Source organism: Muntiacus reevesi, chromosome 15 (assembly GCF_963930625.1).
Source record: "Muntiacus reevesi chromosome 15, mMunRee1.1, whole genome shotgun sequence".
Lineage (NCBI taxonomy): Eukaryota > Metazoa > Chordata > Mammalia > Artiodactyla > Cervidae > Muntiacus > Muntiacus reevesi.
In genome coordinates, this window is record NC_089263.1 from 10,531,599 (window position 1) to 10,603,687 (window position 72,089).

At 37.9% G+C, this 72,089-nt stretch overlaps 1 long non-coding RNA gene across 1 annotated transcript; it reads right to left on the reverse strand.

Annotated features, from left to right (window-relative positions):
- Positions 1-34,180: 34,180 nt before the first annotated feature.
- Positions 34,181-57,476, reverse strand: LOC136147360 (uncharacterized). Its single transcript, XR_010659174.1, has 3 exons — positions 57,061-57,476; positions 55,846-56,016; positions 34,181-35,226 (listed from the first exon to the last, which is right to left on the reverse strand). It is a non-coding gene; the product is annotated as an uncharacterized lncRNA (long non-coding RNA).
- Between the last annotated feature and the right edge of the window lie 14,613 nt (positions 57,477-72,089).

The window sequence follows — 72,089 nt, forward strand, 5'->3', positions numbered from 1 at the left end:
CATGATGACTGGTATAGGATTTCACTATTTTTTTATTGGTAGTGGTGATGGTTTAGTTGCCAAGTCCTGTTCAACTCATTGTGACCCCATTGACTATAGCCCGCCAGACTCCTCTGTACATGGAATTCTCCAGGCAAGAACACTGGAGTGAGTTGCCATTTCCTTCTCCAGGGGATCTTCCCGATGCAGGGATTGAACCCTGGTCTCCAGGACTGCAAGCAGTCTCCTGCATTGCAGTCAGTTTCTTGACCAATTAAGCCACTGAGGAAGATCATTTTTATTTTATTAGTCTTCTGTCTTGTCTTCTTGCCTTCAAACTTCTCCAGCTCTTTTCTAAAACCACCAAGCCTCTCCTTGTGCCTGAATTAATTCAAAAAAATTAGTGAGGATTTTTTTTTTAGTTGGAAATGACGAAACTCTATTTAAAATTATCTATAAACTGGGACAATTTTCGTAGTTCAGTGGTTAGGACTCTGAATTTCCAATGCAGAGGGCATGGGTTTGATCCCTGAGTAGGGAACAAAGATCTTGCATACTTCATGGTGTGGCAATAAATAAATAAATAAAAGCATATAAACTGAAAAGGGAATTTATTGAGCCATGCAAATGGGGAATGTGAGTGGTTGATACAGATCTGGCTCTCAGATGATATTAGCAGGACTGTGAGTCTCTTAATTTCATGAGCTTGATTAATTATGCTTGCCTCTTTCACAGATTGCAGAAGGAAATGCAAACCAATCCAGTATCCTTGCCTGGAAAATCCCAAGGACAGAGGATCCTGTTAGGCTACAGTCCATGGGGCCACAAAGAGTTGGACACGATTGGGAGGTTTCACTTCTTCATTTCTTTCACAGGTAGAATTTGTCAGTGTGATAACAAGATGTTTTCAAGAACTCTAACCTAAATTTCACTCTACCCAACCACCCCATTAGAAACAAATATGTTTGGTGGGGGTGCGGGGGAGGGGGATGTATAGTTGGGAAAGATTATGGCTAGTTCCACATGGTTTATGTTTCATTCTTGAATAATCAAATGCTATGTCCATGATCAGGGGGCCATTCAAATGGATAAATCTGGATGAGAGGCCAGAATTAGAACTCTATCAAGTGTTCAATACACAATAATCAATGTAATAAATGAACAGATACATAGAGGAACAACGTAACATGATAAAAAAAAAAGTAAAAAACAGCTAACAGTAAAAACAACGTTACAGGTATTCCAAATATTGGTATTATAAAACATACAGTTTAAACTAACTACATTTACCATGTTCAAGGAAATAAAAGACATAATGGAACACATAGGCAAAGAACTGAAAATTATAAAAATGAACCCAATTAGAAATGTGAATTAGATTAATGACTTGATTGGTTTAAGGGGAGATTGGACACAGCTAAAGAGAGTTTATGAACTTGATACTACTTTGAAAGAGCATGTACTGATTAATAACAGAGAAACAAAAAGTTATAAGAAATAAATAATGAGATATGTAGCATGAGCGAGCATGCTCAGTTATTCAGTCATGTCTGACTCTTTGTGACCCCGTGGACTATAGTCCGCAGGCTCCTCTGTCCTTGGAATTCTCCAGGCAAGAATCCTGGAGTGGGATGCCATGCCTTCCTCCAGGGGATCTTGCTGACCCAGGGATCGAACCCGAATCTCCTGCAGCTTCTGCATTGTAGGCAGATTGATTATCGCTGAGCTCCCTTGGAAGCCCCAAAATATAGCATTTGTAATAAATTAGTTTAATCAGGTAAATAGTATAGGATAATCTTCATGCAGAAAAAAATGATTACATATGGAATCTCAGAAATGTAGAAAGAAACAAAAAGCAGCAGCTAAATGGTGAGCTGGTGAGCAAATAAAAATAATTATAGTCCATACCTAACAATGATAATTGTAATGGTTTGTGATTTTAAAATACAAATTATTAAATTACACAAAAAGTATGATATAAAAGTTAGGAAATACAATGATCTAATTTCCTTTTACTGCCCTGTAAGAGGGTAATATTGACTAAAATTTGAGTTTTAAAGCTCAAGCAATCATAGTGTGATTCTATGACAACTATAAGAAAATTGTAAAACATACAATTCACAAGATAATACAGAAAAAATTTGGATTAATAAAAGATAACTAATCAACATAAAAACATAAGAGTAGAAAAAAATGAACATGAAATTAGCAAAATGATATGTTTAATCTCAGATATATCAGAAAATACATTCAATATAAGTTGACTAAATTATTTGGTTAAAATACAAAGATTGCTGGTCTTTCAGAAACACTAAAAACCAAATTCTGTACTATGTAGAAAAGACATCTAATGCATAGGGATATAGAAATATTTAAAGCAAATGAGTGATAAAAATACACAATACAAATACTAACTAAAAGAATATTTTCATGTTATATTTAAAAAACAAAGTAGACTTTACAAAAATGCTAATACAGATTATGAAGGATAATTTTTGATAATCAAAGTGTCAGTTAAATGGTCTCTCAATTAAGTGGGATGATAACAATTTTGATATGAATTGTATTTTATTTGTAGATTGCTTTGGGCATTTTAACAATATTAATTCTTCCAATCTCTTGAGTACAAAATATATTTCCATTTATTTTTGCCTTTTTCAGTTATTTTCATCAATAAGAGTTTCAATATCTTCACCTCCTTGGCTAAATTTTTTCATAGGGTTTTTTGTTTGAATGTTGAAAGTTTTTATCATAAATAGATGTCACATTTTGCCAAATGCTTTTCCTCCATCTATTGAGATGATCATATGATTTTTATCCTTCATTTAGTTAACACGGTGTATCATGATGATTGATTTGCAGATACTGAGCCATCATCCTTGCATCCCTGGAATAATTCTCACTTGATAATAATTAGGATTCTTTCAGTATGTTGTTGAATTCTGTTTGATAATATTTTGTTGAAGATTTTTACATTTATGTTTATCAGAAATATGGGCCAGTGATTTCTTTTTCTTTTTTTTGTCGTGGTATCTTTGTCTGATTTTGGTATCAGGGTAATCTTGCATTGTAAAACAAATTTGGAAGTATTTCTTCTCTACAGTGGGTTTTTTTTTTGGAGGGGGGTTGGGTATTGATTCTTCTTTGAATGCTTGGTAGAATTCACCAGTAAAGCCATCTGATCTTGGAATTTGGTTTTTTGAAGGTTTTTAATTACTTGTTCAATCTGTTCAGTAGTAATTCTTCTACTTAGATTTTGTGTTTTTTCATGATTCAATCTTGGGAGTTTGTGTGTTTCTAAGAATGCATCCATTTATTCTAGGTTGTTCAATTCATTGGTATATAATTGTTCATAGTGATCTCTTATGATCCTGTGTATTTCTGTGGTATCAGTTGTAATGTCCCCTCCTTCATTTCTGACTTTATTTGAACTCTATTTTTTTGTAAATCCAGCCAAAGGTTTGTCAATTTTGTTTAACTTTACAAATAGCTAGCTTTTATTTTCATTCATCTTTTTAATTTTCTTTTCAGTCTCTGTTTCATTTGTATATGTTCTGATCTTTGTTATTTCTTTCCTTCTACTCATTTTGAGTTTTTTTATTTTTTTTTCTAGTTCCTCGAGGTGTAAAGTGAGATTAAATTTTTTTTCCATGCAAAAGGCATGTATCTCTATGAATTTCCCTTTTTAGAACTAATTTTGTTGCATTTCATAAATTTTGATTTGTTGTATTTCCATTTTAATTTGTCTAAAGGTATTTTCTGTTTCTCCTTCACTATTTTTATTGAAGTTGTTTAGTAGCATGTTGTTCGATCTCTACATATTCATGAGTTTTTTCTAGCTTTTTCCTGAGAATTATTTCTAGTTTTATACCATTATTGTAGGGAAGAATGCTTGATATGATTTCAATCTTCTTAAATTTATTAAGAATTGTTTTGTGGCTTAGACTTAAATCTTATTATCTATCATGGAGAGTGTTCCATGTGCATTGAGAAAAATGTGTATTCTATGACTTTTGGATAAAATGTTCTCTATATATCTATTAAATCACTTTATTCCAATGTTTTGTTTAAGGCACATATTTCCTTATTGATTTTCTGTCTGGATAATTTATACGTTGATGTAAGTGGGGTATTAAAATCCCCTAATATTATACTACTACTGTCTTCTTTACCTTTTACATCTGTTAATATTAGTTTTACAAATATAGGTGCTCCTATGTTGGGTACATAAATATTTACAATGCAATATCCTCGTGATGGATTCACCCTTTTATCACTATGTAATGTCCCTTTTTGTCTTTTCTTATAATCTTTGTTTTAAAGTCTATTGTTTTTCTGAAATAAGTGCAGCTACCTCAGACTTATTTTGGTGTTCATGTTCATGAAACATCTTTCTTATCCCCTCTCTTTCCGTCTGTGTCTGTCCTTACTGAAGCGAGTCTCTTGTAGGAGCGCACAGATGTGGATGTGTCTTGTCTTTTACCCATTCAGCCACTCCATGTTTTTGATCCTAAATTTTTGACAGCTATTATTAAATCTCACTAGGAAAATATTTGTTTCATCTAATAAGACGCAGTTGCTTCTAAAGAGACATCTTCTCATGACCTAGATTTTTCTGGGATAAAATGCATTCTGTGTTCTAAGTATTCCTTCCTTCCTTTGTATAATCATCTATCTAAACCAGTCATCCACCACAAGCCTTGGGCTGAAAGTTAGTAATCTGTCAGTACTTAAAGAATGCCATCTTATTATTGGTGTATTTAGTCAAAGTGAGATTTATTTTTCCAATCCATAGATGTCTGCATCAAAAAGTATGTTCATTCTTCTTACCAATGTCATTTCACTAGATAGAGCAGAAGACATTCGGTCATAATAGGCTGTGATCTCTTACAAATAAATTATAACCATTAAGCATTTGGTATACATATGCTAGTGACTATGATCTGTAAAGTCAGTGAGCAAATTTCCCACAATACTTGACAACCTAAGCCTTTCAAGTATATCATATGCTTGCCATGAATGGTAGTTTTAGAGGGAACAAATAACACAGTAAAATATAATCAACTCTTCAAAATTGGTATGTTGTAAAAGGACCTTTTTATTTATACTTTATCTTCACAGGATAATTCTCAGAATAAATGGTAAAATATAGGTATTAAAGAAATGAGGTAATAAAGGTTTTTTTCCCCCATTACTGAGGTTTTATTATAAGCCCAAGTGTCCTCTGTTACTAGTTCTCACTAACTGAATTTCCTTTTATTGGAGTATCCAAATCTCATCAGTGATAAGTAAAGAGTTTCTATGGATCAGTTAAGACTCGAAGACTTGTTTAATTTATATTTATCTGCTTATTTTACCAGTGATCATGTGAATACTATGGTTCTGGTCTAACTTTATTTCTAGCCTATGCCCACTCTCCTCTGTCATTTCTTTTCACATCAGTATGTTGAATATTTAATATGTACTTATATTTATGCTAAGAACTTGGAGATACAAAGATGAGTAAAATAATGTCTCTCCTCTCAAAGAATTTGTAGGCCTGGGAGATATTCAAGGATAAAAATAGCTACTCACGGTCACCAATAAGATTCTTCCCTTCTCACACTCACTTACATAATTCTAGAAGCAAGTAGACATGCAAAAGGCCCTAAAGTTCACTGTAAATATTCACTTAAAAGGAAAGCAAAATACTTTTTCTGTGTTATCAAGGCACTTAACAACAAAGATAGAAATAAAACTGCCTAGTTGGCAAATTTACAATTTTAACAATAATCTAGTCTTCAAAATATTATATATTTTTTGTTAGATATGCCTTAAAAGTCATTGAATTTAAACTAAGTACTTTGATACTGAATATTTGTAAGTTGCCAATGAGACAATTTTGGCCATATTACTATTATTTTTGACCAAGCAAGAACTTAAAATTTTCTTTCATGGTTTTATGGATAGATATTTTTACACATAGATATTCATCTTAATTTTTAAAAAACTGAAACTGATCATATAGTCTATGTCCTGAACTCTGACAGAAATGTGCACGTTTATTGTATATAATAGATGTATTCACAAGATAAGCTAAAACAGATTCCTCACAACTCTCAGGTTTGCCAAAGACTGATTCAGACACACCCAAAGTTTAACTCAGGTTTCTCATACCTAATTAAATTTAAGGCAAAGTGATATAGACCTAATTTAATCAAGCATCCATCAATTCCACCCCCACTCCATATCCAGGCTTGCATCATGCAGCATAAATATGGTTGTTTGAGACCCATCCCTATAAAGAAGGAAGAGAGGGAAGACATTGTGATAAACCAAATACACAGCCAGAAAGCCATCAATTTCATTTCCTTATTTGGAGGGTGAGCAAATCTTTCACTTTTCCCAGAAGATTCCACTTTTATGCATAATATTCTCATGTAATTATTAACAATATTCTCTTTCACTGCTAAAGACAATATGTTGCTTTGGATAAGAACTATCTGATATATTTAGACTTTACTTATATGATATAAACTGACTTTTCTAAATTATACTTTCTTTTGGCTATGATTACTAGTTTGGGGCCATAAAATGAGATTGTTTCTAAGATATTCGTTTAGCAAATGCATAAGGAACGCCTATAAGTATGCATAGGCAGATTAAACTTTAGATGATCAACAAAAATATAAACTCACGTTATCCCAGAATATTTATATGTAAATCAAGTCAAGAAATAATTATCCAATTTTTCAAAATATTTATAATCTATGACTGGAAAGATAAAGCACTGAGACCCTACCTAGCATTTATTACAGGTTTTCTAGTTTCAGGAAGCCATGTTGGTTTTTTTTAAGGTATATTTTCAAGATTCTTTATCATGGCTATCCCTGTTTTAAAACAACTCTCATCTAAACACAGAGACTAGCCATACTATTCAAAGAAATGAGGACTAAGTGAAGTTTTCCTGGAAAGGATGTATCAGTTTGAGTAATAAATAGAATTTTAGCCTGTTTGTTACTATTTGTTCAGCACAGCTGACTAACAATGGAAGATTTAGAATTAGCCATTCATAGGAAATAATTGATTTTTGTATACATGTTAAGCACAGGGAGAAGGAAAAAATCAAGATAGAATGTCTTCTAAGAAGACACTCCTTAGAAAATTGTTTTGTAAATTTTGAAAGAGGTGTTGGCAGCTTTTTAATGGGTGCTAAAGATAGGAGTGTCAGAATACACTTCTCCTGGGCTCAGAACATTATTATCTGCAAAAACCTGGATTAATATTAAGAAACTCACAGTGAAAAATTTGCTTCTCTAATCATAGAACTGTGTACCTTTCACTCTGGTTTCATTTTCTTACTTCAATGCCAAGAGGAGAGGAGAGAACCAGATATGCAAATTGAAACCAAAACATAAACAATGATTCAATCCCAGGGTACAATCCTCAGAGGAGAAAAGGAAGTTTATGAACTCCAGGTTCAGTGGAAGCAGGCTACAAAAGAGTTTAGTTGTCCTTCTAGAAAACAAAAATTAATTTGCTTTGGCCAAATTAAAATTAATTAAAATTATGCAATGTTGCCCTTGTGTTAATTTTAACGGTGAGGTTGTTGTGATTTAAGGCTACAATTAGTTCTAGTGTTTGAAAGAGAAGCTCTGTAATCGAGACAGGACATTTTAATAATCCTGGTTATAAACATTTAATACATCATCTTTAGGGACTCACAAACACATTGTAATTAACTTTTACAACTGAAATAAATCAGATTGCATTAGCATATTGCAAAGGAAAAAATCATTTGCATGATTGAAAACAGCTTCAGAAAATTATGTATAACAGGCTTCATGCAAACACCAGCATAACTTTTACCAGGTTTCTTACATGGGGTTTCTTTTTAACAAGTACAGTTTAGGATTCGTCAGCTAATTATAACTTGCACCATAAAAGGAAATATCCTGGTTTTGAAGAAGCAGCAAGAGTCATTCTCTGGTCAGTAGAACTATGTCCAACTTTATTGTAAACTAATAGGGAAATACTCAAATAAAAATATGATGACTTGGCCTGTAGCTACTTCTATGCTACAAGCAAGTAATTTGGTCAGGAGAAAAGAAATTTTATTCATGTGTTTTTCATCTGTCTAGTGCTAAAATCTTTAGCAGGAAGAGAAATGCTGATATTGGACAAACAAGTGTTCCTTTGCCCAGCACTCAATCTTCTTCATGGAACTACCAATGCCTTCCTAACTGGTTGAGCTGTGACTGACATGCAAGCTGTGACAGTCTGCATGTGTTCACTTTGGAACTGAGCCAATGGAACAAGTTCTTATTAAATATTGGCTATTATTTTTACCAAAGAGATTTCAGGTCAGTTGTACCAGTTGGATGCACCGTTCATTCTTGGGCTTTGGTCAATTATTTTGTCTACTAAATGACCACTGGGGCTTGGTAGTTATTAAAAGCATAGATTCTGTAGTCATATTTCCTAAGTATGAATCCTAGTTCCAATCACTTAGTGACATCGTATTCCATGCCTCAGTTTCTCTATTTAAAAAGAGGACAATAAAATTTGTGTTGAAAAGTACTCTTGTGAGGAATAAATGAGATAATGCATACCAATCATCTTAGAATGGTGTCCAGAGCATTCAATTAGTAAGCACTCAATAAATATTAATGCTTATCACTGTTGTTAATATTTCTAAGGGCTACCCTTAGGCCAATGCCTAAGCCAAGAGGGGAATCAGTTCATTATGGTCTGGAAGCTGGTGACTTTCCTGTATAGACTTTAACCAGGGCTTTAACAAATATACAATTTCCATTCATTTATTTAATTAATATTGTGTGTCTACTATATACAAAACATTATCAGATTTGCAAGACAGGACATGTTTGTGACATTGAGCCTGAAGACAAAATAGACAGCAGAGTCAGGGACCAATTAACTGGTCAGAAGTCTCACCAAGTTATGAAATTAGGGTGTGGAACACAGCAAGTTTATATTCCAGGTGTCTAGGCAAAGTAACCAGAAGCCTAACTCCCACACTTTCCCAGTGCTTCCTCCAAAAGGGAAACAGATTTAAAAAAACCCTAACAATCCCCAAGTAGAGTAGGACAAAAGTCAGCCTTTATGGCTCAATCTTTGGTCCAAGGAGAGGAAGCAGGGTAAGGAGTGCTGGTGAGAGTGCTCTGAGCTGCCCAGAAACTGTTCCCAGGATGGTTCTGAAACTTTCTCCCTGCTACTCAGATCAATGATTAACAACTAAATGACAAGGACAATGACAGCATTTTGGAAGGCAGGTTAAAGCTTATCATTTTGATACACAGCTAGAGAGAGATTGTTGATTGTACAAAAACAGGTTCGTGGTTTCTCTTCAAGTATTTCTATTCAGATTTGCATTTAATCTTGACTCGAGAAATGGACCGTGAATGAACTGAAAATGCAATTTGCTCTTATAGGTTCTTCTTCATTTTGGTCTTTGTTTTAAAAGCAGAAGTGTCCCTATTCTGTCCCTTTTGGGGGGAGGTACTTGGACTCTTTCAATGGGAATCTTCTCATTTCTCCTGAGGCTATAGTTTATTGACTTAAAAGAGCAGTAGTTTAATTAACAGAAGAAATGAAGCCTATTGCATAATTAACTAGACATTTACCTAAAATCAATAATCTAATTGCCACACCTACAGAGGGGATAATGTTTATCCTATTGAAAACAATTCATTTGTATCTACATGTTAACAAGGTGATTGGTGGTTTGTTTAAGAGACTAACCTGATCTGTAAAGTGATAATTTATTGAACAATCAATTAATCTTTTTAGTACTACAAATATAAACAAGCAAGGAAGAGCCACAGCGTGTCTGCCTATGAAAGGTCAAGTTTAACAGACCCCCAACTCGAGTTCTTTCTCAATCAGCACAAAGATATGGAGGCAATGAATAAAAAGTTTAGTTTCACACTATCCCCTTGGACGGGACACTTTCACAGGGAGCCAATGACATGCAAAACATTTGCAAATACACAAAGTAGTTTAGACCTGAATCCTGTCTTTACAATGAATTCTTACTCTAAATTGCATTTATCTTATGACAGATACACGTCAGCCTGTCCCAAATGATACTGGTATACCCAGCTGTGTATACTTACATATTCTATAGGCTTTTAATCCAACAGAAGGAAGAATTGTTTCCTATCTAGAAAAACGGATTACTACATTTATCTAATAGGATGTCAAAAAGCTTTAAGGTTTAGGTTGAATTAAGTAGCCCACAGTCTACATGATTGTCCAAAGTTTGTTTCAATTTTTTCATCCTGAATAATTGAATGTGAGGTTTCCCAAGATGTAAGGGACTCCTTGTTTTATAACTGTTTTCAAAGCATTTCATTTCTTAAAATAGTCATGGCCTAGTAGGAATTCTCTTGCATCTATCTTCAAATTTGACTAAATTTAAATTCCAGGATTTATACCAAGATAGTCCAACCTGCTAAAAACATCAATGCTATAATAATTATATCAACCTGTGTCCAGGTAGGAAGAGCAATTTAACTATCCTAAAGATTTCAAAGACTTGGACTCAATGTCTTTACAAACTTCACAAAATGGGTATATATCTGCAGAAGAGAAAACAAGGAGGTGATTATGGAGAAACACAGTATGCCAAGTTCATCAAGTGAAAAAAAATTTTTTAGGTTTTAGACAAGGGGTTTTAACTTTGGGTTTTGAGCAGAGTCATTCTTCATTTGGGGTTCTAGAGCAAAGGGTCTAAGATGAAACTGCATGGGCAAAAGTTGCATCTTTATTTTCCCTGATTTCTAACTGAAAGGTAGCATTCCCTTTCATTATGAATATGGACAAGACATCGTAACAGTACTAACAATGCCTGTGAAATGTCACCAAGAGATATCACAGATATGTTCCTATTATATTCCACGTGTTACAGATAACTCAAGAGTATTATGTGTGCACAATACATCTTTGAACCATAGTGGATGGGTAGATATGAGACCCGTGACTAGTTCCCATTATTTACTATCCTAACAAAGAAAAGTGTATATTGTGGTATGATGTTTACCTTTTTAAACATTTTAAGGATGGTTTTTTAAAATGCATTTAAAAATGTATTTAATGTATCATTTTTTAAGTTTGTTTGTTCGTTTTTTATGAGAAAGTTTCATAGGTTTCATCAATCTTCTAGAAGAATCCATGGGCAGATTTTTTTGGAAAGACTCCTGGCTTGGAGTTCCATAGTATGGTGATAAACTTCCCTGTATAGTGCACAAGGCAGACTTGTTCATGCATCAGGGAGCATTTCCGTGACTGCGGGGTCAGATTCAGAATCCTTCTTATCCAAGCCTTATTGCCAACTATGGGCTTCCCAGGTAGTTCAGAGGTAAAGAACCTGCCTGCCAAATGCAGAAGCCGCAGGAGCCATGGTTTCAATCCCTGTGTTGGGAAAATCCCCTGGAGAAGGAAATGGCAACTCACTCCAGTGTTCTCGCCTGGAGAATCTCATGGACAGAGGAACCTGGCGGGCCAGAGTCCATGGGGTCGCAGAGTCAAACATGACTGAGCACACTCATGCTGCATGCATTGACATCAGCTATAGGCACAACTATTACTGACAGCTCCTCTTTCATTCCCACGGAAACTGTTTTAGGTGAACTTTTCTACAAATAATGACTGTAACAACAGCTATCATTCATTGAGTACCAGTACTTTATATATGTTATCTAATCAGGACTCACCAGGATCCCATGAAGTGGGTGTTATCATTGAATAGATATGAAAAATAGCTTAGAAGGGGACAGAGCCGGTTTTCTAAATTCTCTGCTTCTTCCAGTATCCTAACACCAACAACTGTATTTTTTAAGAGAAGTAATGAGGTCATATATGTTCACAGACCTGCATATTAGCCAATAAATAAAAATATAAAGTATATATTTTATCATTATCATGATGTGAGTCTCTTACCAGTCAATCTTCCACATGGCTTTGTATGACAATTATCTTACGTTTTATTGTTGCTATTGAAAACAAAAAAACTAGATTATTAAGAAAATCAGAGCATCGAGAGTGAAAGGAATATTCTAGTCAGAAGATGTTGGCATGACTTAAGTGCCTCTTTTTAGTAGTACTTTTGTGCTTAGTACTGAGATGTCATGGAATTGAATAAAACTATTCCTGGGCCTTCAAGGGATTCATGAGTGAAGAAGAGATGGCAAAAAACTACCCAAAATAAAAGATAAATGATAGAGCTGAGGTTTATGGAGTAAGCCATATGTCAAATGCTTTTCTGAGAGATCTCTATATACTAAGCCACTTAATCAAAATAATTTCAAGAAGTAAACATTAATTTTCCTCATGGGTACAGTAGGGAACTAAGGCAAAGAGAGGCTAGGTTAGTTGCTTGAGGACACACAGTATGTGTTGGCAGAGCTGGGATTCTGACCAGGGGACAGGCTCTAAATCCCTGCCACTCATAATGAACCAAATGTTCCTAGTGTGGTGGCACCAATGATGAAATAAAGATGCATTCTGATTGAAAAACCACCCATCATTTTCTCAACCTGTGTTATATACACTTGAATACTCATTTGAGTCACCTGACTTAGTAGATATTACTGAGTCTCAACTATGCAAGTATTAACCACTTTTGACAATGCATCATCTCTGTTGTGACAGAGATTTATAACCATTTTGGATCTGACCCGTGAAAGCAAAGAGCTGATTAGGAGGATCGAAGGACAATTTATATTTTGCATAAATATTAAAAATTCCCATAAACATTTTCCATTGAAAAAATGTCCAAAGCACCTATTATAAATAAGGAGATTATCATCCAGGAAGAAAAAAATCCCAATGACTTTGGGAGGTAAATGTGTTCATAGTGGGGTCCCCTTTCAAGTTCATATACACTGACATTTTTATACATTTTAAAATTCTGGAGATACATTTAGAATAAGGATACAGCACAGTATGATTTACTTATTCACATTTTTGGGGTTTTTCTATTATGTTATACTTGGAGGTAAGAGAACTTAAGTCCAAACTAATGTTTTGCCTCTTCATTGATTCTCAGTCTAAGAATTTGTTTTTTATAAGAACTTATTTTTTCTTGAGAAATCATTTCTCTACTCAACCAGGAAGGATTTTTTTAATTGTTTAATTTTTTAAATTTATTTTATGCTGGTTCCTAACATAATTTAAAACATTTAAATAATTGTGGTCATCAGAATGCCTTTTTAAGATGCATGTTCTTCATTTTTTCATTGGGTTTCTAAAGTCATCTATTTCGACTATTATCTGCTGCTATTATCCAATTTATGACTTTTCTTCTTTTAAGAGTGTACTCAATAGAAGGCCCTGTGTGCATGTGTGCGCCTAGTCACTCAGCTGTGTCTTACTCTTTGCAACCCCATGGACTATAGCCCTCCAGACTCCTTTGTTCATGGGATTCTCTAGGCAAGAATACTAGAGTGGGTTGCCATTCCCTTCTCCAGGGGATCTTCCTGACCCTGGTCTCCTGCATGGCTTCAGAGTCTTTACTCTCTGAGCCACCAGGGAAGCCCATAGAATGCCCTACTAATGATAAAAGACTAATATTCTATCTTGACACTCAGATAGGTCCTTCAGGAGGCTATGTTCAGGGTATATACCAGAATAAGAGTTGTCATAGCATATTTCAAATATTGGGAAAGAATAGAGTTTACTCATGTCTAAATAGGTATCTATTTCTGGACCAGAGTGAAATGTGAGACCCTCCAAGATTTAGTGTTAAAATCATAACAGAGGAATTAGACAAAGGCCTGGTAAGAATTGGAGCAATGACCAGGAGAAGCCAAGTAAAGCCAGAGCAAATAACAGATTGGCCACAAGTCTGAAATGAGAGTTTAGAAGAACTGAGGAGATCAAGCAAGACAAGACAAACTATAATTTGCACACTGGAGACCCAAGCGAGTTTGTCCAGTCAGGATTCCAGAGTAATGAAACCTTTTTTCAAAATCCATAGATCAGCTCATGAGAATGTCCCCTTGACGAATATTAAAATCTTTGTATTAAACACTCACCCTACTTTCTTTAACTTTGAATTCACTTAACCTATCAGGACTCCCCACACCTTTGCTGGAATCAAATCCTGCAATTTCCTTTGGTTCCTTGAAAGTGGACAAAACGTAGGTTTCTGATATTAAAGAAGCTAGAGTGGGAAAGATCCAGGAAGTAAGAGTCAGCCCACATAGGTAGACCATATCACTTTTTAAAAAATCATTATACAGGGACAAGTCATCATTGAGATTTCTTTTAAAACGGAATTTTCACTTTACCCCTCAAACTGCCATTGATCGTTTGTTTCCAATCGTTTGCCCCTTATCAATTCTGGCCTTCCCTTTTTCAGAGGACTATTGTCTTGATGCATTTAACCCTTTCTAGGTTTTGCGTCTTCATCTCTGTTTTACTTTTATTCTATTGGACTTTAGCCATACACAAACATCCCAGCTAATCTTTCCAAATTAGCACAGCACCAGCTCTGGAGGGTCTCATTAGATGTGCAGCTGAGATTTATCAGATCTCATTTGCCTAATATGGAGCCTAACTTTGGGCACCTGGCCCTTGCAGTGGGGGGTAAGGGAGAATAGGAACGGGTCTTTTGTCACTGCTGTGCAGACTCACTAATTTGCTCCGCCTAATAAAATTACAAATGAATACAGCTTTATTCACATTGCCTTTATAGGTTATAATAACCTTGGTACCCCATAACCTCCTGCTAGCTGAATTAATCAGATCATATTAATATTTCTTCTTACTTTCTTTTAACTGGTTCTTCTCTTAATTAAAGGGGCCAAAGACGTAAACAGGGTAGGTGACTAGAAACATGGCGTCAGGTTATAAACAAGGCTCATTAAAAAGATGGATGTGCAAGCCGACTGCAAAAACTGCTTACTTCGCAAGTGTACATTTTGTAATTTCCTGACGACTAAAAGAACTAATGCCAGACCCCACCCCCTCCCTTTTTTCACATGTATAAAAGATGATAATTTTGAATGCCGGGGTGGGAATGGCAAAGCCCAGGAACCTATTCATCAACTAGAATAAGGTCTTTCATATTATAAAACTCTGCTCCTTTCCAATGAGCCTCCAAATGTGAAATATAACATAAAGTGGAGGAAAGGAAACAAACAAGTAACAAAAACCAGTTAGTGATCTAAGAAGAAAAAAAAAAAAGATGAAGGAACTTTTAAAAGAGAACAATAAAATGTATTAAACCACAGTTCAATTTGAAAGAGAAAATCAGGAATTTCTTAAAAGACAGATAAGTCTTCTGAAACTTGCAAATATTTGAGGATGCATAGGACCTGGACACGTGGGTTTGCTTGCACACAGAGCACAATGACTGCTTGATCTTTATGTGTGAAAGCAACTGTCGAAGTGGACAGTCCACGATGCCAAGCTTACACGAAGTTTTAAGGGCAACAATCCAGTAGAGCTGGAAATGGTATGATTTAGGAAATTTAATTCTGGTGACTTTTCCCCTGTTGTAAATACTTTGTACCCAGTTATGCAATGAAATGATGGTGCACCTAGACAATGCTGATAAATACATAGGTTCACATAGATTGAATAATTTTTTAATATTATACATGTATTAGATAAAATGTATACATTATGCATATTACATGTTTATAATATATAAATATGAATATATATAATGTATGTTTCTATTGGTATTCTCACACAAATTTAGAGGCTCATTCAGTTATGGTCCTGGTTTTTGAAACTTTTACTCACATTCGCTTGCCCGAGCAAGAAGGCACCAGCATTTTTATTCTCACAGCAATTACCACCAAAGCCCAAGCCCGCGGTTTTCTGTCCTTCCATCTCCCTTCTCGACAAAAGAGAAAGTGATTCTGACAGGTTGATGCACAGCATGACCAGGCAAGACCTCGCTCCTTCACGAATAAATTAGAGATGAAAGTTTAACTGATCCCCTTGCATTTTTATGGAGGGACCTCATCCTAATTTACCTAAATGCTTTGAGTAGAAGCAAAGAAAATGTAAGAGGCTAAGGTGGAAAGGTTAAAATCCGTGTTTAAATGGAGGGTTCTTTTTTTTTTTTTCAACATACCACAACACATGGATGCCTGCAACTATACTGATGATTCCTTACTCAAATGTTTGAGGCAGAAACCAAAGAAAGGAAGATTTTTTTTCCCCCTGCCACTATTGCTTTTCATATGAACTGCTGCAGGTATGACCAATAATTCTTAGTTCAAGAATTCCAGTTCAGATAACTTGTATATAAAAATATATAATGCAGGATTGGAGACTCTGTATTTAAGATATCACTTTTCTCAATGGAGCTCAAACTCTGTGCAAATGACATGTTTTTTTGTTCCTTCAAGCACTTCTAGGATATGCTTCAGCGAGTGACCTATTTCAGTATGTTCCTCACCAATGCATTTTTAGTACTAGGTGGGCGTACCAGGAGATCGTGGGGTATGGTCAAAATATACGGTTTTCCCATATAGGATCAGACCAGTGGGCTAATGGTTTTGGAATCCTCCCTCTGGCGGTGGCCATTACCTGATGCTTCAGAAGCCAGGAATGAATTCAGATGTCCCCTGTGGAAAAATAGGAAATTGGCAAGGAGGATCATTTCACGGATGTGCTGAAGTTGTCATTCCTAGAAAATCTCTGACTTCAGCTCTGTGCCTGGTGAGTTCACTTACCAGCGTCTTCTGCGCTGTTCCTGTTTGCAGTTGATCGTTTTATAGAGAGAAGAGTCCTAAACTCATTCTTAATCCTCCTTGCCTTTTGCTCTTGAAAAGATTGCTCAACACTGAGAACTGATAATATTGGGATTGAACGGACAAACTCGCCAGGCATGACTGAAACCATGAGGGAGAATACTTTTAAAGAAGGGTCAGTGTAGAAAATTAAATCATTTCAATCACTTTTTTTTTTAATGGCAGTTTAATATTCAGCTGTAAAACAGCAGAGGAAAAATAGAGGCAAGTCTCTTCATTTTGTAATTCCACTAGTCCCTTAAAACTTAACCAGATATTCTTAAGGTTTAAATATGTGCTCTGTGTTTTAAATGATGCTTTCTTAGCATAAAATCATTTTGACATCTCACTGTACTTTGTCTGAATAAGGAAAACTCTAGTCCACGGCACACCACATAAACATTTTTATAGAAAGCCTTTTGATTTTACTTAAGTTTTTTTTGTAATTGCCATATGTGTTTCAAAAATAAATAAACTTCAAGGATAAAATATACTATTTTCATCCCAGCGATTCTGAATTTTAATAACCATTCTAATTTAGTATTAACTAAAAGCTTTAGTAAAAACTGAAATTATTTCTGTTTCACAGAAATAATTGTGAGACACAATTATCTCACATTGTGTTTTTTTTGCTGAAATGACTAAAGTTTTGGAAATATTTACCATGATCCACCACTGAAATTTCTGACAATACCTTAATGAGCTTTTGGGTGCACCCAAGATGATTTCTGCTAAACAGAAGCACAGCATTTTCAGAGTCCTGCAGACTAGCTGTGTATATTTTTCTGAATTAAAACTCTTTTTTTCCCCTTCTCTTTTGATCATCTTCCTGCAATGGATTGTCTTTCTTTCTCTCTTTCCATTTGTCATTAGAGGAGTGTAATTTCAAGGCCCTTTTATTCTACTTGCAACTTCCTCTAAACAAAAAGACACGATAAATAAACACAGGAGATAAGACAGCTCCCCCCCACGCCCGCCCACTCTTTTCCCTTGAATCTTTTGAGCCGCCAGAACCACTTTAGTCCTTCAAATCTTGTCCTGAAATAGTATCCGCGCTGATACAGGAGGCAAGAGTGTATGATAATAATAAACACCAAATGGGGTCCCAACTGTAATATGTGTATTGATATATATTTTTCCAGTACTTTTGGCAAACCTATCTTGCTGACTATACTGATGAAGGTTGCAAGTAATTGTGTACGTGTTTCTGTGAAAGATAAATGACCTTCCTTCCCAAGGACGCTTGGCCAGGCCTTAATCCTGAGTGTGTGTGTGTGTGTGTGTGTGTGTGTGTGTGTAGCTGTTTTTTTGAAGGCCTGACAAGGCATCTTGATCATTTCCTCATTTTGAGGCCTACCCACAGCCTCGCACACGGCCCCCCTCTCTGAATTGTTATTATTCTGTCATGAGGCCTTCCACGGCCAGGATGTTACTTCATTTCCACTCTTTGTCTCAGCCCGAATGTGAATGATGCTCTTTCAGCAATATACAGCTGCTTGAACTCCCCGCTGCTGGCTTACATAAATATACAACACCCGTCTCGCCCTATAACTCACTTTAGGCCTGGAAAAATAGTGACTTCCTTTATTGGTCAGATTCTCTCGCAATTCCCAACAGCTGTATGTTCTCACCTCTGGGGATCCTTATCTTCAAGTTTCCATTTGTCTCAGCACTATTCCAGTGGATTGCCAATAAAAATGATTCCCGTTTTTATAACCCTTGAGAACACAGGAGCCAGCTTTCCAGAGAACCCGATCCTCCCACCCGTGCCCCCCACATACACACACAATCAAACAAACAAAACCTTCTTTCAACTTACAAGAAAAAGAAGATGTGGTTTGTGTTTAGGAGAGATGGCCTTAAAAGTGAGCAAGTTGGAGGGTTTGGGAAAGTGTGAAGTGTGGTTCAGAAACATTAACTATAATCCAGAAAATCTGTATTTTTTTTCCTCGAGATAACAAATTGGGAAATAAGGCATGTAATCACTAAAATAACACATGTTCAGGGGTGTATTTAATATTCATAGACGTAAGAAACTATATCAAGAAGAAATACCACGTTCATATTACATTAGTTACTTTATCTTCACTAAGAAAACGTAATCACTTCCCTGTGCCTCTAAACTGAGAGGGATTTCAAAACTGTGTGGGTTCTTTGAATTTATTATGAAAAGAGCTGAGGTAGGAAAGAAGAGTGCTTTTGAAATGGAAATTTCTATACAGTTAAATGGGAATATAATGGCTGCTGGCTGGTGGTTCAGTTGCTAAGTCATGTCCAACTCTTGGGACCCCATGGACTGTCCCCACCAGGCCCCTCTGTCCATGGGATTCCCCAGGCAAGAACACTGGAGTGGGTTGCCATTTCCTTCTCCAGGGGATCTTCCCCACCCAGGGCTTGAATCCAGGTCCCTTGGATTACAAGCAGTCTCCTCACTACAGGTGGATTCTTTACTGACTGAGCCACCAGCGAAGCCCAATGCAATGGTTACAGGCACTTAATTTCGTTACTGATGCCGGTGAGTGATGAGCTTGAGGGAGGGCTCTGCTCTTCAGTGCTCTGGAGTTTGGGATAACCTGCTACTTCTCTCTGAGCCTCAGCTGCTACATCTGTCAAATGGAGGCTACGTTTCTCCCTCTCAAGATGTTTTGAGAATGAAAAGAAATGCAGTAACTAGTAAAATTCAAAGTGCTCTCCAGATAGAAGATCTATGTTATTTTACTACCTCCATAATAAAGTTGTGGTTACTCCAGGCAGTTTTTAAATAAAACTGTTCTGGAAGAGTAGGGCCATGAGATAAAGAGCATGAGCAGTGTGGGTAGCAGTATCTGTTCCACAAAACCATACACTCAAAGGAAGGCCAAGAACAGTAAATATTAATATGTTAAAACCACACTTTAAAAAACAGAGATGTGGATTTAAGAAACAGAGAAGTGGCCAGATTAAAGTGAGTGATACCCCCTCTCTTTTATGACCTCACAAGTCTCCATAAGAGGAAGCAAGATGGTTGCAGACATATAGCATGTGTTCAGTTCAGTTCAGTCACTCAGTCGTGTCCAACTCTTTTCAACACCATGGACTGCAGCGTGCAGTGCAGTCCATCATCAACTCCTGGAGTTTGCTCACACTCATGTCCATTGAGTCGGTAATGTCATCCAACCATTTCATCCTCTGTCATCCCCTTTTCCTCCCGCCTTCCATCTTCCCCAGCATCAGGGTCTTTTCCAATGAGTCAGCCCTTCAGGTCAGATGGCCAAAGTACTGGAGTTTAAGCTTCAGCATCAGTCCTACCAATGAATATTCAGGACTGATTTCCTTTACTATGGACTGGTTGGATCTCCCTGCAGTCCAATGGACTCTCAAGAGTCTTTTCCAACATCACAGTTCAAAAGCATCAATTCTTTGGTGCTCAGCTTTCTTTATAGTCCAACTGTCACATCCATACATGACTACTGGAAAATTCATAGCTTTGACTAGATGGACATTTGTTGGCAAAGTAATGTCTCTGCTTTTTAATATGCTCTCTAGGTTGGTCATAACTTTTCTTTCAAGGAGCAAGCATCTTTTAATTTCATGGCTGCAGTCACTATCTGCAGTGATTTTGGAGCCCCCAAAAATAAAGTCTGACACTGTTTCCCCATCTATTTGCCATGAAGTGATGGAACCAAATGCCTGATCTTAGTTTTCTGAATGCTGAGCTTTAAGCCAGCTTTTTCACTCTGCTCTTTCACTTTCATCAAGAGGCTGTTTAGTTCTTCTTTGCTTTCTGCCATAAGGGTGGTGTCATCTGCATATCTCAGGTATTGATATTTCTCCCAGTAATCTTGATTCCAGCTTGTGCTTCATCCAGTCCAGCTTTTCTCATGATGTACTCTGCATATAAGTTAAATAAGCAGGGTGACAATATACAGCTTTGATGTACTCCTTTCCCGATTTGGAGCCAGTCTGCCATTCCATGTCCAGTTACTGTTGCTTCTGACCTGCATACAGATTTCTCAGGAGGCAGGTCAGACAGTCTGGTATTCCCATCTCGAAGAATTTTCCACAGTTTGTTGTGATCCACACAGTCAAAGGCTTTGGCATAGTCAATAAAGCAGAAGTAGATGTTTTTCTGAAACTCTCTTGCTTTTTCAATGATCCAGCAGATGTTGGAAATTTGATCTCTGGTTCCTCTGCCTTTTCTAAACCCAGCATGAATATCTGGAAGTTCATGGTTCACGTATTGCTGAAGCCTGGCTTAGAGAATTTTGAGCATTACTTTGCTAGTGTGTGAGATGAGTGCAATTGTGCGGTAGTTTGAGCATTCTTTGGCATTGCCTTTCTTAGGGATTATAATGAAAACTGACCTTTACCAGCACTGTGACCACTGCTGTGTTTTCCAAATTTGCTGGCATATTGAGTGCAGCACTTTCACAGCATCATCGTTTAGGATTTGAAATATCTCAACTGGAATTCCATTCACCACCACTAACTTTGTTTGTAGTGATGCTTCCTAAGGCCAACTTGACTTTGCATTCCAAGATGTCTGGCTTTAGGTGAGTGATCACACCATCGTGGTTATCTGGGTCATGAAGATCTTTTGTGTGTCGTTCTTCTGTATATCCTTGCCACCTCTTCTTAATCTTTTGCTTCTGTTAGGTCCATACCATTTCTGTCCTTTATTGTGCCCATCTTTGCATGAAAAGTTCCCTTGGTATCTCTAATTTTCCTGAAGAGGTCTCTAGTCTTGCCAGCATGTGTTAGCAGATGGAATTCTGGGGGGAGCCCAGAATTGTGCCCAGTGGAAAGTGACAATTTCTTATGCAAAACTCTGACTTCTGGAATCATTTTCCTTTCCTGCTCTCACTGTCCACCATTGCCCCAAAGCAGGAATGGTTATCTTGGAAAGTAACCTAGCTGTGTTCAACATAGTAAACCCACCCCCAAAGACAGCTCCCAAATTAACTAAAATTATCTTTTCACCATTTACTGCTCAATACATCCCAGAATACCTTGGCCACCTGACGCAAAGAGCTCACTCATTGGAAAAAAACCCTGATGCTGGGAAAGATTGAGGGCAGGAGGAGAAGGGGATGTCAGAGGATGAGATGGTTGGATGGCATCACCGACTTGATGGACATGAGTTTGAGTAAGCTCCAGGAGATGGGGACAGGGAAGCCTGGCCTGCTGCAGTCCATGGGGTCGCAAAGAGTCGGACACAACTGAGCAACTGAACAACAACATCCCAGAAACGTAAAGGTTCTTCCTTCCTGCTCTCTTTCCTTGGATGTGCATGCAAAAGTTGCTTTTTATACATTCTCCTCGACACTCTTACATCAGACCCAAATCTCCAAAACTGTCTCTCTGAATGGGAGGTGATTGTAACCTTAGAGCCCACAACGCCGAGCTGCTCCGTCTTCTATTGCCCATTACCTCAAACAGCTGTGGGTAGAACTTAACATTTTCTTAGGGTCAAATATTCCCTTGTCGGTGGGGAATTTTTTCTGCTCTAAATGAAATGTTACAAAATATATTTTCCCCCCACAAAGCTCTGGAGCTGTTTTATTTATCTGACCGTTCTGAGGACTGTAAAACATGCTGTTTCACGTTGTAACATAAGCTCTTTTTTAAAGTGTGCCCTGAGTATTTGCAATTGTTATCAGGCCCAGATGTATCTGAGTGTCAGCGTGAAGCTCGGGTAGTTGGCTCAGATATACAGAACATAATTAGCTCAAAGGCCTCTGTGCTAAGTTTGTGGTAGGAGCATTGCCTGGGAATAACCATTTGCTTCTCTTCCCTCCTCGTCTCCTTTGCAACTCCCCACAACTGCCCCCCCCCCCAAATTGTGACAGATTAGACTCTCTTTTTCCTGACGCTGAAGCTGTTCAGAGAAGTGAAAATGCATGTCTCTGAGATTTTTTAGTGAGAGAGAGAGCCAATGGCAAAAGTTAGCTGGAGTGAAAAAGCAAGATGAATAAAACCTGGGCCTGGAAGTAGACAGGTTTAGAGGGTCTCAAATAGAAAATGTGAGTGTTAAGCCTGTGTGCTTGAAATCCCAAATCATATTATTTTTCTTTCTTCTCCATTCAATTTTCTCCTTCTAGACCTTCAGTGCTAAAAAATAGATCCAAGAAGGGACATTTACATTTTACAGGCAATATTTCCCAGCCAGTGCTCTATCCAATCTGGTATGATGCAACCAAGGAGGGCCATGGGCTAACCAGAGTTACATTCTTCAGAAAACTGATCAGTACATTCGTTTCAGAAAAAAAGGGCAAAACCAAACAAAAATAGGTAAGTCAGTTACCCAACACAGTCCACACTGGCGAAGGCAGCATAATTCCTTCCTGACCCTTGCAGGAAATCAGTTTATGCCCTGAAGCATGAAATTTGATTGTAATTATTTTAGCTTGCTCCGCTACATATGTTATTGATGATCTTTCCTAAAAATCACCAGCCTTTTAGAAATCCTGCCATAGTACTTGACTCAATGACCTGTAAGGTATACATAACAGAAAATAAACCATGCAGGGTTTTGCTATTGATTGCTCCATAGAACATGCTTCCTAAAGAGCAAAGCACCCATGTTATTTGACTATGGTATATAAAGCAAGATTGTGTTTACAAATGTCTAAATATTTATAAAATGTGCAGATTCCACAGGCGTTAACCAGCAGCCTGGCAATCTTGAGTGTCTTAAAAACTCAAAGTTCAAGTTCAGATAGACATTTTGCCCTTAACTTACAAAAAACTGTGCTTTTGTTGTTTTTTTTTTCTTTTTTTAAGTTCACTGAAATGATAAGTTGAGATAATTATCTTGCTGATACAGGTTTCCAAACCCACTGCTGAAAATACACATTGTGATGAAGACTGCAGCTAGTCATATGCACATAGCAAAATTCTAAATAACCTTTCGACTCCTCACTTTGCTTTCCTGCTTAATAAATGAGTAAAAAGACTAGATATCTAAATAAAGAATAAAGCAATCGATAAGCCAGGTAGTACAAAATTAGAACTTCCTAGCGGTGGTCCCTGAGTCCCAACATGGAGACATGTGATATTTATGTGTTTGTTGTGGTATTTATGGGTCTGGTGGCAGACACTCCTCTAGCAGTGTCTTATCTTAAGAAAATCATAGACTTGTCTTGGTAGGCAGGAAAGTTCTTTTTCATAATACAGGAAATGCATGACAGCATATATAAGTTTTCTGTTATTTTCCTCTTTGGAGAATGTCGCCTTCCGTTCTGAAGAAGAAAACCTAATTGAGAGATTTAAATCTTAATTGTAACTTGAATTCCCACCCACATCCCCTGCTAGATCAAGTTTTACCCAGGGTTTGAAATGGCTTTGGGTACATGTCTCTTTCTCTTTATTCTCAGCTTCCAAAAACATAATGCAAACCTACTATATGGTGTGTGAACAAACATATACAGTTATTGAGGGGAACGGGGGGAAGGATAGTTAGGGAGTTTCAACTGACATTTACTCACTGCTATAGTTAAAATGTGTAACCAACAAGGATCTACTGTATGCACAGGAAACTCTGCTCAATGTTATGTAACAACTTAAATGCAAGAAAAGAATTTGCAAAGGAATCAATACGTGTATAATTGAACCACTTTGCTATACATCTGAAATGAACACAACTTGTGAATCCACTGGGCTCCAATATAAAATTTTTTTAAAATTAGTAGTATAGGGAGTTCTTGATAATCCTGAAATGAGTAGGAAGGGGAAGCAGTGAAGGGTGTGCTCTGAGGGAGCACCCAGAGAAACAGAATCCTAGACTGGGGGGTAGAGGGAAGGAGGTTCTTGGGGACGGATATTGAATGAGATTTAAAGCTCCAATAGGAGCTGCAAGGTCACGTGAGACATAAGACACATTTCACACAGCAGTATTTCTCAGCAAAAGACACTTGAATTTGCTTGAAGGTCTGAACTCTTCATTCAGAGAAAAAGTCAGCCTTAGTGCATTCAGGACAAGGTATCTACAAGACACCTGCTCTGCGATTTGTCACAGGGGCACTCAGTCTCTGGGCGTCCCTGTAATTCTTTCTGATTCCACTGTGATTCTTTTTTCCCCTAGATTTCACTCCCACAGCCCCTGATTTTGCTCTGATTAGAAAGCCTCTCATTAAGGGCTAGGATACCCCAAAGGTACAACTCAAACCAGGCTAATTTCAATACAAAGAGGTAGAAGGAAGATTTTATAAGATATCATTTTATGCAAAGAAGAGGATGAAAAAGAAGTGGCAGATAACAGAGGCAAAGTGGAGTCGTCTCTAAAGATGTTTCCTACATTGTTAAGAAATAAAAGAAAGAGGCACGGAATGCTTAAGGAAGGACATCAGGTAAACAACTGCAAGTGAATGAGAGAGAGCACAGACATCTTTATAAGCGAATATGAGCTACTATCCTTCCCTATCATACCCACCAGGTGAGATTTTGCAGGACCTTGCCCCTCCTCTTATGAGATAATTTTCCCTTGCAGCCTCAGTTCTGCAAAGTCAACATGGCTTATGAAAATCAAGTTGTATTCTGTATATTTAATACATCATCTCTAAGGATAATCATCCTGGAATCTGAACTTGTTTCTGTTATCTAGCTCCGCTTGACAATGATTTATGAACCAGAAAACAAGACAGCTTCATTTTCATAAAGCAAACGGAACCTTCTGGGCCAGGAGGAGCTGAGAAACTTGTTTTGACTAGTAAACTGAAACAAACATGACATAAAAGTCAATACAACTGCACCACTGGGCTCTCATTTTACAGGATAACTTTTCCCCCTAACCCAGCAGGCTGACAGTTGAAATGGTGCATTATCCAATAGCAATTTTTATCCTACTAATTACCAGCCTGGTGTGATCATGAAGGGTGCTGAAAAATGGAAATGAGCATATGACAATCATCTCCTGGAGCTGTCAGTCTGATTCAGGAAGTGGGAGCTTAAAACAATGTTTTTAAATAAATATTTTACAGTTTCTATTAAAAAACCCTTTGATGCCTTTAATTCAAAGAGGTGTCAACATTATTCACCTGATGTGGGCATAAATATTACTCATAATGAACATTTGCAAAATCGTTTAATGATGGACATACAATACACTAAACATTGTGAAGACAGACCTTTTCCTGTAAACATACATAACATATGCATAAAGGCATATAGAGTAATTTTGCTCTTTCATATGGGATGGAGGGCAATTTATCAGAATGGTAGAAAAGGCAAAACACCACAGTTCAAATCTGAGCCTAGCCATTTATTTTGGGAAAATCTTTATGTTTCCTGTGCATTACTTTTCTCCTCTGTAAGAAGGGGATAATTAAGACCAGTATGAACCTTACAGAGCTGTTGAGAGAGGATAAAAGGAGATATTATGCTATGTGTATTTTCATTGCTCTTGGTGAGTTATTCAGCAAGCATTATGGTTTGTCTGTCACCTTCTTCCATTTCCTGTTGGAAAATAAGATAAAGGTAAAAACTATTCAAACAGTATCTACTATTTTAACACGTGAGAGTATGATTTATCTAAATCTCCTAAAATTATACAACAATGGTGACTTTCAAATTACATCATGAACACATCTGGGGGAAATGGGATGATAGTGGCTAAAGTGTCTGATTTAGTCTTTGAAAATTGTCTTAAAAGGAGACAGGAACATAAAACAATGGGCATTTTAATGGACTGCACTTGGCTAAATTCAACGTCTGAATAATTGATTTAAAATCATAATCCTTAGACATGCTGTTAACTATTAAATGCATATTCAAAGTATTATACAGAACATGTGAGATCTGTAACTTCCATGTGTATTAGATAATCTCTGTCTAGATTTGATTTAAAACTGATACGCTACAGAAACACATTTCTATTTGTGAGGGGAACCCATTTTTGCCTATACCAAGCACTGCTGAATGGTTTTGTCACTTTCTTTTTAAGTGAAAATGAGAGAAAGGAACAGAAGTGTCTTTGAAGTTACCTCCACCTCTTTTCCTTCTTCTATGTATCTATTATTATTTCTTACTTTTTGAAATTTATATGTAAAAAATGAATAACTAACAAATGTACATTTAAAACAATGGGTGGTTGTTTTTTTAAATCCTGTTCCTACCTTCCAAGACTGATATTCCCATGTAAGAAATATTCCATGGCCAGTGTAGTAGGAATACTTCTACACTGTCTACCTTCTTCCATCATAAACCAATCCCTTAGTCCACCTACTCAAAATGCTGAATTTGTGTTTTGTGTTAATTATTTTCTTTTTTCCTTTAAAGAGTTTTCACCTTCATATGAATCCCTAATCAGTGTGAAATTTACATTTGCTTTTTAAATTTTTTAATGAAAATGCAACAAGATGTGTACAGCGTTCTCTGTCTCCCTGCTTTCCCTCAACATGAAGTTTTGATGTTCATTGATGGTCATACACATAGCTCTGTTCATTCCTTTTAATTCAGTGTATAGTTGCCCTTGTATGAGCATGTTACAATTTATTTTTTAATTCTACCACTGATGAAATTTGTGTTGTTCCCAGTTTCAGGCTAGTTTGGCTAGGCACATTTATAAGAATTTCTGCAGGTATACATCTAGAAATCAAATAATTATGTTGGAAGGTACACATATTTCCACATTACCTGATAATGTCAAAACATTGTCCAAAATGGTGACATCAATATTTTCTCCATTCAGCAATGAATGAAACATCAATTCACCAAGTCAAAATAAGGAATATATTCACTGAAAAATGATTCAGTCTAGGGATATTGAATCATGAGGGTATCATTTTGATTTTACAATCAGTTGTCTTTGTCTTACAATAGCATTTCAACTAACATGTTCTTGGCTCAATAATAGTGTTTGCTGTGGAACATTAAAAACTGAGTCAAGATGCTTGGCCAGGACTCTGCCCAGAACAATCCGAGCAAATGAAATGTCATACAGTCTTTAGAACCTCAAAGATGGAGATGGAGAAAAATAAAAACACCAGAGCCCACCTTTCCCTCCTCAAAACTTCATTTGAACTTGAGGAAAAAGAACTGGGACAACACATGTGCAGTGTGTGTATCAACACCTATACAGTGTGTGTATCAAGGAAAGGAAACTCAAACAATAAAATTTGAATCTGATATTTCCTGTTTTAGTGACTCAGAAAGACCATCCAGGTGATGCTGAAATTTCCTTTCAGGCCTAAGTATTATAATGTCAATACAAGAGTACAGAGAAGCTATAAAACTGTTTAGATACATGAATTTGTTGTTCAGTTGCTAAATCGTGTCTCACTCTTTGTGACCCCATGGACTGCAGCACGCCAGGCTTCCCGAACCTTCACTATCTCCTGGAGTTGGCTAAGACTCATGTCCATTGAGTTGATGAGACCATCCAACCATCTCATCCTCTGTCGCCCCCTTCTCCTCCCGCCTTCAATCTTTCCCAGCATCAGCGTCTTTTCCAGTGAGTCGGCTCTTCATATCAGGAGGCCAAAGTATTGGAGCTTTAGCATTAGTCCTTCCAATGAATATTCAGAGTTGATTTCCTTTAGGATTGACTAAAGTTTGATCTTGCTATCCAAGGGACTCTCAAGATATTTCTCTAGCACCACAATTCAAAGGCCTCAATTCTTTGGCACTCCTATGTATCACTGGCCATAAATCCTTAGTCAATGATTTTGACCAATTGTTCTGCTATTTTACACATAAAGATTTTATCAAAAGATATTTTCTCTGATAGGATCAAATGCTGTAAGCTTGGTAAATGAACAGACTTAAATGAGTCTAATTCTTAACGATTTCTAGCAATTAATAGACTAAATGATTTTATGACCAGTCATGTGACTGACGGGGAATTGTCACATATCAACAGAAATTAAAATCATATTCATGTTAACGAGAATGTATGAACAGTAGAATTTTCACAGGGCAATTTCTCAGCACATCAGCTTAATGGTTTTCCTTCAGATGAAGAGGCATAAAATACTTAAAAAAGGTTAGGTTAGGTCCTCATGTGGTGACCAGACCCCACTGAAAAATACATGATTTAATCATTTCCTTTCTAAGAAAAATCAGCAGTAATTACTATATAATTAATCCATCACAGGCAATTATTAAACTGACTATAAAAAACAGACAAAAATATTGGGTTGACCCTGCCCTGTCTTCTTGTTCAGGTGAGTAGAGAGACGGTCCAAAGTATAAACTGTCTCCTTCTCACCTAAATTAGGGAAATGCAATGGGAATATAGCATTTAGGGAGGCACTTCTAATCAAAATGAAGCAAAAATATTAAACTGACAAAATTTCATCTAGTCATCCCATTTTGTGAAGTAGAGTATATCTTGGAATATCTGTATAACCAAAGGACATAAAAGCCATAAGTAGAGACGGAGATAAAAGTGTAAATCTTCTTGGATTCTTTATTCTCAAAATACATTTTTGAATGATTAACAATAAATATTTTAGATTCACTCATATAATTTGTTACAAGAATTTTGGATTGCCCAGTAGCATCTATTTGTCAATATGTAGTACTGTTGTCTGAGAGCATCTGAGGACGGACTTGCTGTAAATGCTGTAAATGTAAATTACATAAGTTAATAAAGAAAAGTATGGACTAAATTAATCTCAGATCCAGTTGCTATAGCTCCTCTCCATCTGACGCTTTCTTTTCTTCTTCTTGCAAGTAACCCATGTTGATGGCCATGGGCTGAAAACCTCAGTGTAAGGTGAAAGAAGTTATAGATTCATATCATTTCACACTCTTCCAATCAATACATTTTGATTACCTACTATGTGCCAGGCTCTGAACTAGGTGCAATGATTTTGACTGAAAGGAAAATACTCACAGATTCCTTTATGTCTTCTTTTTTGGTTACATTTAAATTTTTTTTAATTGAAGTATACTTGATTCACAATGCTGATTAATTACTGCTATATAACAAAGTAAGTTATACATGTATATACATTCTTTTTTATATTTTTTTCCATTTAGGTTTATCATAGAATACCAAATATTGTACTCTGTGATGTACAGTAGGATCTTGTTGTTTATTCATTTTATCAATAAAAGTACACATCTGCTAAACCCAACCTCCCACTCCATTTCCCCCCCAACACCTCCCCTTGGCAACCACAAGTCTCGTCTCTATTTCTGTGACTCTGCTTCTGCTTCATAGATAGGTTTATTTGTACCTATTTTAGATTCCACATAAAGATGATATATAATATTTGTCTTCCTCTTTCTGATTTATTTCACGGATAATCTCCAGTTGCATCCACATTGCTGCAAATGGCATTAATTTGTTATTTTTTATAGCTGAATAGTATTCTATTGAATATGAAAGCGAAAGTTGCTCAGTTGTGTCTGGCTCTTTGCAACTCTTTGCCACGTCTCTGGCATTGCAGGCAGATCCTCTACCATCTGAGCCGCCAGGGAAATGGTAAAGAATCTGCCTGCAGTGCAGGAAATCTGGGTTCCATCCCTGAGTCAGGAAGACCCCCTGGGGAAGGGAATGGTGAATGGCTACTCACTCCATATTCTTACCTGGAGAATTCCATGGACAGAGGAGCCTGGCAGGCTGCAGTCCCTGCGATCGCAGAGTCGGACACAACTAAGTGACTATTTAGATCAGGTATTCCATTGTGTATGTCCTTCATTTTCCATCTGAGGTAGTCGTGGTAGGGAGGTCGGGCACACATCCAGTAACTAGTCGAGTACACATTTGGGGCAAATGTGTAGTAATTACATGATATCAGTACTGTGCACCCAGGCTGATGTTTTGTTCTTAGCCCTGGCACAGAGCTGAACTGTGTATTTGACTTTATCCTTAAGTCATGGAACAATTTGAGGTTCTGCTGGAGATAATAAAATCCCCTTTATAGTGTATGTTAATTGTGTCCAGCCTTAGTGTTGGTATCAATTTAAGGCTATTGTTGACAATAATTAAAATTTTATAATCAAGGCCACATATGAGGAAATTTACAATGTTAAGAACAGACACGACCCCTATTAAGATGTATGTCCTGTTTAGACATGAGATCTAAATCAAGTTAATAATTTTATTACATTCACCAAGCAATACATGTTTATTTTTGATATTTAAAACACATAGAACTCTTTCAAGTGTTGAGTCTCTGAGTTTATATTAGCATTATAGATAGGCATATGTAAGTCAATATCTCACCGTGTGAAAGGAAAAAAAAGCCTTGCAGAATTTCTGTACTTCAAAACAAATGTGGGTCCTTTCGAAATGCACCATTAACTACAGAATATATTGTAACTTGGGGCTTCCCAGGTGGCTCGGTGGGTAAGGAATCCACCTGCAATGCAGGAGACACGGGTTCAGTCCTTGGATTGGGAAAATACCCTGGAGGAGGGCATGGCAATCCACACTAGTATTCCTGTCTGGAGAAACCCATGGACAGAAAACCCTGGCAGGATACAGTCCACAGAATTGCAAGGAGTCGGGCATGACTAAAGTGACTGAGCATGCATGCACGCATATTGAAGAAAGACATGTATGTACAGAAATTACAAAAGCATCTAATTTAGGACTTACCTACCTGGAACATTCCTCCAGAGTTTCAGTTCTGACCCTTGTCCCTCTTTCCTGCATGTGAACTACAGAGATCTTTGGGCAAAGAGAACAGAATGGAAAACCTCCAGGCATATAGCATAGCGGAAGTAAGCAGGCAGCAAGATTACCCTAGAAAGCCATTCATTATATGTTTTCAATATCCCTTAAAAGGGTTTCCCACCCCTAACTACATATTTATACGTATTTACTTGATAATCAATAAAGGAAAATGGCTGCATTATTCTGATTAAAATATCAACTCTACGTGTTACTATAAAATCACATTTAAGAAGCCAGAAAAGGGGAGATAGCAGTTCAGGCTACCCTCCAGCCCATGATAGATGATATTTTCAGGCTGCAAGGAGAATAGACACATTAAGAAAATAGTGCTAATGATATTAAAGTACTTTACAAGGCTTGTTACTAAGAGCTGACAAACCTGTCAAGTGTATAATGTAGGAGGCTATCGTAACGTTCTCAGAAAACCATACCTCTACCCCATTTCACTGCAATCTCCTAATAATGGAGCTGCTATAAATTCTAGCCAGCAATGGGACAGCCATGGCTTCTCACCCCAATGTGAGGACATGATAAATATAAAAGAAAATGGCTGTCAGTTTTGGCGCCCGGACCTTATTACAAAGTCTTAATCTTACTGGCCTCAGCACCTTTTATCACCAGCTTGTTATGAGCTGATGGCTTTTTTATTTGCTAGGAGATGGAGGATGTGTCATCTGATGTCCTTTTATGTAGCCACTGCTCTGTCCTCTCATGAAAAAAAAAAAAAAACACATTTTATATGTTTATTACAGTAACCGATTAAATGCAAGACTCTCACTGTTGGCTCAGGTACTGTGGGTTTAGGATGTAACAGACTCTGGATTTAAATACATCATTATGAGTATTTATGTGAGTGGAACTCAAATAGGAAATTAATTTTTCTCAGCACGGGAGAGAGCGCGTTGCAATATCCCTGCTTGTTTATCCTTGCTATTATTGTTATTGGGATTGGCCAATTTTGGTTCCAAGGTTAGCCGGAAATCCCAGCTCTCGCTTTTCTCCTTTCTTTAAACATCTAGCCCAGAGGAAGAAGGCCTTGTAAACACAGTCCAGTTCAAACTCGGCTGGCGTTCAATCAGCTTGATCCTTAAGATGAGATAAATTGCAGTGATCTAAATATTAGTCTAAAAATCTCACAGCTCACTTCCCATCTTCTTCATTTATGGCGAATGAGACTCTCGGCTTCACTGGACACACTGACCCTCCCAGAACCTTTATCCACCGGAAGGGCTGCGAGGGGCCAGCATCAGGTGCTTAAGGAATCCTGACATTGATGGGCTGGTCTCAGGCTGTGGCCGGAGCCTCCATCAGTAGATCTTATCTTCAGTTTGTGTCCATAAAATGCGATGGCTCAAGTGTCTAAACAAAAAGAGCCGTATCCTGTCTGTTGTGCCTGCCGGCTGAAAATCAACCATCCCTCTCCCATCCTCCCCGGGGGGCGGGGCGGGGAGAAATTCGCAATTTCATTCAAGGATGGGACTTGCATGGCTGTAGTCTGCAGACGTTGGAGCGCATGCTCACCATACGTTTCTTTTCTCCCAAAGCGTTTGCATTCCAAAGTCAAAGGCCAAGGGTCCCCCGAGATTTATTTCTCTCTATCTTGTAGGAAATTGCCAAGTTGGTTGCTCTAGTTACTCAGTTCGTGTATCTGTCTCCTAGCTCCGAGGCAGTGTCAAAGCTGGCAAAACTGGTTTAAAAATAAACGTTCAGTTGTATGACTGAGACTTCCTTTAACTACATCCTACCAAATGACTGATCTCACTAAGTTTTTGCCTTATGAGTTCTTTATTTTACGAAAGGGACAGAATTAGCTAGTAAATTGGGCATTATAACAGTACAAGTCAGATTCTCTCCTTTGATAAATAATATCTTGAGAAATTGCCTGAGTTACACCAGAATACATCTTGTTCTGGGGTCTAGTTTGGGCCCATGAGAAGGGATAGAAAAGACCTTCTGTTCTTTTCTTTGAAAATGAAAGCGTTTGAGTACTTGCATTTCCTGAATGCACCTGACACAGGGGAGTTAAAATCTCTGAGTATTTTTAGAACCTTGACTTTTCACTTGGAATTTTCTGTCCAAGGAGTCTTTATGCTTAAAATGCAGCTTGGACATGAATGGGCACCCAAACGGCCCCTTCTGTGATTACTCCTGAAATAAGCTGTTCGTGATTTGCCACTCTATGAGGAAAAAGCTGATGAAAAACGTAATACATCGGAAAAGGCAAATTGCATGCCTAGAAATTTAATTAAAAAGGAAATAACCCTCCCTGGATAAAGGTTGGCAGTCTCCTGCCCAATCCTCTTCATACTCCTCTTCTTCCTTCTCAATCCAAGTACAAAAAGTCCTTACCAATGATATCCATACATGCATATTAATGAGAAAAGGCAGTCTGCTGCAAGTAAAACAGAGGTTCTTGGCCCCTGAAAAGAGGTGAACAGGTTAACTGGTCTATAACTTACAGTATCTCCTCTCATTGACTTCCACTGTGCATCCTTCAACCTGCTCCTGAACTGGTGATGATTTCAAAACCCACACTAATAATCACAGCATTCCCACGTATCTGAATCTCATGTTCCAATTTACAAAACTTCTGCATGTATATTTTTTATGTCATCCTCACCATCACCCTCTAATACAAATGAGTAAACACCAATAGTCTCCTTTATCAGACAAGGGGATTTTTTTTCCCATTTATTTTTATTAGTTGGAGGCTAATTACTTTACAATATTGTAGTGGTTTTTGCCATACACTGACATAAATCAGCCATGGATTTACATGTGTTCCCCATCCCGATCCCCCCCTCCCACCTCCCTCTCCATCCCATCCCTCTGGGTCTTCCCAGTGCACTAGCCCTGAACACTTGTATCATGCATCCAGCCTGGGCTGGTGATCTGTTTCACCCTTGATAGTATACTTGTTTCTCAGACAAGGGGATTGATGCTAAGTTTGCCAGATAAAACTCAGGATGATTAGTTCAAGTTCCATTTCAAATAAACAATGAATACTTTTTAGCATAAGTTATATCCTGATATTTTCTGGATTTTTTTTTATCCTAAAAACTGTTTCTTATTTATCTTGAATTCAAAATTTACCCAGGCACTCTGGATTTTTATCTGCTAAATACATAAATTTCAATTGAGATCCAAAGAAAAATTGGAGCATTCATATAAGTAATAGATGTCAGGATTGTTCCAAGATGTTATAAGAGTTGCAAACTCTAAGATTTGTACATATTGTCTCATTTAATTCTGACAGTATGAAGGTATTCTCCCCATTTCCCAGATAAGGAAACTGAGGGCTCAGGGAATAAGCAATTTGCTCAAAGAGGCAGGATAGGGATATAGTTGCAGACCCATGTTTTTTAAGCACTCCACTGTTTTCAATTCTCTGCCGTGTTTCCGAGCTGGGATTCTGGCTCTTTCTTGTAGAGTCTTCTTTGGTTGCATGTTTCAGGCAACTGCTTTGTGGCTAGTATGGCAGATGTTGCAGAGTCCATAAAGGCACTAGGAGAAAGTCATCCCCAGATGCCCAGTGAGCACTGGAGTGTCAGCTCCCCTTAGTAGAAGCTTCTGCACGAGATTTTGCACTAAGGGTATCCCCAGTGAGCTCCTTGACCCTATCCTGAGAAAGACATCATCACGTGAAGGCTGACTTGCACCAAATGAGAAGTAAGGCACAGATAAGGGCTCCTCACCATATGCCACCGGATCACACTCCTGTGGAGGTCTTGTGGCGAAAAAAGAACTGTGGCAGTGGGCTTACTCTGCAGAGTCAGAAAGACCGAAAGATCTTCAGTCTGGGCTTCCCTGGTGGTTCAGTGGGTAAAGGATCTGCCCGCAATGCAGGAGACACAGGAGACACGGGTTCGATTCCTGGGTTGGGAAGATACCCTGGAGGAAGAAATGGTGACCCACTCCATTATACTTGCCTGAAAAATCTCATGGACAGAGGAGCCTGGTCGGCCAATGTCAATGGGGTCACAAAGAGTCGGGTATGACTGAGCTCAGCAAAACAACCTCATATGTAAACAGAAATGAAAACAAAAAGTCCCAAATCTGTAGATAGGATTGTTGGGTCAGAAATCAAACTACTGCTATACATATTATTTCCAAAAGGGGGAAAAGGGGGAAAAGGGGAATGAGCTTAAAAAGGTTGAAAATGTTGCAGTTTTTGCATCTGTTCAACATCTGTATTCAGAGGTAGACTTCGGAGCTTTTATTTTTTCCTTTGAAGCTTTAGATCCTGTTCGCTGTAAACTGCCAACAATACACAGTATGGGATCTCTGGATACTCAGAGAAGACACATGAATTGTACTCTTGCTGAGCGATCCTTGTACTTATTTATCTGTCAGTATGTCACTGAGTGTTTGAAACATCAGCGCTGAGCCAAAGTTTCGGAGGCTCCAGCATGCTTCCCAACGGTTTTATTAAACCATCAGTGCATGTTCTTTCTCTACTTTCTGTGTAGCTCCCTTTTTAAAATGTCACTGTCTTGATTAATTTTCTGTTCCCTTTCACGTTCAGATGACATTTGGAAAACAATTCTCTCTGGAGATCCAACTTCCCCGATTTCTGACCACTCCATGGCACTTGAAGTCAAGATGAAAATTAGACTCCCCTCAGAATCTCTACACTCAGAAAAGTGTAAGATGCTGTAATTACCGTGTTGTGAGTACCTCATAATCACATGACCAGCACTATGGTCATGTGTTAATAAAGTCAGAGAACATTGAAAACAATGCTAGATGGTATGTTCGTGGCATTTTACAAGAAGGATCACTCTCTTCTCCCTACTGTGGGTGCTATAGAATTGAAAGCAGTTTCCTCTGTGAATGTAAACAAGAAGTGTACTGTAAATATGCATATCTGGTGAAATATTTTGGAATTTTCACTAGCTGCCCTGACTCCTACCTCCACCCCTCTCAAGGTTATGATTTAACCCTGAGGCTGGAATCTGAATGGAGGAGAAAATTTCATGAGGGACGTTAAAGAAAAGGGTGATCCTGTAAGGCAAGGGAGGGGAGATGGGAGAGATCAGAGGAAAAGGGAATTGGGCATTGATATCCTAATCTTCCTTCTCCTAAAAAAAAAAAATTAAAAAAAAGGTGAAAGTGTTAGTCAATCAGTCATGTCTATGTGTAGTATTTTGCAAGAAACTGGCTGAAACTGTTACACATGCTTATGTGATATGCAAGTGTACGTTTCGAAGATCTCAATGCTTCGTGAAAGAGTTGACCTACTCAAGGCACACTTGGAGGAAACCAATAGTCTAATTAGAAATATTAAGTACCTATGTGAACAAAACAATAAAAAGAAACTTTGCCAGATAACATAAAACACCATTTAATCAAATGGAAAGTGGAGATGTATGTTACATACAAAAATTCAATATTATGAAGATATATTTTTCTAAGTGTATCTATAGCTTAAATATAATTCAAATGAAAATTGTGGTAAAATATTTAATGGCACATGTCATGTTTATGCTAAAAGAATATGTACAAAAGTAGTCAAGAAAGTTTAGCAAACTAGAGCATAAATGGAACCTTACTTTATTAGAGTGCCAACCATACTGCAAACTTATAATAAAATTGTGGTACAATTTTGTATAGCTATATCAATGGAATATATCAGTGGAATATATCAACATAATATAATATATATATATATCAATATTATATATATATATATATCAATGGAAGAGAAAAATATATTTAAAAAGGCCCATGTGCATATGATAATTTATTTATGATAAAGTTTACATCTTATATTCACCTGCTTCCCTAGTGGCTCAGACAATAAATAATCTACCTGCAATGCAGATGACCTTGGTTTGATCCCTGGGTCAGGAAGATCCCCTAGAGAAAGAAATGGCAGTCCACTCCAGTATTCTTGCCTGGAAAATTCCATGAACAGAGGAGACTGGAGAACTACAGTTCACGAGGTCGCAAAGAGTTGCACAAAACTGGGCAACTAACACTTTTGCCTACATTTTACATTAATAGGAGAAATAAAATTGTTTAATTTTTGAATTGAATAATTAATTAGAGCCTTAAGAAAAAACAAAATTCAAAGTAAACCTCTATTTCACAGCAGAAAAAAAAATCATTGTAGGTGTACCACAGAAGTACATACATTTGAAACCATAAAATATTAAAAATATTAGAATAAAGTTCTGAGCTACTTTCACAATTTTACATATACATGAAATGTACTTGCTTGGAAGAATTTAATATATTAAACCAATCCATTATATTAAGAGAACATATCAACATATAAAGAGTTAACACACATCATTAAGAAGATAATATACCTCTTTGATAAGATTCATTAAGTTGAATTGAAATAACTTATTTTCTCTTTGTTTTTTAATATAAAATATCTAAATAGATTCTATCTTCAAAGGATTAAAACGATCAGGATAACACCTATGTGAGACTCTCCTTTCTCTTTTAACAGACTCATTTCCACCTTCTCCCCTGCCACCTAGAAATATCACCTTTATACAGTTTGCTTTGCATCCTTTCCAGTGCTCCTTTGGCACATTTATATATGGTCCTTTCTGCATGTAAGCATACATGCATTACTTGTTGACTTCTGTCTTTTTTCTCACTTGAGATATCTTGGAGATCTGTCCATGCTAGGCATTTTTAACGCTTGTCTAGAATCCTATGGCACAGACACATCAAAACTCTGTTGCTGTTGTTGTTTAGTTGCTAAGTTATGTCTGACTCTTGTGTGACCCTATAGACGGTAGCCCACCAGGTTCCTCTGTCCATGAGATTTCCCAGGCAAGAATGCTGGAATGGGCTACCATTTCCTCCTCCAGGGGATCTTTCCAACCCAGGGATCGAACACGCGGCTCCTGCATTGACAGGAGGATTCTTCACCTCGGAACAACGAAGGAAACCCTCTTCAAAACTTGAATAATCACTTTAACTTCATGAACATTGAGGCTATTTGTAGTCTTTTACTATCACTAACAAATCTACTTTGAAAATACTCATGAACAATGTTTCTGTGGCCATGGCAGTAGTTCTTTACAACACATTTCTAGAAGTGAGGTTGCTGGGTCCATTTCCATTTGAGAGTACAAAACTTCCTGTCAATTCCTTTCAACAGTAAAGGAGTATGTATCCTTGCCAAACTCTACTTATTAATATCTTGGCAATTATTGTTAAAATTAGAAACAAAAATTGATGTTTCTTTATTTGCTTTTGTCTCGTGACTTGTTTCATAAAGATATTGTTTTATAAATTATGTTATTTTACTGTTTCATACATTTATTGGCTTTTTCCTGATAACTCACTCATCGTGATTTGCTCATTCTCCTATGGAATTTCCTACTGATTTGTAAGAACTCTTCATATACTAGAATATCAATATTTTGTTTCAAAGCATTACAAATATTTTACCACAGTGAATTTTCAAATACAAGTAGTAGTTTATTTAGGAGTTATGATCAACCTAGACAGCATATTAAAAAGCAGAGACATTACTCTGCCGACAAAAGTTCGTCTAGTTAAGGCTATGGTTTTTCCAGAGGTCATGCATGGATGTGAGAGTTGGACTACAAAGAAAGCTGAGCACTGAAGAATTGATGCTTTTGAACTGTTGTGTTGGAGAAGACTCTTGAGAGTCCTTTCGACTGAAAGGAGATCCAACCAGTCCATCTTAAAGAAAATCAGTCTTGAATATTCATTGGAAAGACTGATGTTGAAGCTGAAGCTCCAATACTTTGGCCACCTGATGTGAAGAGCTGACTCATTTGAAAAGACCCCAATGCTGGGAAAGATTTAAGGCGGGAAGAGAAGGGGATGATAGAGGAAAGATGGTTGGATGGCATCACCGACTCAATGGACATGAGTTTGAGTAAACTCTGGGAGTTGATGATGGACAGGGAAGCCCGGTATGCTTCAGTCTATGGGGTTGCAAAGAGTTGGACATGACTGAGTGACTAAACTGAACTGACTGAGGAGTTTATTAGGGGATAAAGAGAACATAATTAGGCATGAAGAAATATTGATTATTTATTTGAATTGAAGTCCTATATAATACACTTAATTTGTATCAATTTCAGGTTAAACATTTTATGTATTGAGACAGCCTTACCAAAATATAAATACAAGAGAGCCCTTTAGCCATCTCATACTAGCCAAGTCTTATAAGGTAGAATAGCATGGCATGTGGCTGCCTACACTATACTGTCCACAGTATGAGAGGTCTAAACAATGAGACCTACTCAAAAATAATAACTATCGTCTGTCTGCCATGTTCTGTATAATTTCTTTCAATAAAGTTGTATATGTGTGTTTTGGGAGAGGGAGGTTTTGTTGAACTGAAAGTGGGAAGGGAAGATGGGAAGTTGGTTAAAGCAAGGTGTGCCTGGGCATGCTGCTGACATCTGAAGGGTGTCTGGCATCGCCCATATGTTTCCACACATGTCTTAGCCCTCAAAGATGACACTTTTGAGACGTGTAAGGCCAGTTTGTTCTCTTATATGATATTAAATGACTTGTTCAAACTCAAGAACTGGTAAAGAGGATGCTTCTTTCCTTCCCCCTCCCTCTTTTCTATCTCATATGCCTATAATGGTAACTGCTTATCCAATAGGGCATTAAAAAAAATTAGTTTAATCAGATTACTAAATTGATAACCATAGTGATCATATAAGCATAAAAAGGTGACACAGATTCTTTTGTTAACCCATTCAAAAGATGTGTTTTTTTTTTTTTCAGTTCAGTCACTCAGTTGTGTCCAACTCTTTCCACCCCCATGGAGTGCAGCACACCAGGCTTCCTTGTCCATCACCAACTCCCACAGCTTGCTCAAACTCATGTCCATTGAGTTGGTGATGCCATCCAATAATCTCATCCCCTGTCGTCCCCTTCTCTTCCTGCCTTCAATCTTTCCTAGCATCAGGGTCATTTCCAATGAGACAGTTCTTCCCATCAAGTGGCCAAAGTACTGGAGATTCAGTTTCAGCATCAGTCCTTCCAATGAATTTTCAGGACTGATTTCCTTTAGGAGGGACTGGTTGGATCTCCTTGCTGTCCAAGTGACTCTCAAGAGTCTTCTCTAACACCACAGTTCAAAAGCATCAATTCCTTCTTTTTTTTAACTTTTTTTTAAAAAAAATCAACCACTCTGTGTTAGGCAAGTAGTGAAGAGATTGGTGGGAGAAATAAAGACATTGTCTGCCTTGCCTTCAAGAAGTTGACCTATAGGCAAGGGGCTCTGTCTTTGGCTCAGTCTTGAGTTTGGTTCCAGCTCAGAATATGACATCTACCATTTAACAGGAGGGCTATAAATATGTGTTGGTCAGTGGGACTCAGATTTAGGATTTAATGGTCCAGTAACAAAAAGAAAGACAAACATAAATAATAAGTGACACATGATTGTCAATATTCTAATTTAGCAAGTAAGGCTATTTAAGAACTATTAATCAGATAGCAATAGTAAACATATATGGACCCAACATTGGAGCACCTAAATAACTAAAGCAAATATTAACAGAACCAAAAGGAGTCACATTCTTGTATTTCTGTCTCTACAATAATAGTAGGAGAATTCAATACAATATTACTACAGTAATTGTAGGGGATTACAATACTCTGCTTTCCACTTTGGATTGATCATCCAGACAGAAAATTAATAAGCAAACAGAGTCCTGGAATAACATTATAGACCAAATGTACCTAATAGACACATACCACACATTACGTTCAATAGCACCAGAATACACATTCTTCTCAAACTCACACAGAACATGCTCCAGGTTAGGCCATGTTTTGGAACACAAAACAAGCACTAACAAATTGTAAATGATTGAAATAAAATTTAGGATCTATCCTGACCAAAAGAGTAAGAAACTAGAAATCAAAACCAGAAGGAAAACTGAAATATTCATAAGTGCATGTAAATTAATCTACACATTTCTTAACAGTCAATGGGTCAATGAAGAAATAAAAAAAAAAGTCAGAAAGTATCTTGACACACATAAAAATGAAAAACACATGAAAACTTATGTGGTAGAGCAGAACTGTATTTAGGGGAAAGTTTACAGAAATAAATACATTAAGAGAAAGAAAATTTTCATATAAACAATCTATATTTACACCTCAAGAAATTAAATAGAGAAATAACTAGGCTCAACATTAGCAACAGGAAATGTATAAAAAGATAAGAGCACAAATAACGAAATGAAAACAAGAAAGACAATAGAAAAAAAATCAAGGAAACTAGTTTTTTTGAAAGGTAAAGAAAATTGACTAACCTTTAGCTAGACTAACCAAGAAAAAAGAGAGAATGATCAAATAAAACTATAAATAAAATAAGAGAATACAACTGACCACAGAAATACAAAGCATCATAAAGGTTATTATGAACAATGATATGCCCAAAATCGGATAACCTAGAAAAACTAATAAATTCCTATAATACACAACCTTCCAAGATTGAATCAAGAAGAAACAGAAAATCTGAGCAGATCAATAAAGACCAAGGAGGTGGAGGCAGTAATTAAAATCTTACCAAGAAAGGATAGTCCAGAACCAGACAGTTTCCCTGGTGAATTCTATTCTAAGGAAGAATTAACATCTATCCTCCTCAAATCCTAACAAAAAAGTTGAAGAGACTGGAACACTTTTGAATTCATTTTATGAGACCAGCATTACCCTAACAGCAAAGACAGGTAGGCACAATATAAGAAAAAAAAAGAAAAAATAAAAACTACAGGCTGAAAATCCCTAATGAATATAAATGAAAAATATTCTGAACAAAATTAAAGCAAATCAAATTCAACTGCACTTTAGAAGAATCATATGCCATGGTTAAATGAGAATGATCCCTGTGATGCCAGTTTGGTTTAATATATGCAAGTCAATAAAGGTGATATACCACATTAATAGAATGAAGAATAAAAATCACATGATATTCTCAATAGATATAGGAAGAAACATTTGACAGAATTCAACACTCGTCTATGATAAAAGCTTTTAAAAATTGTGAACAGGAAAGTTATACATAAATATATAAAGAATATATATGACAAACCTATAAGGAACAAAATCAATGGTGGAAAGCTGAAAGCTTTTTCTCTAAAATTATGGGTGCCTGCTCTTACCATTCCTATTCAACACAGTACTAGAAATTCAAGTCAGAACACTTAGGCAAGAAAAAAAGTAAAGTCATCCAAATCAGAAAGGAAGAAATTGTTTCTAGTTCTGGATGTTATGATATTATAGATGTAGCAACCCTAAAGATTTCACCAAAAGCTTTTAGAACTAATAAATGATTTCAGTAGTTGAAGGACACAAAATCAGCATTCAAAAATCAGTTGCACTAGTATACACTAACAATAAAATATCTGAAAAAGAAATAAAATAACACAATTTACAGTCATATTAAAAGTGATAAAATACTTAGGAATAAATTTAACTAAGGGGGTGAAAGACCGACCTGAACATGGAAAACTATGGCACTGATGAGAGAAGTTAAATAAGCAACAAAGTAAAAGATATGTCTCACTCATGTGTTGGAAGAACATTGTTTAACTGACTGTACTACTCAAAGCCATCGATAGACGATAAAGTCTCTATCAAAATTCCAATGACATTTTTCACAGAAATAGAAAAAACAGTCCTAAGAGTCATATGGAAACACAGAAGACCTTGAATACTCAAAAAAAGTTTTTGAGAGAAAAAAGAGCAAAGTTGGAGGCTTCCCTCCTCCTAATTTCAAATATGCCAGAAAACAATAGTAATCAAAAGGATGGTAGTGGCATAAAACACACACATGGAGTATATCAGATAGCACAGAAATAAAATCACACGTACAAGGCCAATTAATATTTGCAAAGGGAGCCAAGAATACTCAAAGGGGAAAAGACAGGCTCTTCAAGAAGTGATGCTGGAAAAAACTACATATTTACCTGTCAAAGAATGAAATTGGATCCTTACCTTGTATCACTTTAAAAAATAATTTGAAATGGATTAAAGACTATAATATACTACCTGAAACTGTAAAAACCCTAAAAGAAAATATGGAGATGCTCCTTGACACTGATGCTGTCAGTGAATTTTCAGATATAATGCCAAAAGTACAAGGGACAGACGCAAAAACTTGCAAGTGAAACTACATCAGACTGACAAGTTTCTGTACAACAAAATAATGAATCAACAGAGTGAACAAGCAACCTACTGAATGGCAAAAAAAAAAAAAAAAAATCTGCATATCATATATCAGATAAGAGGTTAATATCCCAAATACGTAAGAAACTCATACAACTCAATAGCAACATATTTTTAAAAATTGAGAAGAGGACTTGGATAGACATTTTTCTAAAGAATGCAGGCAAACAGACAAGAGGTACATGAAAATACAGTGAAAATTACCAATCATCATGGAAATGTGAATGAAAGCCACAATAAGATACCTCTTTACGCCTGTTAGAATGGCTAAGTGTTGGTGAGGATGTGCACGAAAGGGGAACTTGGTGCACTGTTGATGGGAAAGTAAATTGGTCCATCCACTTGGAAAACATACGGATTTTCTCACACAATTAGAACTATCCTATGATCCAGTCATCCCAATTCTGAGTTTATATCTGAAGGAAATTAAATTGCTGTCTCAAAGAGATAGCTGTGGACTTATGTCCATCCCAGAATATTTCACAACAGCCAAGATATAAAATTATAGGGCTTCCCTGTAGCTCAGTTTGTAAAGAATCTAGCTGCAGTGCAGGAGACCCAGGTTCGATCCCTGGGTCGGGAAGATCCCCTGGAGAAGGAAATGGCAACCCACTCCAGTATTTTTGCCTGGAGAATCCCATGGAAGGAGGAGCCTGGCAGGCTACAGCCCATGGGGTCTCAAGAGTCAGACACAACTTAGTGACTAAATTGTCACCAACACCAAGACATAAAATTAATCTAAGTGTTCATCAACAGATAAATGGATAAAGAAAATGAAATCTTATCTAGGCATAAAAAAGAAATCCTGTCACTTAAAATGAACTGAATGGACCTTCAGAGTTTTATGATAAATAAAATAAGTGAGACATAGAAACGTAAGTTCTGTACACTCTTTCTTATATATGGGATCTAAAATGAAAAGTCAAAGTCATAGAAGCAGAGTGGAGTACTGGTTGCCAGAGGCTGCAAGGAGTGGGTGGTAGAGAGATGTTGATCAAAGTGAAACATCCAATTGTAAGATAAGTAAATACTGGGGATCAAAGGTACAGCATGACAACTATAGTTATCAATATTGTATTACTGGCTGGCAAGTTACGAAGAGAATAAATCTTACGTGCTCTTATAATGCACACACAAAATTTTAATTATGTGAGAAAATGGATGTGTTGGGTTTCCCTGGTGGCTGAGCAGTGAAGAATCCACTTGCAATGCAGGAAACTTGGGTTCAATCCTCGGATCAGGAAGATCCCCGGAGGAGGAAATGGAAACCAACGCCAGGATTCTTGCCTGGGAAACCCCATGACAGAGCAGGCTGATGGGCTGTGATTGAACAGCAACAATAATAATGGATGTGTTCACTAACCTTATTGTGGTAATCATTTTGCAAGATATATATCAAATCACCACACTGTATACCTTAAACTTACACAAAGTTGCATGGCCGTTTCTTCCCAATGACAATGGAAAGAAAGATAAAATACAAGTTCAAAAAATTAAAAAAAAAAAAAAGAAAATGTGGTCATACAAGCATGCTAAAAAAAGAAAATCACATGATCATATCAATATAAGCAGGAAAAAAATTGGAAAAAATCTAATCCAATTGTGATTTTTAAAAAATCTAAACTAGGAATGGAGAGGAATTTTCTCAACTGATAAAGGATATTTGCAAAAAGAAAAAAAAACCTGCAAATATTCCATGTTCATTTTATTGCACTTTGCAGATATTGCATCTTTTGCAAACTGAAGAGTTGTGACAACCAGAGTCAAAGAAATGTATCAGCACAATTTTTCCAACAGCATTTGCTCAGTCTGTGTCTCTAGGTCATATTTTGGTAATTCATGAAACATCTTACACTTTTTCGTTAGTATCAAATTTATCATGGTTATCTGTGGTCAGTTATCTTTGATGTTACAATTGTAATTGATCTGGGCTGCCACAAATCATACTCTTATATATAAGGCTGGAAACTTATTAGATAAATGTTGTCTGTGTTCTGACTGCTCCACCAACTGTCTGTTCCTCCATCTTTTCTCTATCTTTGGGCCTCCCTCTAACCTGAGATACAACAATATTAAAATCAGGCCAATTAATAACCTTATAATGGTATTTAAGTGTTCAAGTGAAAGGAACAGTCACATGTCTCTCATTTTATATCAAATGTCTGACTCTTAGCAACCCCATGGATTGTAGACTTCCAAGTTCCTCTGGCCATGGAATTCTCCAGGCAAGAATACCGGAGTGGGTAGCCATTCCCTTCTCCAGGGGATCTTCTCAACCCAGGGATCAAACCCAGGTCTCCCACACTGGAGGCAGATTCTTTTCTGTCTGAGCCACCAGGGAAGTCCAGAAATGATTGAACTTAGTTGGGAAGGCATATAGAAAGCTGAGATAGGCAAAAAACAAATTAAAATTACCTATTCCAGTGAATACATGAATGATAAGAAAGCAAACAGCCTTATTGCTGATATGGATAAAGTTTTAGCTGTCTGGAGAGAATATCAAACTAGCCACAACAGTCCCTTCAGCCAAAGCATAATCCATAGCAATTCCTAACTCTCTTCAATTCTATGAACACTGAGAGGTAAAGAAGCTGCAGAAGAAAAGTGTGAAGCTAGCAGAGTCTGATTCATTAGGTTTAAGGAAGAAGCTATCTTCATAATGTAAAAAAATAAGATTAAGTAGCAATTGATGATATAGAAGTTGCTACAAATTATCCAGAAGATCTAGCTAAGAAAATGAATGAAGATGGCTACACTAAATAACAGATTTTCAATGCAGCCAAAACATCCTTCTACAGGAAGAAGATGTCATCTAGGACTTCCATAGCTAGAGAGACGAAATCAGCACTGAATTCAAAGCTTCAAATTATTATGGTAATCATTTTGCAAGATACATACATATCAAATCATCACACCATATACCTTGAACTTACACAAAGTTACATGTCAATTTTTTCTCAATGACATTGGAAAGAAAGATAAAGTGCAGGGGCAAGTTCCAAAAAAATAAAACTATTAATCATACAAGCAGACTAAGAAAGGAAAAAAATCACATGATCATATCAATAGAAGCAAAAAAAAAGCATTGGACAAATATCTGCAGGTTTTTTTGCTGACTCTCCTATTAGGAACTACTGCAGCTGGTGACTAAGTTGAGGCCAATACTCATTTACCATTCTAAAATTTCTGGGGCCCTTAAGTAGCATGTTAAATCTGTCTTCCTGTACTGTATAAATGGAAAAGTAAAGCCTGGATGACAGTGCATCTATTTACAACATGGTTTACTGAATATTTTAAGCCCATTATTGAGATCTACTGCTTAGGGAAAGAAAAAGATTCCTCTCAAAGCATTTCTGCTCATGGACAATGCACTTGCTTTCCCAGGAGCTCTGATGGAGATGTACAAAGACATTAATATTATTTCCATGCCTGCTATCACAACATCCATTCTGCAGCCTATGGAATCAAGGAGTCATTTTGACTTTAAAGTCTTATTTAAGAAATATATGTGAGGCTATAGCTGCCTTAGATCCTCTGATGGATCTGAGAAAATTTGATGTAAAACATTATGGATAGGATTCACCATTCTAGTTGCCATTAAAAACATTTGTCATTCATGGGAAGAGGTCAAAATATCAACATACACAGGAGTATGGAATAAGTTGATGCCTATTTTCATGGATAACTTTGATGTGTTCAGGACTTCAGTGCGGATGTGGCAGAAATCACACGAGAACTAGAATTAGAGGTGAAGCCTGAATATGTGACTCAATTGCTGGAATTTCATGATAAAATTTAAACAGATAAATTTCTTCATATGGATGAACGAGGGAAATGATTTCTTGCAATGCAGTCTACTCCTAGTAAAGATGCTATGGAGATTATTGAAATGACAACAAAGAATTTAGAATAGTACATAAACTTAGTTGATAAAGCAGTAGCAGAGTTTGAAAGGATTGACTCCAATCTTGATGGAAATTCTACTGTAGGTACTGTAGGTAAAACAGCACTGCGTGTTACAGAGAAATCTTTTGTGAAAGAAAGAGTTGATAAATGCCGCAGAATTTATGGTGTCTCATTTTAAAAACTGCCACAGCCACCTCAACTATGATGTCCTTCAGTAGGTGAATGGATATATAAACTGTGATACATCCAGGGAGTGGAACATTGTCCAGCACTAAAAAGAAATGACCTATTAAATTATGAAAAGACACAGAAGAACTTTCAATGCATATTACTAAGTGAAAGGAGCCAATTTGAAAAGACTACATACTGCATGACTCCAAGTATGATACAATAAAAAATGTCAGTGGTCGCTAAAGGTGACCATGGGGGTCTCCCCTGATGGCCCCGAGATAAAGAATCTGCCTGCCAACGCAGGAGACATAGGTTTGATCCTTGGGTAAGGAAGATCCTCTGGAGAAGGAAATGGTAACTCACTCCAGCATTCTTGCCTGGGAAATCCCATGGACAGAGGAACCTGGTGAGATGCAATCCATACGGTTGCAAAAGAGTCGGACACGACTTAGTGACTAAACAACAGCAAGGGTTGGCCATGGGGGAGAAAGATGAACTGGCAGAGCACAGAGGATTTGAGTGCAGTGAAAATACTTTTATATGATGCTATAACAATTAATAAGTGTCATCATAGATTAGTCCAAATCCATAAACTGTACATCACCTTGGGTGAATGAATTCAAAGATAGACGACGAACTTCAGGCGATTATGATGTATCAATATATAGTAATCCCGGGGGGAAAAATACTATTCTGGTAAGTGATGTTGATAATTGGGGAAGTCATGCATATATGAGGACAGGGGTATAAATCTCTGTTCCTTCTTTTCAACTTTCCTAAAACTGTTCCAAAAATTGTCTTTAATTTTTTAAAACTGTCATCTACTATTTACATTATTTTGAAATCTCCTCTAGAACTTGGGTGGATAGTGCAAGCTGGTCCCCACTCCTAGCCAGTGGCTGATTCAGCTTCTCTTCTTGCCTATGTTCCTTCTACAGTGTAAAGACTTTGCCAACACTTCTTTGGACACTGGGCCCACTCTGCCCATCTCTGCCCGCCACCACTCTCAAAGGTGTTCAGACTACTGGACCTGACATCTGGACCTGAAGGTTTGAAAGCCAAACTATATAGCTTGTCTTTCTACATTACTAAATATAATTGACACTCTTGGTTAGTCTTCATGGACACAGGACCTATGGAAGACATCTGGAATGATTAACCAAGTTATACACTAGAGGGTATACCTTACGATTCAACAAAAGGTGCATTTGTATTATGTGTTTATTATGTCTTTTTTATGTGCTATGCTTAGTAATTAACGTGGGTTTTTCTGATATATGATAATTGGATTAGGACATCAAATATATGACTGAATTCATGGTGGTACTTGAAATGTCAATGGTCCCTTTTGGAAACTGCTACTGAAAATGTCTTTATTCTGAAAACTAGTTTTTAATGAAATGTTTAATAAAGAGTGTTTAATAAGACGTGACCCAAATTTCCATTTATTTGTGCCTAATAAGCTTAGACCCATCCTGAAAAAAATGAGGGTAAACTAGACAGGGCTGACAAAGTCAAATCAGCTCACCCACCTCACAACTCATGCAATGATGGGAAATATGACAAGAGCTCTAATAGTACCAGCAGGAGTGTCCTAAGGTCATGATGGACAGAGAGAGGTACACCCCTTGTCTGGTTGATTTCTCCTTGGCAGCCATGGAGGCAGACCTTAGAAATGAAAACTGGAGCCGCATAATGAACCAGAAAGCATAACAGGCTCATCTCTAAATCAGATTCATCCAGAGAAAGCTCTAAGCAGTGAGATTTGCAAACTTTCAAGGTGTCCACCCTCAGATGATGGAGTTCTAAAACAAGCAAACTGCTAGACACTCAGGCATAGAGAACCAGCTTGATGTGGTTAAAAATATGTCATTTCAGGAACTTCATCTCTAATATCTTTAGTATATAATATCCGAAACCCAGAACACTAAAATTATAATGCAAGTTGTTAACTTTTCTAAGTTAACAATAAAAATATAAGAAAATGATAATAATACAGATGTGAAACCAACAATGAAATCATGAACAGCAACAATGCCTTTCAGATTATGAGTGTGCTTCCTGTAAGTCAGGCTCCATCCTACATACCTTGTTAACTTCTGATAAACACCAGTGATTATCCCTACTTCACTTGCGAGGTAGCCAGTGATCACAGAGAAGTTTAGTAACTTTCTCATAAGTGGCAGACATGGGATTTGAACCCAGCTGCGTCTGGCTCAAATCCTGTGTTAACAAACACCGGAACCCACTCCTTCTGTCAATTACAACGTCAGGAAGAAGTTGTAAATTATGAGAGAAAAGAAAAAAAACCTTGGTATTTTATTTCCAATGATAAAAATTCACTTCTTTAAGGAAAAGGGCCAGCACTTAATCAGTATTTGCTACATGCCATCAAGCTCATTTTCACAATGGTAATATCTACTTGACAACCAGGGTTAAAAGTGATCTTTGAAAACGAGGTCACAATCTAGTTAAAACAAAAATGTCTGATACAAGGTAAGCTTTAATTTAAGTCTTGGTAAACAGCTTGCCTAAAAATGATTTTTGCAAGTCACGTACAGTTTTTCAATCTGTCATTTTGTATTGACCTTCACAGGCCTGAAATATATTGCACTGGACTTGTGAAGCTTATGAGAATGATATTAAAGTTGGTAATATTTTTAAAATCTTATTTTATATCCACTCTCACTTTTACTTCACTGTGTACAGTTCTTGGGAGGAATGATTTTATAGAGTGTTCTTAGATTTCTTGTTAATTAGAATTTATGGAAGCTGATTCAATAAATCACTGTAAAGGTAGAATGTTTATTCAAGTAAAATGCAGTGAATCACATATCCAAAAGAATAGTCCCCACAATATTTCAATGCTAGGTAGTATGTTTTGTTTTACGGTTTTAAGAAAGTGTGTTTAAGGCCTAGCACTCAGCTTTTCAAAATCTGCATATGCAAGTAGGATTTGGAATGACTTACTTTAATTAAATCTTATCTTGTTGAATATAACTCTTCTATATATAATCTATTTCTCCTATTTCAATTTTCACTTTTCAGTAATCTCATAATAGAAATTAATCTTCTTTAAGGTGTGGTACCTTTTGCTTTGTTGGCCAATGTGGAGCTCAATTTGACATCATACATTCATATTTCATAATATTTCACTTTATAGTCATCAATCCTCTACTAATTTTGGGAATAATCAATCGCTGAGATAATAAATAACATGCTACATTAAAAATAACATACAAACAATATAAATATTAAAATGATGTTAAGAAAACACTAGGAAATGTGGTATGCACAATTAGAATCTTCTAGAAAGGTGAAAAATTATATACTTTAGTACTGTAGTCTTTCTAAGTAAAAATTTTAAACAACTACAAAGTGCTTTATAATCACAAATAAAATAGTAAAACTCTTTTTTGGGTGTCATGTCTTTACATTTCACTTTGATAGAATATATTAATTACCTAATCATTGATTTATAATTTTAAAAAATGACCCCAAATTGACTTTTTGATAAAGATACCTAAAAAAGTAGAAAGGAAAAGATTTTCTATCCTAGAATTCTAGTCCAAGAAGATTACTAGTTAACAGGGTGGCTAAAACAAGAATAATTTTAGACTGCAAAGCCCCCCTCCATTTTATAGTTAGCCATAGGGGGATGGGCGCCACATATATAAGAGACTAAAGCAAGAACAAGAAAGAAAAGACATACAGTAATAGAAGACCCAACACAGCAGATGAATGGGGCATAGTTCAGGAGGGAGAGTCCAGGACAGCAGCGCCCAAATGATAAGGGTTGCTGGTCTAAAAGGAGGTAGAAGCTTCCAGAATGAAAGTCTTAAAAGAGTAACTTTAAAAAGTAACTTTAAAAAGTATATGAATGTCTTGAGAGGAGACTGTCAGAGAATTTAATGATGACTTATTGGCAACTACCTAGAAAGTAAGTAAAAGGAAAAAAAATTCCATTAAAAACAAAGGAATTATGAACTCTATGAAAAACAGAAAATTTGTAAGAAAAGGTTTGTTTATTCCCTAGCACAGTGCTCAGCAGAATATATTAGTAATATTACACACTGACTATTAATTAAAAAATACAATATAGCAGTATGAAAACTATTAAAGATGTAAGTACAGTTGGGGGCCGGAGTGGTAAAGACAAATCTTCCTCCTCTTCTGTGGAAAGTCCATTGATAATACTCCAAATTCAAACAACTCTAAGAAGGCGGAGAAGAGGAAGAAATAGTTGTTAAGATGTAGCAACACAAACGTGTTGCTTACAGACAGGAAAGTGAATTCTGAAGAAATATAATATAAATGTTGGAGGCAGCTGCAACTATGAAAGGGGAAATGAAGGGTAGAACCAGGAATGGTCATTCTTAACATTTTGGAGTCAGATATTTGAAACCACTGCAGGTGTAGCTATACTACATATTGTCTGCCTTGTGTATAAATGCATTTTATTTAGGAGAGCAAGATGGAAAGTCCAAAGTTTAGTCTGTGGATAATCATCAAATTTCAAGACATTTAGAATTCTTAATAAGTTATATTATCATTCTATCAACAGAATACATGTCCAGTATCAAATAACATAACATCTACTTGCAATTAACATAGACTATGCATCTAACACATTACACATTTTTAGGTCTCACGTGCATTTTAGCAGTCATTGAGCCCTGAAAACTCAAAAACACGTGAGCCAGGCTCCTCAAACTTGGTTTTACTGGCACAGTGGGATCACAGTTTTCTGAATGAAATATATAAAAACAAACAGCTCGAGGTTTCACGAGTAGAAAACCATCCATACCACAAGGTCGATTTTAATGAAAGTCTCAGTATTATAAAGCTCATAATTTGTTGATGTACATTCCAAATGATGTACAATAAACTTTCAACTTCCTTCTTTTATGCATTTAACTCAAAAACTAGACTGGAGCTGGTTCATCAGGTACTCATCAGATGGGGATTTAGAGATGAATAATGTAACCAAGGTGCCTGTCTCATGATTCTGCTCACTCATTAAGTATGATATTCTAAAATTCTCAGAAAAATGCTAAAATCCCCTTATTGATGTTTTTATATTCCTCAGCCAAACAATGTTCTCAAAGTAAGACCGCTAGATTGGTTTCTTTACTTAAAGGTTAAAAACCTCTTTCAATTTAGGTACAGTCGATTAGAGACAGAATATGAGGAAAATGCATGGCTCCATATCCACAAAAAGACTTTCCCCAAGTACTTTTCATACATCTTACTTGGAAGCTAGAATTCCTTTTCCTCTGGGAATAATACCAGAATGAGAGCAGCTAATACACTGTGTTTGGTGTTCATGGGAACCTATGGCTTATATATGTCTTATTGGCAGTAATCACGTGTGTCTATTTGGACATGCAAATATATTCAAATCATGCTTTGTATCAAAAAAAATTAATAGTGTATTCAATTGGAGCAGTTTAAGCTTTTCTTTTCTTACTTATTTCTAAAGGCACACAGAGCAGTAAAAATACAGATGTGTGCCCAGAGGTTCCATGCAGCTTATGTTTCAGCATGAAATTCCATATTTGATGGCATATTATTTTCTCATTCCCATCAACATTTTTTGCATGAACTGCATTATGCATAGCCTAGGATTTGGGGAGGAGGTGTACAAATTAACTCTCATTGCTGTAAACAATTTGCTTCCAGGTAAAATGCCAAAAACAAACCAAAAAAAAAGGACTTTTGTAGTAAAGTCATTTCAATGTAAATCTATTAAAATCTATTGTAATAAAGAGCTTTGAAAAACTAAACTTTTTTGAAACATTATTTTGAATCAAATACAATATTTCAAAATAAACAAATATGGACAGGCTCTGTCTTGGACATATTACTGCATATGTATGACTTTCTTATTTCAAAAGAATGAGACCTTTTTGGTAAATGCTCTTTTCTAAAATGTGGGAGAACAATGTCTGTTTCAAAGTAGATTTTGTACAGTCTCTGCATTCTCAAAATTACTAGCTTGGTGAATCAGTGCATCCCTTCACAAATATTGTGAGGAAGACTGGTCCCACTCCCTGTCCAAAGTTTCACACAAGATTCATTAGTAAATTTTTTATTTTTTAGATGAAATCAATAAACCCAGTCAATGCTCAATTGTCTTATGTAAGATGTCTGATGCAAACAATTATAACCAAAAAAATAAGTGGTATATTTCATTACAGTTTACACAAAGGAGTTTGGTCCATAGTTCCACCACACACACTATATGCATTTTGTAACTGAACAGTTCCCCTCTCCAAAACCACCATAATAATTTTTAAAATGTATAATTAGAGCACCTGCCTCAAATCCTTTGAAAGGTTTTTAGTTCCTTTCTTGGGAGAAGCGATTCTGGCTGTTTCTTTTTTAATCAAAGCTACTTTGCTAAATTGCTTTCCAACCAGACCTCAGAATATTAGCTAAGGCTGGCCCTGGCCTTGTTGCAATTTGAATATTAACAGTCATAGTTTTACAGCCGATTCGTTTGAGTAATGCACTGCAACTCCCACAATTCAGCCATCCTTCCTCTCCTTTCCTGGCTGGCCCTGGCCCGTGGAATGTTTGCGGGGTGTCACCATGAATGTGCTCAGAGCAGAGTTATATGGCATCATTTGGAGAAACATTGCGTTAATAACCAGAGTTCAAGGGCAAAGGATATAAACGGAGCAAATTACAAGTCTGAACAGATATATAGCTTTTGCTAAAAGGGACATGGGCTGCTACTTTATTTACTGGGCACTGGTTCACTTGTGGAAGGTGCCAGAATGCACGAAGGCATTTTTAAATGATCGCATCACAGTTTAAGAAAACAACACAAATTTTCAGGCTTGAAAGAATGGCAGTGCAAAAATCAACGGGTCTGAGTTTCCTAATGAGAGAATACGACTTGCTATAAAGTACCTCAAGTTTCCGAGGTAATTTCACAGATGATAATATCATTTTATGTGCCACCATGAAGGTACGGTGGAAGAAGCCTGCTGGAAACCTAAATTCAGTAGATCATTTTAAATTGCAACCTGACTCAATTTTGTCCAAGATTTCTTGCTATGATTATTTTAACCAGAGGTTACTACCTTAGTTCAAAATTAACACCATGAAGGAGTGATTTGTAAAAACACTCTATTTTATTTTTATATGTGGGGGCTTCAGGGCTACCTGAAATAATGAAATAAAAATGAAACCAATAATGAAATAAAAAGGGAACCAAAAAATTCAGAAGAAAGGAAGCAGAAAGAATTTTTTTTAAAGGACAACTTTGTTAATAATCAAAAAAGAAATAATTTTCACCTTCTAATTACCAAATATTTTAATTAATATTCTGAATAATACTGAGTATACTGTAAAATATGTGGCCTAATATTTTCCTATTGGTAGGATGGAAGGCTACATTTTTTTTTTTTTTAGTAAAATAGCTTGAAACTATCAAAATGTCCATAAAGCATGGCTTATTTACTCCATTAAAATGTATTTGAAATGAATAAATTCAAACATGAAAATTTTGCCTTAAGATGTCCCTTACTGTAGTATTTACTTTACTGAAATCTAGAAGCAACCTGAATATCCAACAATCGGGAAACGGTTAAGGAAATTACATACATATGCTCCATAAAATATGCTATTATTAAAACTGATAAATAGGGCTATTCTCTACTACCAATATTTTTTTTGATTATTTTGACATTATACAAAACAACCCCACAGAATTCAAATGTACTCTTTTATAAAAGTATTTAAGCATCCAAAAAATAATTTTTTAAAAAATGCATGGATTCATGTGTGTACTTGTTTCTTTTCTTTTTCAGTATATACTATCAGTGTTAGCCTGATAGGATTACTAGATTTCCTTTAATTTTTTTTTTCTGTTTTCTAAACTTAGAGAATTAAAATATAGCATTTGAAAGAGAAATGCATGCAAGTTCTTTTTCCCCCTGATCACTTTTCAACCACAGTGAGATAAAGCACATCTTTATGACATGGTTCAGTCTCACTTACTGCTATTTTAAACGTGGCTTTCATTTTGTTAGTGGTGTAGTGGGGAGACAGAGGGGATTGGTCATTGCTCTAAAGCACAATTAGAACATCTCCCTCACACACACACACATGCATATATATATATGTATGTATGTATAAAGCCACTATATTCTCTGAACTCTTTTGCTCTCAGGGGTGACTGCATCAGCGTTGAGCCAGGACTGCCTTACTCCTGGACACGAGATGTATTACCTTCAGCCCGCCGCTTGTACAGGACGAAATGCTCACGGTGAACCGACCTGTCCTTCAGTTGCCAAAGAGCCCGGATGATACAATAGCTCTCTCCCAGTCCCATCTCCATGATGCTTCACGATATATTTTTTCCTGTTAACCCGTGTGTCTGCTTCAACCCTCGCTCTCAACCTAATGAGTTTTCAAAAAGACACTTCTTAAATCGAATTGCCTAAAACCACTCGCTGTCATCTTTTTGCAAGGATAAACAAAACATATTCAAATTGCTCGTGACTTTTAAACACGTAAGAGCCAAATTATGAAAATTTTACACATTCCAATTTGCAGATGATATCTCTAGAACATGCCTTTCTATCTCATTTTATTCTTTTTGAAAATAAGTTCTGTTAAACATTTAATATCCAATTGTCTTATCCTGCACAGACCATCTAAACTGCATCCCCCTCCACAATTTTTTTAAAACGTATTTTTAATGATTTCACTATTTCCTGAGATGAAAGGATGCAACTGTTCAGGTCTGATTTCATACTGCTTCTCAGGTCCTGATAGAGCATCACTCACAGACACGACAAACAGGAGTTAGAAGCTGTTTGGGAAGGGGAGGCTTAGGGGTTGTTCGGTTGGCAAAATGATTTGTCAAATGTCAGTCTAAAATTCTGCGAGGTCCTTGGCCCTCCACTTTCCCAGAGCACGTTTTGCTTTCTCCCACAGAGATGGAATAGAAACTCATCTTCAAAAATCTAAACGTTCCCAGCCGGTCCTTTTGTGCCTACCTCTCGCTCTCCCGGCTCGGGGCCGGCAGGCTCCGAGCTTGCGCGTTTTTACCTTCCGCGCGCCCCGCCGCTCGGACCCGGACCGGGAGACAGGCCATCCATCACCCACCTAGCTCCCGCCCCGCTCGCCGCCGCGGCCAGTCGGGCGGCAGGTGGGGCCACACCTGCGGGACCGCCCGCCCCATCCCTCCTGTACCCTCCGCTCGACTCTGGGGCTGGCGGTGCCCCGGGGAAGCCCCGCTTTCTCCGAGGCCAGGACTGGATAGGTACGTTCAGGTGACCGGGCGGGGTGCGCTCGGAGCCCGCCGCTGGCGGCCAGGGGTCCGCAGGATCGCGGGGCGATTCGTTTTTGCAGACACCTGCTTTGGATGTTGTGTGTGCGGACCCACGGGCCCTCACTGCGTTTATAGTCTCCCCAAACCGGAAGAATTCTGATGCTTACCTTTGGGAGGGAAGAGTCAGTGAGAACACATGCAAGTGATAGAGTTCTTTGCCTCTGGTCTGTTTGTGATAGTATGAACCAGGGATGGAGTTTGCCAGCCGAGTGTGAATTCGGCATGTCCTCTTGCACACTTCAGACAATATCTCTCCAAGATCTAACTGAGCAATATTAACACTGCACTAATAGCTAGTCTCCATAGGTACCCAAACAAAACCTAACCCATATCTTAAGGGTCATGAGAACAGATTGCCACAATTCAGAAAAAGAGCTGAACCTCAAATCACAGGAAGTCTTCCTTTTCCAAATAGACAAAATAATTGTATCGCAAACACCTTGCTTTGGGAATTCTGAGTTCCTAGGCTGCTCTGTGGAGGCAGCTACAATTAGTCCTGCTAATGTGCTACAGACTTTGTAACTGGACTCCGTAACTCTTTCTGTATAAAAGATCCAAAACTTCTACTTTATCATGTGATTTGAGAACAATTGAGGACAAGCAGAATCGGACACCCTCCCCTCAGCAGCGTCTATATAGTTGTCAATTACATGCAGAAAAGGCTTTGGAACAGAACAGACTGTGCCGCTGGTGACATCAACGCTTCAAGGTTTCTCAAAGAAAGCCTATCTTTTAAAAACACAAAAAAAGCAACCACAGCAGCAAGCATCACCCCAACCCTCTACCCCTGTCTTGCTTCTGAATCATAAATCATGAAATAGAGAGTGAGCAGTGACTCCAGCCTTCCTGCCTTTAGCAACCGGAACTGATAATGCCGAAAAGGAAGAGAAACAAACATTTGAGCTATATCGCTGTTGGGGGAGGGTGCCTGTGGGAAGTCCCAGGTTCACCATTTGTTAGAGACCTCCCAGGGGTAGAAAGGGTCTCAATTCAAAGTTAGTGGTTCTCAAACACGGCTTCACAAGAAACTCACCTTAGAGTTTTTAAGAAAATACAGGTGCTTCCAGTGTCTCCTAGTTTATAGTCTGTGGGAACTTGAATTTATATTCTACTGTTGCATGAAAATTGTATAAATCTTAATTATGTTGAATTGATTGAAAATAAAAAGATGCAAGCTTTCAATTACAAGATAAATAAATACTAGTGATGTAGCATATGCATGATGACTATAGTTAACACTGCCCTATGATGGATATGAAAGTTTAGATAGTAAATCCCAAGTTCTCATTACAAGGAAAAAAATATTTTTTTGTATCTCTGTGAGATGATGGATGCTCACTAAACTTACCATGGTAATCATTTCATGAGGTATATAAGTGAAATCATTATACTGTGTACCTTAAACCTGTACAGTGATATATGTCAATTTTATCTTACTAAAACTGGGGGAAAAAAAGAAAATACCAGAGCAACATTCTGATTCTCTTGGTCTTGGGTGTGGTCTGGATAGAAGTACTCTGGAAAACCTTTCCTGTCATTGGAATGTGCAGTCCTCCAGCTGCACATTCCAATTTTGTTCTGTTTTATGGGATATATGAATGGGACTCATGGGGTATTATTCTCTTCTGTTTCATGGGATACAAGTGTCCCCTCTCCTTCATCCTTTATTCTTCCCTCCAAACACAGCACAGAACCCCACAGAGGATAAACAAAGTCTCTTCTCTTTGTGAATTAGAAAAGTATAGTGAAATACAGTTGATTTATAATATTGTGTTAATTTCAGATATACAGTAAAGCTGTTCAGTTATACACACACATATATTCTTTCTTTACATTCTCTTCCTTTATAGGTTATAACAAGTTATTGAGTATAGTTTTTCCTTATCTTTTGCTCACTCCTATTCACATTCTGGTCTATTCATTCTAGATACTAAAAATGTATCACTGTGTTGTGAGTGTTTACTCACTAAGTCATGTCTGACTCCTTGCGACATGCCAGTCTTCCCTGTCCCTCACTATCTCCCAGAGTTTGCTCAAGTTCATGTCCATTTGAGTCGGTGATGCCACCTAACCATTTCACCCTCTGCCACCCTCTTCTCCTCTTGCCTTGAATGTATCATTACTCATTTTCATACCTTGATATTAATAGAAATTGTTTTTGCTATTGATAGTTTTATATTTTCATTATTATTTAAAGTATTGGCTGGAGTCGGGGGGATTCTTACTGAGGGATTCTGAACTCTAAAATATTTTTCTTAGAAAATTCCACCTTGAGTTTGTGGCTTTTTATTCATCAGCTTCAGGCCCACTGTAAGCTTCCCCAAATCACACTCCCATGTCTGGATCCACATTTTGTATGATCAGAACATTCTTGCTGTTCACCAAAGTGAAACTGGAGTTTCTCTTTCCCTGGATTTTCTCTGCTCTCCGTGGCCAGCAGTGCCGCATTGCTGGATAATGTTGTACACTTTTCCTTGAGAGATAGATGATCTATTCTTTGATTAGACACCCTGAACTTTTACGGGTGTTGATCATTGATCTTGATCTGGGCTGGAGAGAAAACTCTTGACTCTGAAAAGTTCCTCTGCTGCCAACACCAGAGAGAAATTCAATTTCTATATCCACATACCCACAGCACCAGGATTTTTCTTGAATTAGGATTTTTCTCGTTATTATTTTACTTTTATTCAGCAAGCTGCAGCCTCCGTTTTCCAGCTCTGGCTTTTAGTTACAGTAATCAATTTTTCAGTGTAACTGGCTGTAATTGTTGGCTTGGATATTGAGCTTTCATGGGGCTTAGACATAGTGTGTTCCCATGAAGGGTCTTCTCCATACCTCGTAGACAGATGGGTAATAATACCATACATTAATACCTCCACATTGGTTTATGTGTGTTTGACCACAGTGCAAGCATAATTATTTTTGCCCAGTAAAAGCTATTAGAGATCTATTTGGTAGGTTTTACGATCAATAGCTCCTGTGATATTTGTGTTGCAGCCACAGAATAATCAATTGAAGGTCATATAAAGTAAATTACCATCCTCCTATAATGATTCTTTTTTCTAGATGAGAATTGGGTTTTATTATTTCATCAGGAGCCTCTCTCGATGCATGCTCTGTCTGTTTGAGAAAGAGAGAGATAGAAGTTGTGAGTGTGTTTTGAACACAGTATTAATATCCATTACTCGAATTTATGTTATCGGATTATTGAATTAGTGGATTCACACTGGAATTCCTTCCAAACCCTTTCTTATGAACTCAGTGCTACAGTTAATAATAGGCAGGGGCACACAGATGTCTTTTGATACATGGTGGAGTGAGTCACTTTGCAAAAGTCAATCTTTGTAGCTGTCTCTTTAAAGCAAATTTAGAGTTGGTTAAGTGTGTTCTATTGACAGGGTGCCTGAATTTCTCTCTTCAAACCCTTTTGGAGACTGACTGGTCAACTAACCAGGGGATGGAGGCCAGAAGGCTGAATATCCTAGTTCACTGCCCACTGGTACCTCAAGGTACACCCGAGATCAAAGTGGAGTGGGGCAATGGCGCTGTACCTGTTTTCCTGGCGGGGGCGGAGGGGGGCTTCTCCCTCGACCGAGATGCCTAAGATGGATTTCCTACTCGAGTTGTGAGCCAGAGTGATGGCCGTGCCTCTAGAAAAGATTGCAATTTGCCAACCTGAGGCGTACAATCCCCCAGCTGTCTTAAAGGGACCCATTTTCGGAGTTCAGTCTTTCCTTTTGTGGGTGCAATCAGTTGTGCACTGAAAAACTGCAGCCACAGTTGGATAACTGCAGGCACAAGAGGCCACCAGAGGCCTCTTTGCTCCAAATTTTGTACCTGCAACTAATTGCACTTACAGAAAATGGGAGTGTGGTAGGAGATTTTTAAAAAATTTGGGCCAGTAAATTCTCCATGGAGGGACTAGGTGAGGAGAGACGCAATTACTCACTTTCTTAAAGACAAAGGCAAATAGAGGCATCCTTTTCTTTCCACACTCCATCCAGCCTGGAGCGCAGGGCCTGGGAGTCAAATACCAGGTACCACAAGTACCCTGATCATTTGGGACATGGCCCATCTGTGACATTTCACAAATGTACCAGAAATCATTTGTTGAAAAGTACAGTAGAAAAGACATTGGTGAGTTTAAGGCTATGTGCTTCATGCTAGGTTGCTTCAATCATGTCCAATTCTTTGTGACCCTATGGATTGTAGCCCATCAAGCTCCTAAGTTCATGGGATTCTCCAGGCAAGAATATGGAGTATGTTGCCATGCCCTCCTCCAGGGGAATCTTCCCAACCCAGGGATTGAACCTATGTCTCCTACATCTCCTACATCGGCAGGTGAGTTCTTTATCACTAGCACCAACTGGGAAGCCCCTTAAGACAATAACATTTGTGATAAATTAATGTTTTTAAAAAAATGGAAAAAGACTCCTTTGAAGAAATGTTTATTAAGAATATTACTTTTCATTTGCTTTGGGGACAATTAATGCAGAAATTAAGATTGGTAGTGCCTCTAGTTTTTAATCAAATGATAAATTAACAGATATTTTCAATTTATATAAATATAATATATATTTATGTGTATATATATATATATATTCATGTTCAGTTCAGTCTCTCAGTCATGTCAACTCTTTGTGACCCCATGGATTGCAGCATGTCAGGCTTCCCTGTCCATCATCAACTCTCGGAGCTTGCTCACACTCATGTCCATCGAATTGGTGATGTCATCCAACCATCTCATTCTCTGTCGTCCCCTTCTCCTCCTGCCTTCAATCTTTCCCAGCTTCAGGGTCTTTTCAAATGAGTCAGTTCTTCGCATCAAGAGCCAAAGTATTGGAGTTTCAGCTTCAGCATCAGTCCTACCAATGACTATTCAGGACTGATTTCCTTTAGAAGGGACTGGTTGAATCTCTTTGCTGTCCAAGGGACTCTCAAGAGTTTTCTCCAACACCACAGTTCAAAAGCATCAATTCTTCTGCGCTCAGCTTTCTTTATAGTCCAACTCTCACATCCATACATGACTACTGGAAAAACCATAGCTTTGACTAGGTGGACCTTTGTCAGCAAAGTATACGTATATTCATGTATACAAATATACATATATTCATGTACTTATATTCATCTCCTGTGCTGTGCTCAGTCACTTAAGTCCTGTCCAACTCTGTGACCCTATGACTGTAGCCCGCCAGTCTCCTTTGTCCATGGAACTCTCCAGGCAAGAATACTGGAGTGGGTTGCCATGCCTTCCTCCGGTGGATCTTCCTGACCCAGGGATCAAACCTGAATCTCCTGGGTCTCCTGCATTGCCGGCAGGTTCTTTACTGCTGAGTCACTGGAGCATATACTTCTATATATCATATACTTATGTATATTAATGTATTTATATGTGCTTTTATACAAGTTATACCTGAATGTCTCTATACGCATATGTATACACAGGCATACATACAAACACTCATATTTCAAATACACATGCGTATTTTACCTTTTTTTATGAGCCCCCCTTTCCTGGGGTCTGAGTCACTTCCATATCCCAGTGACTTTGTGTGGAGGGGCTGTGCAGCTGTGTCACACGGACCCCGCCCTACCATCTCTTCTGCATAAAGTAGCAACAATCAAGCTGAGCTTGAAATCAAGAACTTATTTTCCACCTTTTGCAGATGACCATAAATTAAGCACATATTCTGGAAACCAGAAATCAAATACAAAATCTTAGTGGAAATTTGACATACTCTTCCAGCAGAAAGTTTAAGATATAATTTTATCCCAATGACAGATTTAATAGGAAACAAATCAGGAACAGGTCTCAGTAGTTCTTACAGTTCCCAGGAAATTGATGAGGAATAGTATAGTAGTTGTTGTTCAGTCGCTAAGCCGTGTCCCACTCTGCGGCTCCATGGACTGCAGCACGCCAGGCTTTCCTGTCCTTCACTCTCTCCCTGAGTTTGCTCAGATTCGTGTCCATTGAGTCGATGATGCTATCTAACCATTTCATCCTCTGCTGCCCACTTCTTTTGCTTCCATCTTTCCCAGCATCAGGGTCTTTTTCAATGAGTCAGTTCCTCACATCAGGTGGCCAGAGTATTGGAGCTTCGGCTTCAGCATCAGTCCTTCCAATGAATCTTCAAGGTTGGTTGGTTTCCTTTAGGACTGACTGGCTTGATCTCCTTGCAGTCCAAAGGATTCTCAAGAGTCTTCTCCATCGCCAGTGTGGTACCAGTATAGTAGTGGTAGTAGTTAAATGTAAGGAAGCCCAAGATACCATGACAGACTACTCTTGGAAAGAGGCGATTAAAGGCCAGGAATTGTCCCTTGCCCATTCCAGCTTACCTACTGTCTTCATATTACAACTTGAAAATAAATCATATTTTGATGTTTTTTTTTCTTATAGAATAATGTCAAAAGGAATTGCTAGGTTTTCCCAGAAGTTTACTTTGAAAATTGGCTTTTAATGTAAATCTAAAATCTGACAACACAGCACTGAGCGTATCTTGGTAGCAAAAATGGCATTTGTTTTCATCTAGGTGTGATGGCCTGGGGATTTGGTCTCCTAGGAAAATGCCTTCAAGAGCCAAGTTGCCACTAAAAACACAAATTAACCCTCAAGCAGCTTGTTAAGGGCCACCTAGTCAGCACGAGGACTGGAACTTTCCAGATCTCAGAGTGGCCTTTTCGTCTTTCTGCATCTTTTCACATCACCGTATAAAATGAAGCCACCACCGTGGCCCTTTGGAGAGTTAAACCTCTCCATTTTCCCTTAGTTCTTCATTTCTAAAGGGGATGGAGAACTTGGAGAAGGTTCAGATAAGAGAAACCCAAACAGTTTTTGTGATGAAACATTGAGACATGTTTAGAGAATCCTTTGTTTTACAGAGGAGGAAGGTCAAAATGAGAGTCTGAAATGATCTATGAGGAAATTGCAGGACTATTTTTCTTCAGGGGTAATATAATAACAATTTGGGAAATGGGTTTAAATTAGGGACAATTCCATACATACTGAAAAACATCTTATGAACTGTCGATAGTTTAAAAAAATAGTTTTAACAAACAACACAGAGATAGTACAAAATATCAATCCTTATAATTAAAAGTGCTCATGCAAATGAAGCATTAAATAAATAAGAAGCTGTTATTGGAACTGATTGATGATGATAATGCTGGTGATCATTAGAATCACTTCCTTCCAAGTTTCTGTAACAACTTCCCACTCTCTTAGTCATTTAGTACTTGCCTTGCCAAACCCCAACCTTGGATTAAATCAACATCTGCCTTCTCCACAGTTGTGCCAGCAGCTTCATTTAGCTAGTGTGGTCTGACCCTGCCTGGCTCATCTTGGTTTGACTGTTAAGTATAAAATCCCGAGCCTCAGATGGGCTCTTAATGCTGCCCTGAGGTTCTGTTGAGCCTACCTGCTAAGTTGGATCTCTAAGACAAAAAACAATTCCATTCCTTCTTCTTTCTCCTGAAACTACTAGTTTAAGCTGACCTTGCTTCAAAAGGCACCTGGAAAATAGATGCCATCAGCTAGGAATTTCTCATCTTTTACATAACTTTCAGTAGTAAAATTCACCTACATCTGCACTGTCTTATCTTTTCCCTTTAAAGTTCCAACCAAAGACAGGTGCCTTCCATTTTCAAAGTCCCTTGACCTGGGTTCTGAATCCTAACCCCTCCTCCCTTTCGAGGATTTTGTGGCCTTTGGTCCAGCAATCTCCTGCATCCAGCACTCCTTTACTGGATCAGCTTACCAACTAAACAGTTGTTGACCTGAAACAAATAGTCCACTAGATATTTCTCCAGCAAAGATTGGGTTTATTTGGGTTAAGCGGAGAATTGCAATTCAGACTCTGCAACCATGGTGAGCTGCCTCCCCTGCAGAGTAAGAGAAGGAGAAGGCGTTCATAGAGAGGAGAAGGAAGTTGAGAGGATTATGATGAATGGAGAGTCCATGATTTTTTTCATCCATGGAGCCCTTGCCAGGAAGAAGTCTTTCTTTTTGTGTGTGTTCATTCTAAGTCACTTCATGTCTGACTCTGCGACTCTATGGACTGTAGTCTGCCAGGCTCCTCTCTGTCCATGGGATTCTCCAGGCAAGAACACTGGAGTGGGTTTCCATGCCCTCCTCCAGGGAATCTTTCCAACTCAGGGATCAACCCCACATCTTTTATGTCTCCTGCACTGGCAAGCCAGTTCTTTACCACTAGTGCCATCTGGGAAAGCCCATACTTTGCAGAGTGATAACTAAATCATTTGGAAAGCTAATCTGATTTGAATGTCTCATTAATTATCACCTGGCAATTGTTCTGACTTCTGAGAAACACATATGCTGCTTCCAAGACTCTCCTCTGTTCTTTCCTTTCTTCATCCCTCCTAATATAATCTGTACATCTTGTCAAGAAAAATTTATAGTAAAAGAGTCTGTTCCATAAAACTGTAATGATAATAATAGTCATGTCAGAAAATGCTCGGTTTCTTACACTTAGCTTGTTTAAAACTGAAACAGGTCTGAAAAGGTGGCTGAGGTATAAGACAAAGTCCTCCTGGGTGTCTGTGAGTTTCCCAACATTTTTTTTGAGAAGAGAGAAGGGAGTGAAACAAGAAAGGGAGGTGATCACAAGAGAATCACTGAGAGGAAAGTGACAAGGGTACACCTAAAATAACACCCATTGGCAGGTCATGGTCTTCAGCTGGAGGAAGAGAGGGTTCACCTAGGTGTCTCCCAACTCAGTACCACAGAGCATGAGAGCTCCCCCTTCTGGTCTTCCAACTCTATTTAACTCATTTCCCAATTTAACTAAGGTTCCTGCTTATTTCTGGGCTTCCCAGATAGCTCAGAGGGTAAAGAATCTGCCTGCAATGTAGGAGATCCAGGTTTGATCCCTGGGTCAGGAAGATCCTCTAGAGAAGGAAATGGCTACTCACTCCAGTATTCTTGCCTGGAGAATTCCACAGAGAGTACAGCCCATGGGTTTGCAAAAAGTCGAACACAACTGAGCAACTAACAATTTTGGTTTATTAATTTTTTTACACAGTTATAACTGTGCAACACCTAAATAAAACAAAACAAACAAGCCAAAAAACTAACAAAAATCAAACAGTATCTCAGGTAAAGGATGATAGTTGGTCTTCAATATCCATTGCCCCCTTCTGCTTTGATTAAAGAAACTATGCTTTTAGTTGAGCCCACGAACACCTGCAATAGGCAACATCTCCCAGACTTGTACTTAGGTGTGGCCATGCAAACAAGGAAGCAAGTGGAAGAAGCATCGTCAAAATGACAGGGCCTGAGCACTTCATCACTTCCTCCCATGCCGATGCTAGCCTAGTTATACAATAGAAGGATTGGGCCCCTGGGCATAGGTTCTTTAATCAAAGGAAAGGGGGGCAATGGATATTGAAGACCAACTATTATCCTTTACCAGAGATACTGGTTGATTTTTTTGTTAGTTTTTTGCTTGTTTTTGTTTGTTTGTTTGTTTTGTTTAGGATTTGGGCCCCTGATATTTGGGGAGACACCATAGCAGCCCCAAACTTCTTACTGCCTAAAGTAAGAAAGGAGTTACAGAGGATGAGATGGTTGGATGACATCACCAACTCAACGGACGTAAGTCTGAGCAAACTCCAGGAGACAGTGAAGGATAGGGAAGCCTGGTATGCTGCAGTCTGTGGGGTTGCAAAGAGTGGGGCATGACTTAGTGACTAAACAACAACAATGACAAAGTAGTGAAGGAGAAAAATATACTTCTATCTTGTTCAAGTTGTTATTGTGGGGCTGTTTAACATTTGAAGCCAAAACTAAACTTAAATGGCACGTTAATATTCTCTGATCCTTCATTGCCTTAAAACGAATGCCATTCATTTTATGCTTAGAAGAATGCTTATCTTCCGTTCAAGTCCAAGTATTTTGAATCATATATGTATATTGCCTCCAGATTCTCACTCTTTGTTTCCAGAATGGCTTTTATCATCATCTCTACAGAGACTGAAGCGACTTAGCAGCAGCAGCAGCAGCTATAGAAACTGCTCTTGTGAGGCTCGTGGAACTTCACTTTGCCCATCCTCATGGTACCCAACATCACTGTCCTCTCTCACTGTCTCAAAAGTCTCTCTTTCCTGAGATTCTACAATGCCACACTCTGTTGCGTTTTCTTTGGCCTTTCTGGTCACTATTTCTCAGCCTCCTTTGCAAACCTCTATTTTGGTGCCTTTTCCACCACTGCTCCTTGGTCAGGCCTTTTAAAGGCAATGTGCCCAAAATGAAACTCTTGATTCTCAACCTTCCAAATTTGTTCCTACCTCAGTCTTTCTCATCGAACTAAATCGATAGTAAATTCTCTAACTAGAATGTGGAAATCATTTTGATTCCTCTCTTTTCCTCACTCTTCAAAATCCAAATTCCAAAGTAGCCGTGTTTAGATCTACCTGAAGCATTCAAATCACAGGCATCTATTTCTATCCATCTTTTCTTCAAGCATCCTTTCATCCAAGACCGCATTATCTCACTCCTGGGCTGTGGAACACCAACTGATTTGATTTTCCTACTTTCTCTCTTTTGTTCAGTCTCAGGTTAGTCTAAAAAAAATGAGGCATACCACTCGGTTCTTCAAACTCTGCAGAAGACTGAAATTATACTAAGGACAAAATTTGGCCTATAACATGGGTCTTATGGCCCTGTAACACATTGTTCCCATCCACATGAACTTGTTTTTAGTTCCTCAGATAAACCAAAGTTTATCTTCCCAGAACCTTGATACCACACTTACCACAGTTACAATGCTTCTGACACCAGATGTGTGGGGTTTTTCCTACACCAAATATTCTCTGTGACACCAACTGCATGCCTTATAATTTAACTCTGATGTTATCTACATGGGGCTTCCCTTGCGGCTCAGCTGGTAAAGAATCCACCTGCAATGCAGGAGACATGGGTTCGATCCCTGGGCTGGGAAGATCCCCTGGGGAAGGGAAAGGCTCCCCACTCCAGTATTCAGAACTGGAGAATTCCATGGACTATACAGTTCATGGGATTGCAAAGAGTCAGACCGAGTGAGTGACTTTCTCTTGCACTTATCTACGTGAAAATACTTCAGATTCCACAGATGAAGGGATCAGTCCCACAAGGCTACTCCCACCCCCTACTCCAGATGCCACTTGCAAGTTCACGTTTTCACCTGTGCTTCTGACCCATCAGCTATTAATCCAAAGTTCTGATAACATCCTCCTCGGGTTCAATTTGTTTGCTAGAGGGGTTCGTGCATGCATGCCTGCCAAGTCGCTTCAGTCATGTTCAACTCTTTGCACCCCCATGGACTGTAGCCCACCAGGCTCCTCTGTCCTTGTGATTCTCCAGGCAAGAATACTGTAGTGGGTTGCCATTCCCTTCTCCAGGAGAGGGGCTCATAGATTTCTTGCTTACCATTTACTGTTTATTATAAAAGGACGTGATAAAGATCCAGCCTCCCTTTCTTGTAACTGTCTTCAAGGGTTTTAAGTAACCTGGAAGGGGACATTAGAAGAAAAGACCTAGCGAGCTTTTGTAAACGTGCCAGTGACTGAGAAAATTCTATATGAATTTAACTATGAAAGTGAAAGTCACTCAGTCGTGTCCAACTCTCTGCGACCCCATGTACTATACAGTTCATGGAATTCTCCAGGTCAGAACATTGGAGGGGGTGGTCTTTCCCTTCTCCAGGGGATCTTCCCAACTCAGGGATTGAACCCAGGTCTCCTGCATCACAGGCAAATTCTTTATCAACTGAGCTTTGAGGGAAGCCTGAATTTAACTACAGTAGGCTGATTAACTGGTTTCCTAGGTGGTACTAGTGGTAAAGAACCCACTTGCCAATGCAGGAGACAAGAGACAGAGTTCGATCCCTGAGTCAGGAAGGTCCCTTGGAGGGGGGCATGGCAACCCATTCAAGTACTGTTGCCTGGAGAATCCCACGGACAGGGAAGCCTGGTGGGCTACGGTCCATGGGGTCACAAAGAGTGGGACACAACTGAAGCAACTTGGCCCACATGCAGGCTGAATAATAGTCCTCCAAAGATGTCCATGCCCTAGTTTTACAAGCTCGTGGACATAGTTTTTTACATGGGAAAAGGTAACTTTGGAGATGTGATTAAGGTCCTTGAGATGGGGAGATTATTCTGAATTATCCAATGTAATCACAAGGGATAAGAGAGAAAGGAGGGTCAGAGTTAGAGAAAAAGATGCAGCTGAGGAAGAGGCTAGAGTGACATGGGCCACAAGCACAGGGAAGCAGGCGCTTCTAGAAGCTGGAGAAGGCTAGGGAGCAGACGGTCCCCTAGTCTTTAGAAAGAATATAGCCCTAGTAACCTGCTTTAGACTCCTGACCTCCTGAGCTAGAAAGTTCTGACCTCCTGAGATATAAGGTATATGTTTGTTGCTATTTGGTCACTAAGTCATGCCTAACCCTTTAGAGACCCCCTGGACTATAGCCTGCCAGATTCTTCTGACCATGGGACTTCCCAGGCAAGAGTACTGGAATAGGTTGCCATTTCCTTTTCATATGTGTATATATATATACATACACACACACACACACACACACACATATATATATATATATCTTAAGGAGTATTATTGAAAGTAGTAACATATATTTTGGGATCTGTGGAAGTGGCTGCCGTTTGAGAGAAATTAAGTGAACTTAATATGGCAGAAAGTGAAGAGGAACTAAAAAACTTCTTGCTGAAAGTGAAGGAGGAGAGTGAAAAAGTTGGCTTAAAGTTCAACATTCATAAAACTAAGATCATGTCATCTGGGCCCATCACCTCATGGGAAATAGATGGGGAGACAGTGGAAACAGTGTCAGACTTTATTTTGGGGGGCTCTAAAATCACTGCAGATGGTGATTGCAGCCATGAAATTAAAAGACACTTACACCTTGAAGGAAAGTTATGACCAACCTAGATAGCATATTAAAAAGCAGAGACATTACTTTGCCAACAAAGGTCCAGCTAGTCAAGGGTCAATTTCCAGTGGTCACGTATGGATGTGACAGTTGGATGGTAAAGAAAGCTGAGCACCGAAAAATTGATGCTTCTGAACTGTGGTGATGGAGAAGACTCTTGAGAGTCCCTTGGACTGCAAGGAGATCCAACCAGTCCATCCTGAAGGAGATCAGTCCTGGGTGTTCATTGGCAGGACTGATGCTGATGCTGAAACTCCAATACTTTGGCCACCTCATGCGAAGAGTTGACTCATTGGAAAAGACCCTGATGCTGGGAGGGATTGGGGGCAGGAGGAGAAGGGGACGACAGAGGATAAGATGGCTGAATGGCATCACCGACTTCGATGGACATGGGTTTGGGTAAACTCCGGGAGTTGGTGATGGACAGGGAGGCCTGGCGTGCTGCGATTCATGGGTTGCAAAGAGTCAGACATGACTGAGCGACTGAACTGAACTGAACTGAACTGAATAAAATTAAGAAATTTCAAGTTTTGAGTCTTTGCATAATATCTAACTGAGATGTATCATACCAGTTAGACAAACCACACTAAAATTGGAATTGCAGAATTAAAGCCATAATTGATAGCAGCAAAGGGTAGATATCATGTTGAAAATAATTAAACACAGAAAACTCTACTAGTGATATCAAGAACAAATTTAAGAACTCAAAAGAAAAATATATTTGTGAAAATACAGTAGTGTTGATCACAAAATAAAGATGGAATCTAAGAAGCTATGAGTCCTGGAGGAAGAAGACAGGACAGCTGGAATGGAAACAAAACTCAAAGACAACATTAAAGAAAACTTTACTGTTAGAAAAACTAAAATATGTATATCAGATGTATCCATACCAGTATAAGCAACCTCAGTGGGAAATCAACAGACTGGAAAGATAATTAAATTATTAAATTAAGTATCATACAAACACAGGGGACTGCAAAGGAAACAAACAAAAAATTACCTAAAAAATAACACAAACTGGGCTGACAGACATGTTTTTGTTGAAAATGCCGAACATAATAAAAAGCCTCTCCTCACTTATAGGGGAAACAGACTGTGATTCATCTCTGTTGCCACTAATCACGTTTCTTCTGGTATGGAAAAGCTTCATAGGTACATTTTCAAATATTTTGAAAATTGATCATGTGTGAATTATGATTTTTGAAAGTAAATTCACACTTATATACTGGCCAACAGAGAAATGAATCAAAGTGAATAAGTTGCGAAGGGAAATTTCATGGCTTTACACAGCCCCATCTTCACTTTTTCAAACTGTATTCCAGTTTTAGAAATGCAAATTAGGAAACCAGTTAAAAGGATGATCTGTGTTGAAAAGTACGTCCTTCCACCAGGCAAGTATGGTTCTGCATTGCTCTCTTCAGCCTCTCCTTTCTAAGACACCTTCTTGGAACTGGGAAATGAGTTCTGTGTGTGTAGCTTGGTTGTTTGTGTTTGATTACTTCTCAGAATAATAACTGATGGAGTTCTGTTTCAGTACTTGGTGGAGATAACACCACACTTTACATTTTTAGGGCATGATGCTGAGCTGTGAAGTATCCCCTCCTCAGTACCTCTGCTTCCTACGGAACAGCAAAATGATAGCCATTTCATGCCAAATGAATTATCTGCATCATCAGAACTCATATCGAATGCTCTGAGTCACCGGTTTTAGGCTGTAACTGAGCAAAGTAATCATCATCCCAGGAGCAGCAGGCAGTATCTCTCATGAAGCCTTACTTTTTTCCTCTTTTAGTTATAAAAGGTACTGTAATTTGGTTTTATGTTTTAATATAAATTTACTTATATGTGTACTGACATATGGCTTCCTTGGTGGCTCAGTGGTAAGGAATTGCCTGCTGATGCAGGAGACCCAAATTTGTTTCCTGGGTCTAGAAGATCCGCTGGAGAAGGGAATAGCTGTCCACTCAAGTATTTTTGCCTGGAGAATCCCATGGACAGAGAAGTTTGGTGGGCAACAGTCCAGGGGGTTGCAAAGAGTCAGACATGACTAAGAGTCAGACATCCGACTAAGGATTTCACTTTACATAGTGACTTATGACTTCTCTTATGGTTTGGTGGTAAAGAATTGGCCTGCCAATGCAGGAGATGTGGGTTCAATTCCTGAGTTGGGAATATCCCCTGGAGAAGGAAATCCA